The sequence below is a fragment of the Tachypleus tridentatus genome, chromosome 12 (assembly GCF_004210375.1).
Source record: "Tachypleus tridentatus isolate NWPU-2018 chromosome 12, ASM421037v1, whole genome shotgun sequence".
Lineage (NCBI taxonomy): Eukaryota > Metazoa > Arthropoda > Merostomata > Xiphosura > Limulidae > Tachypleus > Tachypleus tridentatus.
Window position 1 is genome coordinate 38053130 of NC_134836.1, and position 72055 is coordinate 38125184.

Sequence of the window (72055 nt, forward strand, 5' to 3'; positions counted from 1 at the left end):
TAGTAACATTTAATCAAAGGGCTAAGGGCTGTTATATTTACAGTATCTTTACAGTCATGTTGACTATCTGGTTTTACTGTATATCAACATCTTTTTAAGAGTAGAGCCCCATACACATTAGTATCCCTAACTTAAACCCCAAAATATCTGGTATTTGAAACTACCCTTTACGAGTAAGTTGATTAACATGTAAACGTTGCATTTTACGAATCAACTGGTGTTAAGAAATATACTGAAAGATTATCTCTCAATATAAATTCTTTTTTGTCTTACTCCTCCGATTATAAATTTTTATTTCCGTTAATAATAAAGTTATTTCTTGCAGATAGAGCAAACTACATACGATAAAAGATATCCGAGTAAGAGGGTAGAATATTATTTTTTTTTACTTATTATACCTAGCTTCAACACAAGATTATAAAGAGCAAATATTTTTCTCACTGTTCAGAGTTGTAACTACAGGTTAGAAGTTTAGAAAACAAACGATTCTCTAACGTTTAATGACTGAAGATGTATGTATATTGCACCAAAGTACACACAACTAGTTTTACGTAACGGAAAATTTCCAGCGTTATGTGTCAACATTACATCTTTAATATTATACATAAACGTTAACCAATTTAAAACGATGGCGTTATTAAAGACTGCCATTACTACCTAAGACGGACTAGTCATTCTAACCGTTAGCAAAAAAGAGGTTATTTCTGTTATTTTGTTTTCCGTGTTTTCTTGTCATTGCTTTTAAAATTCAAAATATTTATTAAACTTTGGTGAATCGGAATGTCAACATGAGAATATTAATTAATATTATGTATAAGTGATTTGCCTCTAGTGGTCTGTAATTACCGGAAGTCTGAGACGGAAGTCTGATTTAAACACGGGGTAAATGTATTAGTTTTCAATCAATTTTCATTTAACGACAATATCACACAGCCAAATTCAAATAAGCTAGGATTAACTAATAGACTACTTAAATTGGATTTGATAATAAAATTGCTTTTGAAAGCTAGTTTAACTATTTTGACTGTTTGTTTCTCTATCTAATACTCCTATCCTTTATAATAAACACACATTTATTTTTGTCTTGTATTCTTGCAAAGTAACGTTTCAGAAGATGTAGTTCGATCGTCTTTAAAGGTTGCTTTTGATATGAAATTCTTTGCACTAAAGCTGTTCATACAAATAACTATTATTGATAACGTAACCATTTGTTTAAATAAACGTGTCACTATTTAGACTTTCTCTTACTTATGGTAATTTGTGAACTAGAAAAAAAATCCTTTCATTGTGTTTTCTTCAGAAAGAACTATATTTTATTTCTACACAGATTCAGCTTGTAGTTCTGTAAAAGTGACTCCAGTGTATTATTTCTCCCAGGGAGCAGGTGTACGGGGAGGATAAGCAATCTATGTTTTCACATACTCCTCACATCAAACGACTAATTGCTCTTTTTGACTTCAAGAAAACAAATCTTTGAAATTGAATTCCTGGCGCACTGTAAGTGGACACGTGTTTTCGAAGTAATGAATCAACTCGCTTACTTGTACCTCTAAAAGTACTTAAATTGTGAACTGAAAGATTGTGGGGAAAAAAACGACTACAAGACTGTGGTTTAGAGACCAACAAATAAAAAACTAAACCTGGGAAGGAGACCTCGTGATTGTGGCAATATGACATTACTTGTTTTCCAAGAAAGAAAAAGGAAAGGACATTTAATAAAAGCGCCATGAAACAATAAACTTTTGGAAACAATACTTCATAACGATTGTTTGTTTGTTTTGGAATTTCGCACAACGCTACTCGAGGGCTATCTGTGCTAGCCGTCCCTAATTTAGCAGTGTAAGACTAGAGGGAAGGCAGCTAGTCATCACCACCCACCGCCAACTCTTGGGCTACTCTTTTACCAACGAATAGTGGGATTGACCGTCACATTATACGCCCCCACGGCTGGGAGGGCGAGCATGTTTAGCGCGACGTGGGAGCGAACCCGCGACCCTCGGATTACGAGTCGCACGCCTTACGTGCTTGGCCATGCCAGGCCCTTCATAACGAACTTAATAGATTTTTACTTTCACATGTGATATACCACTAGAATACAACTATTGTAAAAACTGGCTGTTTGCTAGATATGGACATAAAGTATGTAATTGGAGTTTTATTAATACTAATTCTAAAAAGAGAATATAATGCAACCATTTGAATCTACATAAATTATATATATATATATATTATATATATCATTCTTACTGAAAATCAAGATTATTCGACAATGAAATACATAAAAAATTTTCGCATGATTTGTTTATTTGAAAGTATTTTTTATATCAATGAAATTATAATTGAATAAAGTTTTCCAGATTACTAGTTTACACTCTTTAGGTTGTGTTTAATAAAGCTAGTTTACCTGTTTTTATTAGTTGTCTCTACCTATCTATTTTATCCTTTATAATTACCACACGTTTATTTTTGCCATGTATTCTTGTGAATTAATGTTCCAATGGATATTGGTTTGATCGTCTTCAAACGTTGCTTTCATCATCGGCTTACTATACATAACTTTTGGTCAGTTGTTCAAAATTATATATGAAACGTATACAAAACGCTATAATATGAGTATTACTTTATTTTAAACGTATATAAAACGCTATAATATGAGTATTACTTTATTTAAAACGTATATAAAACGCTATAATATTTTCAATCGAAAATAAACAGTAACAGTATGAAAGGATTGCAACTTGATTGATTCTAACATAAAATATCCTTTCACATGCCAGCCATAAAATATCAATTCTCTAATAACGTTAAGAGAAATATCTATAAAAATATCCTGTGGATCTTACGAATTAGAAGGAATATACAAATAAAGATGCATTGCAAAAGGGTTTAAGTGTGTTGTGTGCCTTCTGAATAAAATGTTCTATATGTTGTTTGTTTATTTTTGAATTTCGCGCAAAGCTACACGAGGGCTATCTGCGCTAGCGATCCCTAATTTAACAGTGTAAGACTAGAGGGAAGGCAGCTAGTCATCACCACTCACCGCTAACTCTTGGGCTACTCTTTTTATCAACGAATATTGGGATTGATCGTACATTATAACGTCGCCACGGCTGGAAGGGCGAGCATGTTTGGTGTGTCTGAAATTCTAACCCGCGATCCACGGATTACGAGTCGAGTTACTTAACCATCTGGCCATGCCGGGCCTAAAATTTCCTGTGATAAATAGCTTCAAAATGGAGCATTTTAATTTTTAAAAGGTCAAAATAGAGGATACCCTTTTGTGCCATTATTAGTTTATTAGCACTTATAAATCTTGTAATTAAAAAAATTATTCTGTTTAGAAAAAAGAATGATCTTATCTGATCGTGATATCTTCTTATAACATGCTTTTAGGCCAAGATTAGTTGTTTGTTACAAATGAGTCAAATCAGTATTATATTGTGGTGAACGTCAATAATATTGCAAGGCATCTTGAAGAAATAGAAATCACACACTTATTAAACAACAAGAAGTGAATCCTATGAATATTCACTTGTTACGTACATGAAAAGTATAGAATTTGAGGTATGGTTCTGTTATACATTAAACAAAAATTGTTCAGCAGCAGTTGTCCTCTTAATTTTCATTAAATTATTACTCCAATTACGTTAGAATAGCAAAATTAAGTTAATTTGAGAATGATTATCACTAAATGTGAGTCGTTCAAAGCCATTACCCTAACAGAAATTTAACAGATGTTAAAATCGTTACTACACACTATTATATTTAACGAACGTACAGAATTATTACTACACATATCTATTTTACAAATATTCAGAATCATTGCCGCAAACAGATATTTCAAAAATATTCAGAGCCATTACTGCATAATGTTATTGAGCAAACATTCATGAACATTACCATACACACACACACACATAGACCAACTTGACAACTTCATCTCTCAACTCTTTATGATGTAGTTTACGTACTGAACATTAAGAGTTATCTAAACAGTGTACAAAATCAGATCTGTATCCACTGAATATTTAATGATATATTGCTAAAAATTGCAACGTAATGCCGTTGAACAGGCTCTGGACTTTCTTCTATAGTTACATTACAAAAGTTAATCGATTCAAGGTCTTTCGGTAGCAGTTGCCACCTTCCTTCTGATCATTTGTTCAAAGCTATAAGAACGATTATACCTAATTCTGGCTTATCTCACAAGCGCATAAGATACCATTCAAGTTGACAATTTCAGTACCAAAGTATTTAAGGCTACTGCTTCTTTCATTAGAAGAAATATAAATTTAAAAGATTGTTTGTTTGTTTTGAATTTCGCACAAATCTACACGAGAGATATCTGCGCTAACCGTCCTTAATTTAGCAGTTTAAGACTAGAGGTAAGGCAGCTAGTCATCACTTACCCACCGCTAACTATTGGACTACTTTTTTACCAACGAACAGTGGGATTGACCGTCAATGTGACGGAAACTCGAACCCGTGGCCTGCGGATTACGAGTCGTGTGCATTAACTACCTGGCCATTCTGGGCCTAAACGCTTAGCCTGGCCTGAAGTGGCATGATGTAAAAAGCGCTTGATTCGAAGTATGCAGATATTGGGATCGAAACCCTTCGCCAAACATGCGATACAATGATGACAGTTACATTAATTGTTGGTAAAATTTAGCCTAAAAGTTTGCGGTGAGTGACATTGACTGACTGCTTGTTGTTTAATCTATCACATAAAACTAGGAACGACAAGTTTAGACAACCATCGATATTTAACAAACTTAAAATCATACTCAGTTCCATGTGTAAAACCAGGTTATTTCGTAGCAGTTTTTCAAACTACTGGACATACAAAAAGTATTTTTTTGAGTATTCTTATATTATAAATTGCGTTTATTCTAATATATGTTCATGATTTAACTTTTAACTTAAACGTAATTTTCTGGGTAGACAATAACTTTACGGACTTACAAGGTTAAAATCAGAAGTTCGTTTCTTCGCGATCGGCAAAGCACCTACGTCCCATTCCGTAGTTTTGTTTTAAACTAATGTAGTTCATTTCTATAACTCTCCATGGAAAACCCAATATATTTTACTGATTGTTTACCTTTACCATATTGAATGAATTTCTAATCAAAGAAAGAATCAAATAAACTGTCATTAGTCTGAATTCTTATCTTTTCTGGTTAAAGACTTATAGCTATTACATTAAATAAAAATCAACTGTTAATATGACAATATAAAAACACACAATCAAACAAACTACTGCTTTCTTTAAACTTCCTTGAGAAATAAGCAGTACAGTCTGATTTCAAAAATCGTGGTAACTTTTCATATATAAAATTACTGAAAACTGAACTCTTCAACGTAAGACAAGTTTTGTTTACAAATATTAAAAAAATAAATAAAGATTTAACTGTCGAAGACGCAATATGTCAAATAAAGCTTGAATATCTACTTGCGTGATTGTATAAGTCCCTGCTTATGGCCCATTTAGAGTAATGTGTAACATGTTCAGTTTTAGGATCCTTACCTTAGGAAAAACATTGAATTGTTGGAAAGAGTACAGAAGAGAATTACCAAGGTGTTGGCTGGGATTATCACTTGAGGAAAAATTAAGATCACTGAAATTACTTTATATTGGAAAAAAAAAAAGGTTAGAGAGTATCTGATTAAGTTCTTTAAGATTTTAAAGGTAATTTATAATGTGATGCGTCTTCTTTATTCATACTTACAAGTGAAAATATCAAGACGAGGTAATAGGAGGGCTGTTCAAAAAATACGCGGACTGACGTCATAAAACAAAATGTGCTTTATTTAGAAGTTACAGGTCTGAGACCCCTTCAAAGTACTCTCCTCCCCAACGCACACACTTATCCCAACGGTGTTTCCACTTGTTGAAACAGTCCTGGTACGCTTCTTTTGTAATGTCCACCAGCTCCTTCGTCGCATTTGCCTTAATCTCGGGAATCGTCTCAAATCTTCTTCCTTTCAAGGGTCTTTTGAGTTTGGGGAACAAGAAAAAATCGCAAGGAGCAAGGTCAGGTGAGTAGGGGGGGGGGAAGAACAGTGATCGAGTGTTTGGCCAAAAACTCACGAGTTCTGAGGGCTGAATTTCGCAGCAACGCGGTGGATCTTCAATTTTTCGGTCAAAATCTCGTAACAAGATCCAACTGATATCCCACACTCTTCAGCAAGCTCCCTGACAGTCAGACGTCGAGTTGCCCGCACCAGGGTGTTGATTTTGTCGACGTGTGGGTCGTCAGTTGACGTCCAGGACGCTCATCATCTTCAATGGACTGTCGACCATCCTTAAAACGTTCATGCCACTTGAAACATGCCGTACGCTTCATAGCAACATCACCGTAAGCCGTGTTAAGCATAGCAAAAGTTTCAGTCGCAGGTTTTCCAAGTTTAACACAAAATTTCACAGCAAGTCGTTGCTCCTTCAGATCATTCATTCTGATATCCGCCAAACGAAAAAATCGCACTTCACTTAAAACCGCGTAGTTAATACACAAATGAAGATATCTGCAATCGAAAAATGGCGTCGTAATCAGCTGGTCTGTGCGAACCTAGCGACACCAAGTGGAGTCCCCTGTAACCAACTGGAGCCGCGCAATTCAAACAGTCCGCATATTTTTTGAACAGACCTCGTACAAGCATAATATTGGTAGGATTGCAGTCATCTTCAGCTAAGACAGTTTTATTTCGTTAACAGGGTGGTTAGTCTGGAATGGGTTGCCTTTGGATGTTGTGGAAACAGTAAATTTGAGTGATTTTAAAAGAAAGCTTGATAGATATATTGATCATAAGGGCTGGTTTTAAGACTTATTTTATTTTTATTTCAGTTGATAGTTTCAGTTTATTTTAGAGGATGAGGCAGGCGAGATGGTTTCTTGTTGTTCCTAAATATCATGTAACGCTATGTTATGTTAATTAAAGTACAATATTTCTTCAACTAAAACTCAGTTCTGCTACCTAAACTGTATTGCCGTTCTAAAAAAAAATCAGAAATTATACTTATTATGGCATCCATTTACACTTTATCTCACGGTTTTTCTGATGAAACCATTACATGAAATCAGGGAAACCTTTTACTTCCTTTCTTCCAGCGTATTTCCTCCTACCAAAACAGTTTCCTATTTCTAAAGAGAAGTTAATTACGAAGCACGTCTTATCAAAAAAAAATCCTTCATCATTCACTGTAAATGTTGTTCAATTACATCCATTCGTCTCAACAGGTTCTTTTGTTAATCTCTAACAATTAGATCGGAAATAAAGACACTAACAACCATCATTACATCACTGGATTTAGCTTTAGATAAATTTGGGTAAATCTTAAACTGTGTCTTAAACATAATAATAATTTCACGGTAAATATTTTAATTGAATTAGAGAGTTCTTGAAGTTGATATTAAGTGAACAAATGTTTTTATTTCCAAAAACTGGTGGACCACTACCTTGTTTTAAAAGATATTTTTCATAGACTTTTGATTTTTAAAACCATTAAAAGTCTTCAAGACGCGGATAGCCTATAAAAATAACGGTCTATAGATATTAGTAAAGTTGTTTAAGAAACTTAGTAATTCTTTATTGATATAACCCAAGATGACATTGAGATATAAACTACCTGTCTAATAAGCCTAAATCAGCATGGTGATATTTTTTTGACAGTTGCTTACTTGTGTTTTCATTGAAATAAGTGCAAATTATTTAGAAAATCATTAACATTAAAGATCAAACAAGTAACAACTGATATTTGTCCACTCGAAACTAAACCCGGTTTGATTTACTATAACTCCAGTATTTCACCATCTTTATTCTTTTGTAAATTCCAGTACCTTTTAAACGAATAATAATGGAATGACGAACAAATTAATATTTTATATGATAGAAATATTTCCATTTGAAAACATAATTTACATTGTGAAAGGGGCCCGACATGGCCAAGTGGCTAAGTCACTTGACTCGTAATCTAAGGGTAGCAGATTCGAATCCCTGTGACACCAAACTTGCTCGCCCTTTCAACGTGGGGGCGTTATAAAGTGACAGTCAATCCTATTATTCGTTGATAAAAGAGTAACCCAAGAGTTGACGGTGGGTGGTGATGACTAGCTGCCTTCCCTCAAGTCTTACATTGCTAAATTAGGAACGGCTAGCGCAGATAGCCCTCGTGGAGCTTTGCGCAAAATTCAAAACAATCCAAACCATTGTGAAAGAAATATATGGATTTTACACCTGTTAGGCCCGGCATGGCCAAGAGCGTTAGGCGTGCGACTCGTAATCCGAGGGTTGCGGGTTCGCGCCCGCGTCGCGCCAAACATGCTCGCCCTCCTAGCCGTGAAGGCGTTATAATGTGATGGTCAACCTCACTATTCGTTGGTAAAAAGTAGCCCAAGAGTTGGCGGTGGGTGGTGATGACTAGCTGCCTTCCCTCTAGTCTTACACTGCAAAATTAGGGACGGCCAGCACAGATAGCCCTCGAATAGCTTTGTGCGAAATTCAAAACCAAAAACAAACATACACCTGTTAAAAAACAAAAATAAGCTTTACTGAGTCGAAATATAAAAAATAATGAAGATACATAGAATAAAGTAATTAACAGATTTGTCACCTGACCATTTATTTACTGCCTTTGAAATCCAAACTTTAATTTAACATAAAAAATAAGTCAAGCATGTTCGAGATTGTTAAAATGTTCTTAAAAACAAAAGTGTCATGACTTTTTTTTTTCCTAGCAGTTCTTTTATGAGGTTATATAGTTTTCGACACCTCATATTAATGTCAAATACACATTTGGTTCAAATTAACTGTCATTAAATTTATAATAAAAAGTATAACGAGATATTTCTATTTTAAATATTACTGTAGTGTGTCATGTATTTATTCTTTAATGTACACATATTTCGTCACCATTTTGCATAGCGATATTTTCTCGTGTTCGTAACTGCAAAGAAAAATGCTAAGTATAGGAAAAAAAAACATTTTAAAGAAACCATTGATAAAATATGAGACAACGCACAATAATTACAATATAAACAATTTAATATCCAATTATCTACAAATCCAGTTCCTGCGATAAGCCTGATGAGTGAAGTTTCAGGCCTGTACATGCTTTATTATACTCTACTGATTTTCCTTTAAGCCTAACAAGCGATTTAAACGATTAATCAGCTAAGTGTCTTCCATCAAAAGGCGCAGATAGCTCTCGTATGGCTTTGAGCGAAATTAAAAAAATAAACAAACAAAACAAACAATCCATCCACAAGTGTTTCTTTTACAGTTTAAGTCTCGTTACTTCAATTAAAAATAAAAACAAAACACTGTAATATAAACCAATTCTAACTAAAAATCTTTCGCTAGTATCATAACATAGTAATTAAATTCGAGGTTAACAAACTTTTTTATACGGGAGGAATTAGTTCGAATATGATTACACTTAAATACGTAAACGTTTTCCTTAGTCGTAGCAATAACGAACAATTGACAATTAACAATAAAATCCTTTAAAAATCTATAGAAAATATCGGTTCATCATTCTAAGGTGTATATTAGGTTTCTTAACGTAGAAATAGGTTTTGTTATCACAGATGCTTAATGAACAATAGTCTAATATTATTTGTGGTGTGTTTGTATGTCTTTCACAGACCAGTGAGAATTAATACAATTTTACTTGTTGTAAATCCGTTAGAGATTTTTAAAAATTAAATAATAGTATTTAAACCACGTTATATCCGTCATATCCTTTCTGGTATCTGTATTTATGTATTCGTTATTAAACACATTTCCAATTATCAAAAATCCCTGAAAGGGACAGATTAGGAATCCGATGTACAGAACCATAATATCTAAAATACGTAATAGCTCTAAATCTAATTTCTTATAAATTCTTTGACGACCTGTAAAATAGGTATCCATCACAAGAGTTGTTGTTGTATCAAATGTTTTTATATAGATAGTCTTCAAACCATTGTCGAGTTTATTGTATTTCTAGCCTGCTTAAAGAGCTCTGGTTGATCAAAACACCATCTTCGGCAATGGATATGACGGATACAGCGTTGTTGAAATAAGGTTATTTCCAATCTCTCAGAAAGTTCTGTTTAAAAGTGTGATAAACCTAGTATTAGCCTTGAATGCAAAGTAAAATTTTACTAGTCTAGCGTTAATGAAGAGTATTGCATACATAACAACTTAGCGGTAATGTTCGTATTTATCACACTATGTAACATAAATTATGGTCCTGGATAGTATGTGTTATTTCTCAATTGCTTGTGTTGTAAAAGTACAGAAAATGGTCAACATTCCTTTCAATTTTTTTTTGTGACCTTGGTAATGAAATTTATAAATTAATCTATTTTCTATGTAAAAACGGGCAAATTTGCTCTTTTTCATTTACATAAGGTCTGAATTAAACAACATATGAATCAAGAGTTGATGTATTTATACTGAAGTTATACAAAAATGAACAAAAATGTTTGGAAGTGAGTAGTTTTTCGAGATTTGCGACTGTAATGTAAATCACTCTCACGTATCAGACCCCAAATATAGTCTCCCATCATATTTACGTTATACGCTTCCAGGTCACAAAAACAAAGATTGAAGAGAAAAATAGGTGTTTTTCCATTTCCTTTAGACATAAACAATTGGGAAATAACACTTTCTGCCCAAGAACAAGAAAAAGTAAAAACTTTGTTACATAGTGTTATATAACGTTTAATAAATAATGCTGTTATTTACCATCAAAAAGTTATACACACGCACATTACATGAAACTGCTTTGTCTAAAATACCTACTAGGGTAGAAACATGGTTGACCGACATAGCCAGGTGGGTTAAGGCGTGCGACTCGTAATCTGAAAGTTGCGGGTTCGCATCCCGGTTGCAACCAACAAAAAATGCTTGCTCTCTCAGTCATGAGGGCGTTATAATTTGACGCTCAATCCGTAACATGGTAACGCCCCTACGGCTGAAAGGGCGAGCATGTTTGGTGTGATTGTAAACAAAACCAACAACTGAAGGTTATCACGCTTTTCCTTATTTCACATTTAGAGTTGTATTTAAATAGAATTCTTGAAATAATGTTTATATTTAGTTTACATTTATAGTCCACCATACTTCTGAACTATAACTTCTTCGATTTTTGTAATTTTAATTCAAACAAACACTGCACCAATTTGCTGGTATCGCATGTCGATTTTAGCCTTATAAGCTGACAAGCCTACCGCTAAGCCAGTGGTCAACTTTTGGAAAACCCTATTATATTGTGAGCTAATAGCGCTTAATAAGAACCATGCTCCGGATACCGACCTTGTCCGTGGATCTACTTTCTTTGTTATTGATGGATCTATTTTCTATATTATTGAACGTTCTTAGTCTTTTTGGAATTATTACGCGCTGCTTCACAAGACCGCAATTTCCATTGCAAGAAGCTAATATGAAAGATATATTGACAAACTTTCCACAATAACATAACCGACTCCAAAAATATTTGATTTCACCTAACAGCTTTGGAATTGTCTTTGAGCGCCTAATTCGTGATATCAGCGTTTCACTTTTATTACTTGCACAAATAAAAACCTTCCGCTAGTACAGCAGTAAGTCTACGGATTTACAATGCTAAAATCAGGGGTTCGATCCCCGTCATGTGTGCTCAGCAGATAACTCGATGTGGCTTTGCTATAAGAAACCTCACATCCACACAAAATAAAATACACAAGTTGTTCAAGCCTAGTCTGTAAGGTAGGAAATAAAATTATCACACGATCAAATTACCCTGCAGACAGTTTTGTTATTTAACAGAAACGAATCAGCATTATGTCTCCACAATAATAATTACTACTTTGAAATTTCACACCCGCTGCACGTACAGCCTTTTTTTTTCCACACACTGAGCTTTAGTACTTTTTTTTTTTTTTGCTGTTGTTAGATCCTTGTCAACGAATAGAAGACATAAACACTTTCTCCAACTTTCCTACCTTTTAATTTTACTGTTTTTCAGATTTTTGAATTCGATAAAATCGACCCTTTTCTTCAGAACATGCGACTTTTTTTAAAAAAAATAAAAGAGACATTTCTTGTTAGTCGAAGGATTTTCTCTTCCTAGAGAAAATTAAAGTACATTTCGTTTTGACGCTTGACAAGTTACGCAGAAAACTGTTAAAATCAGACAGTTGATTAGCTAATACTTTAATGCGTGAAATGTGATGCGCGGGACTGTACTGGCATTAAAACGTTTAATTACTTAATGTTTCCTTCAAAATTCACTATATTTTAAGTGTTCATAAGGTCTGTGAATGTGTTTTTCGAACAGATGTTGCTGAAAGCTTCTTTCAAAACGTGTTCTGTAGACAACACTGTAAATGTCTACGACAGATCAACAAAATGTTAATGTCTACGTTTCTTTATTTTACAAGACTGGTTTGACAGTGCTTTATCCTGTGGAAAACAGTTTAGGCAAATTGAAAGTAATATGTTCTTTAAGATGAATGGAAGGTTACAATACCCTAAAAATACGTTGCTTTTATGGTTATTCACCAAAGTAGCCTATAAGACGACAAGCAGCAAAAATCACTATGGTTCTGGCATGGCCTTCAATAGTTTTTAGCTACAGATCAGAATCAGAGGATTAACTAACCCCATTATAAGTGCTGAAAGTGCGGAGCGTATTCGGCGACATCATGACTCGAACGACTGATGCAGCCCGACACATTAATTGTACCAATACAGAATGCTAGCAATCAATCTCTGACAAATTAGACATAATTAATGAGCAACTCAATTCCCAAAGTGGAAATACATATATTGGACACCGGACGTTAACTACATATCACAGATATCACTGAATGAGTTGAGATCGCTGTAGTAATAGTAATCTCACAGGCCATAAAAATTAATATATTTTATTTGTTATTTTTATTGCTACACAAGTTTCTATATATGAAAAATATTGTCAGGATATAATCACTTTGTGACACATTTATTATTATATATTTAGTTTAACATTAATGTTTGTTTTAGTTATTTGTTATTTTGAATTTCGCGCAAAGCTACTCGAGGGCTATCTGTGCTAGCCGTCCCTAATTTTGTAGTGTAAGAATAGAGGGAAGGCAGCTAGTCATCACCACCTAACGCCAACTCTTGGGCTACTCCTCTACCAATGAATAGTGGGATTGTCCGTTATATTATAACGCCCCACGGCTGAAAGGGCGTGCATGTTTGGTGCGACCCGAATTAGAACCCGCGATTATGAGTTGAACGCCTTAACACACTTGGCCATTGTTTTAGTTAAATATATATTTAGAAATGCATGTAACTTATATCGTTAAATCTGTGTTCCGAAAATCTCGCCTATTCACTAAAATGTTAGAAGATTCTTGAGCGTAAGATTCGACAATGTTTATATATATATATATATATGTATGTAAATACCAGTTTGGTGTCTCAGCTTAAGTTTCTATAAAATATCCTCTGAAGCTTTTAGTAAACCTTTTAGTAAAATGTCTTAACACTTCGTCTCTTTTATTGGATTATTTTTATCATTTATTTTACTCCCTCGTGAGTACAGCGATAAGTTTACAGATTTACAATGCTAAACTGTTCGATTCCCCTCTGTGAATTCAGCAGATAGCTTGCTGTGGCTTTGCAATAGGAAAACACACAAACATCTGTTTTACAAGAATACTTAAGTAATGTTTTAGGAAATTGAAACTCAATATTACAATCATTAATAATTGTAATACCAAACCTGGATATACCAAAATATTATTTTTAACGAAGAAGGTATTGTTCAGATTGTATAACTTTATATAAAATTAGGACTGACTATTTCTATACTGAACATTTATTTTAGAGCAAAGCAATACGATCAACTGACTACACTATGTCAGCTGCCACTACTGAATCAATAATTTTAGCGTCACAGCCCATAAATTTTATCGCTGAGACGCCACCTATAGCTAGAACGGTAAATAAAGTAAAATGTTAATATAAGAAAAAGTATTGATTCTTTGATAATAGAAAATGACCCCACTTTATATTAGCACCTACTGTCTTATAATTCATTGTCACCGGTGTTTAATACATTACAAGCTACACTAGTTAATATTAATAGGTAATTGAATTTCACTTCTCTAGAATTGTAGTTCTTATTCGTTGTTCGTAGAGTTGAATCTCTTTAATGAATATCTTCAAACTGGTCGTAAGAGACGAGATTTTATATGCTCTTATTTAGAGATATTATACAGTTATTTATTACGCTTGACCTTTTGTTGTGAGATCAAACGTTGTGCTGGAGAATATTATAAATACAAATCGTATCGTAATTATTAAATTATTTCTCAATGTTTTTATCAGGAGCTTTGCAACGCTGGTGATACTATGTTAGTTGTTCAGCAAGAGTAGATGGAAAGACTGTAATTTTTTTTATTTAGTACCGTTTGTTGTGTGTCCATGTAACTACTTTGCAGGATGTGAATGAAGCTTCACCAAAATTGGTATAGAGGTTCCATAGGTCCATGAGGAGGAACGGAGGTACATACAGTTTTCACTTTTGCAAGCCCCTTAGTGTCTCAGCAGTGTGTCTGCGGACTTACAACGCTAAAAACCGGGTTTCGATACAGACAGCCCATTCTGTAGCTTTGTGCTTAATTCAAAAGAACAACAACCCTTTTGCAACTTGTGGTTTTTGTGTCTTCCACTACTTCATTCCTGATGTTGGATCTTCATCAAGTCTGGCATGAATATTTTTTTTTGGGGGGTGTTATGCAGCGATATCTTCAAGCTTGCGGTTTCAAGTTTTGTGTTTTGCATTTTTTATTTTTTTTTACAATTACATATGAAAGAAGAAGCTTTTCTTGTCAAAAAATAACCTTTCATTAATCATGAATTTACATAAGATCCGTCCAGAGGAGGGGTGCTCTGGCTGGCAGTATATACACTGTTGTAAATTTTATGTATGTTTACTGGTCTTGACTTTTGAGGCACCTTATGTACAAAAAGTCTTGATAATCTGAATAACAAATATGTATTCAGTTGAATCATGTATAAATTAGGTCTATCACGTCGTAACGTATGAGCTACATAACATATATGTTTCACATTACAATATTCTATTAAATCAGATCACTGTTATGGGTCACCGAAAACTCATATGTAATCTCAAGCACTTTACACTCGATTAGTTGGGGTTAGATATCTGCGACCAACATAAAGTAAATAGCTTATGATGCCATTTTGTCATAAAGCAAACAAACAAAACGAACAATGTTTATAAAATGTGGATAACTTTACTGATACTTAAAATTCTTCTAAGAGATAAATTACCTTGATAATATTTCATTATTTATTGTTCTGAGATACATTTTAATTGCTTGTTAAATAATTATGTTTTGTTTCATACGATTTCTTCTATTATAAGCCTCAAATGTGGCTTTATTTTAATATTGATAACCTTCTTCTTCTTGCTGTTATCTCTTTATTTTTAATAGCCTTCTTCTGCTTGTCGTCATCTCTTTATTTTTAATAGCCTTCTTCTGCTTGTTGTAATCTCTTTTTTTAATAATTTCTTCTGATGGTTGTCATTTCTTTATTTTTAATAACCTTCTTCTCCTTGTTGTCATCTCTTTAATTTTGATAACCTTCTTCTGCTTGTTGTCATCTCTTTTTTTTGAATAATTTTCTTCTGCTTCTTGTCATCTCTTTATTTTGAATAATTTTCTTCTGCTTGTTGTCATCTCTTTATTTTCAATAATCTTCTTCTGCTTATTGTCATCTCTTTATTTTTAATAACCTTCTTCTTGCTTGTTGTCATCTTTTTATTTTTCATTCTACCACTGATATTAAATCTCTTTACCCTATTTCATTCATAATATTTTGTAATTCGTAATTCATTTCTTGATCTAGATTTATAAGGTACATTCGCCATTGAGTTTTTACTCCCATATTCAGTTAGCTCAAATTTAACATTAACATTATGTGAATGTTATTATAACAACGGTTTGAATCTCTTGTTTATTTCGACATGCTATTTCTGCAAGAATATTTCAGATTGATCTTAATAAAAGTTAAAAAAAACATTCACCTAATAACAGTTAATAACCTTTCTCAGTTTCAACTTTACTTTTCTTAGCACAAATTCTTGTATATTCCTTTTGATCTCTTCTTTTTTTCGTGCTACGACAATCACTCTTCTCTTAAGAAGATGACTTCAGATAAAATTCTAAGTAATTCATCTACAACATTTTAGAAATCTCAAGTAAATACATCAATGTATACATTATTTTAATTATACAATGTTAAATGACAATTTCCGTGGTAATGGGTAACAAATATTTTTGACGTGACTAATTGCATATTTAGAAAGCTTATAATTATAAAAGCATTAAATAATGTGTTATTCAGTTAATTAGTTGATTGTTTTGGAAAATATAACGTTATTTTGAGAATGAGATGAAAGCATGATGTTAAACAAGCAGCAGCAGGTAATTCTAAGTGTCAGACTGTGTCTCCCATTTACAACGAAGCTTAGTAGCTTTAAGTTACATGTGGTATTTATCGTCACTTTGTTAACAGAAGCAGATACTATATTATCTTATTCCTAGCTAGTTCTACGTAGTAAGTTTTAGAACAACCAACGTTAGATAGCTAACAGTATATAGATCTCGCCTTGCCAAGTGGACGTAAGGGGCAGGTACTCCCCTTCCAACCTGAGGATCCCGCTAAACATACTCGCCTTTTCAGCTATAAGGGCACTATTATAGGTACTGCCAGTCCTATTATACGTTGGTAAAAGAGTAGTCCAAGAATTGTTGATGAGTGGTGTTGACTAGTTTCCTCCCGCTAGTCCATTAGTGATAAACTAGGGACAACTAGTACGGATTGCCCTCCTTTAATTAAGAGAAAACAAACCATTTTGACAATATATAGCAGATTCTGCAAACAGAGGCTGATATGGGATAGTTATATTCCTAGATGACTCTACCTACTGAGATTTAGGACAATTAATATAAATGACTTTCAATAATATTTGACGGATTCTGTGTACGGAATTATATTGTAATTGATTTGTTGGGAGAATGTGTTATAATGCTTGAAAAAGTTATGGTTTTACATAAACTTTTAAATCCTACGGTATTGCATCCAAAACATACCGCCTCACGCTGGTTAGCTGCCAACTGGGAGAGGAGAGGGGATGATGTCATTACAGATGAAGACATCATAGTTTTAAAAGTTGTCATCAAATGATGGAACTAACTAATAGAGGACAGAAATTATAGTCTATGAAGACATAATGGTACCACAAAGTAAAAACGTTCTTCTAGGCCGCCATGACAGACGGCTATGACCCATACAATACTTGTATCAACAATAATATAATTAATCACTAATTCCAGAGTTAATTAAAACATCTTTAAAAAGGACACCAACTTGTTAGTTAATTAACTAATGATTAATTCATTCTACCACAAATAAGAGAATAAGTTTATAGTCAACCATGACTCGTACAATACATGTTTCGATACGAATACAATTAATCTCTAATTAAATCGCCATAAAAGAGACGCTTACGACTAATTTATTAGTTAATTAATTCGTCCTAGAAAAGACATGCGTTTCCTTATCGTTAAGTAGTCAGAGAAAAAAAATACAGTTATTAAAACCTGCTCAATCTGAATTATTCAACACAAGACTATAAGTTTACATTGCCTTAAAAAGTGCAACATCGTACAATAATTAAAATTTTGACATTATGCAACAAAATAGTTTACCCAGGTTTTATAATAGCAGACTTTCACATATAGTTAATCAGTATTATTACCGTTGGATTTTAATAAATATACTATGTCAATTTATTCTACAAGTCATCAACGTTTAGATTTAATTACGTGAAAATTCATCATCTGTAAAGAAAATAACAAGTGATTGACGTACTGCATTCGTCTGTTTTCTAAATAACCATTGATCACCTACAAACGCACACAAAATTTATAAAAGTGCAGAATAAATTTCTAAATTTCTCGAAGCTTCTTTCAGACAATGTTCTGTAGGATACTTAATGTTTTACAAATCATACACAACCAATAATCACCCTACAACTAAATGTAATAAATGAACGGCATATTAATTACTATTATTTAAAACACCAAAATTTTCAGATTGTCTCTCATCAAACACAGATACACATTTCTAAATGTAGTTTCTATTATATGTTCACAAGTTTAACGAGCTGAGGTCTATTTAACCTAACAAACACCTTACACCTTTGTTGTTACGAGAAAATTCACAAATTTCACTGTAATAATATACTTCAGTTACAGTTACCTAAATTTTATATTAAATAATAAAATATAACTAGAAAAGAAACATTTTTTACAATAACCTTTAAATTATTTAGTTCTTTTATAGTAAACTGATGTACGTATTATCACTACACAGTTATTTCTGCTGATGAAAATTAAATAATAATTGATTCTGTTGTAAACAAATAACAAAAGTTCCCCTCGTTCAAAAATATTATATTTACTATTACGACCACCTATGAACAAAGCAACTTCAAAGTTTCACTAAAATGTTACTGAACTCAAACATTTTATACCTATTTAATGGCTTTCAAAGACAAAGAATGATAGATACAAAGTTCTTAGAGCTTTGTTTGTTTGATATGATTTAAGGCAAATAGTCTATAGAAAATGGTAAGTTTTGTTATTTTACGTATTAGTAACTAATTGTTTAAAAAATAAAGTTTGACGACCTACGAAATAGTCACAGCTTCATCTTTTTAACCATTGATGATATACTGAGACAATGATGTCATCATCTTTCCTTCACAGCATAAGTGACCACGTGATCATCTTTGACACAAAATTAAGATCGCGTTTATGATTTAGTTGCGAAGTTTCATGAATTTTTAATAGAAAATATATGGATAAATGTAAGTCATTCACTTATTATTTTACTCGTAGCAAAATCAATTACTAGGATTGTATTATAATTAAATCTAATTGTATGATGATGTCACCAAAGTGTTAACGATCCCCAAGATATTTTAAACAAATAGTATGTTATGTGTTTAGCCATTACAATATTGATTGTCAGTGTAATAAATACTGATAGAAATGTTCATACAAACAAAACCTATTTTCTGTTTTTGATTTAAAATAAACTTATCGCTGCTGTTAGGTACTTCAAAACTGTCAATTGTTAATGATTTGAAATCTTCGTATAATATATAGTAACAACGTCTAGAAACATGAGATAATTAAAATAAAAATTAAATCTCACATATTTAAGTAGAATCGATCTTTTGTTCTAAGTCGACTGATACCATTTGCTGAAGAATGCAATAATTGTACGTTAGTCCATCAACTAGTTAGAATATACAGTTAGTGCTTTATTTGATGATGTTATGAACTGACGTAGCTGGCGACAACGTTTCATTATTGATAATTGCATTTTAGAAAAGTAGATTTTAATTAAATTGTATTGAACTGATATGTGTCACTACAGTTTTGTTAAGTGACCATCTATTTTGAACATACTGTAAATACATAGATAGTGACAACGTGTTATAATTCATTTTTGTTTTAATAGAAGTGTAAGATAAATACAAATAAACATGCATGTTGAAGCAGAACTTTCATTTTGCTTTACCCGGACTGAAACACACTAGTAGGTTTTTCACACACAGTATATAATAATCTATACTAAGTAATAAATTTATCTTTCGAGCGTTATGCAAATAACTTTTAAATTTCGGTAATTAAAGTATAATGTACACATGTGGAGTTTATTATTAAATATATTGCGTATTATAAATATGGTTTAATTGAATATATTTAGCAATTTGTAAAAGTGAATATTAATTATTATAAAATTGTAATGATAACTAATTTTTTTCTCACAAACAATGGATTCTTTTTAAAACTTTAATCACGTGGTCCTTTAAATTACTAGCCAGTCATTGCAAATATACTTTGTCATTTTAATTCCGTGAACTAGGCCTGTCACTAGTCTTGAATATCAAAACACTTCAAACTGTCACACTTTATTTCTTCGAACTGGTGTGCTCTTGTCAAACCCTATTCTTTTACTTTGAAACACAGTTTTTACTTTGCAAACCACCTAAATTTGGTGAACTCAGAATTGACCTTTGAATGAGCCACCTTTTATAAACTGAATGTTGGTGACGTTATTATTTCTAAGATGTTGTAGAAGTAATACTAAACAGACCTCAGTTCGTTAATCTTGTGAACGTATAATAAAAACTACTTTTAAAAATTTGTAAGTGTGTTTGATGATTATAACATCTAAAAATTCTGGTGTTTTAAATAATAGTAATCAATATATCATTTATTTTTTATATTAAGTTGTAGGGTGATTATTGGTTATGTATGATTTGTGAAACATTAAATGTCCGACAGAACATTGTCTGAAAAAGCTATGAACAATTTAAAAACTTATTCCATACTTTCACAAGTGTTGAGTAAGTTATTTATAAAATGGACGGAAAGATTAAGTCAATCATTTATTGATTTTATTAGTTACAATGAATTTCAACAAAAATAAGTATAAACATTGGTGGCTTGTAGAATATACTGTCGTAGTATATTTGTTAAAATTCAAGAATAATAATAGTGAATTAACATGCCTGAATGTCTGCCTTTGTAAAACATGTGTAAATTAGTTCATTATATAAGTCAAATTTTTAAAAGCATGAATGGTAATAAACGTTTTATTGACCATGTTAATTGTTGTATAAAGTCAAAGTTTTAAATGGTGTACGATATTATCCTTTCAAGAACTATTTAAACCTATAGTCATGTATTGTTTGAGCCAGATGTGATCCTTTTAGAACAGGAAATGTGAAAATTTTGTAGTGAAAATCTTTAACTGAGTAAGTTTTAATTATTGTGCTTGTGATTCTTTTAAATTTCACGCAGAGCTACACGAGAGCTATTTGCGCTAGCTGTCTAACTGCCCACCGCCAACTCTTGGGCTATTCAAGTAACAACTAATAGTTAGATTGACCATGACTTTATAACACTCCCCCCCGATTGAAAGATCGAGCATGTTTGGTGTGAAGGGGATACCAACCCACAACGTTCAGGCTGCGAGTTTATCACCCTCTCTATCTGGCATGCATGTCAGGTCAATTAATTATCGTATTGTCCTTGTATCATTAATTAATTATAAGCACATTTAATGCCCTAATTCGACTTAAGTATTTTTTTATTTATGATTACTGATTAATTGTATTTTTGTTAAAACATGTATTGTATGAGCAACCGGTGCCTAGAAACGTGTTCTCTACTTTGTGGCAGGATGATTTGGTAATTAATTAATTAACAAATAAATTAGCATGCATTGTCCTATTTAGAAATAACTAATTAATTAGTGTTAAGACTTTTTTTAAGAACGAAATAGTTATAAATGATTTAATGAATTAGAGTTAAATATTCTTTTGAGGGAAGGTTTAATTAATTAATGATTAATTATCGATGTGATGAGACATGTATTGTAAATCATGTTCGTTTGTTATGGCGACCGAGAAACACGTTCCCTACTTTACGGTACTATTATGTAATCATTCCTTATAACCGCCTATCTGATGTCAATCTATAATTTCAGTTATTCATTAGCTAGGTGTTCCCTCTGGTGACAATATTGGAAATTGCGACGTCTTTACCTTTAATGACATCACCTTATCTTTCGCTGTGGCAGCATCCTTTGGGCGTGGCAGTGCCAACCTAACTATTGACAAAACATTTGCGACAAAACTCACATTAATAATATACTTTTTTCATTTTTTTCTTAACATTAATGCATTTTAGATCTGAAAAGAACAAATTAAGTGGAATGTGTGGGAAAAATATTTGCAGATCACGTGATTTTTATTATAAAATTTAGGCCTCTTAGTAATATCATAATGTTTGTCTTACTCTCAGTGCTATTATCTCAAAAGTGCTTCTGTATATCTAAGATTTGATAAATTGTCTTTCTACTACGCTACTGCATCACAATTTATTATTCAGCAAATGGACTTTAATGCTCGTGACTTCTACTGCCTAGTTAACAGACAAATATTAACATTTAAACATCCATATACTGCATTATACTATAGAGTTAGATTTAACCACTAAGATCAGGAGCACAGAGATGGATGTAATTTTATTAAGGTTTTCGTTATACATTAGATCAGAGAAGCTTTTAGTTTTTATTATAGCACTAAGTGACATTGGAATACCTTCAAAACCAATCTCTTCAAAACACAACTGAGTAGTTTAAGTCACGTTTCTCTTGTCCTTTTACGAATTTAACGTCCAATCAAAGATAAGTAAAGTGTCAGTTCAGATCTATATCTCGTCAGTCACAAGCTACTGACCAAGAAAAGTGAGAATAAATTTTGTAATTCTTCAGCTGGAGTGGATTTAATGACAACCAAAATGTATCTGAGGTTTTATTTAAATGTAGTAAAAATACTAAAGAAATATAAAATGTGAAACAATGAGTACTTTAAATCTTAACAACAATATTCAAGTGACTGACACTTCATTACGAATGTTGTTGTTGCAGATTTTTTTTTTCGGATTTCAATTTTGTTATGTGTAACAACAGTAATTCAGAACTAACATTTTTTCAGCCACAAGTCACAATTTAACACGGCTCATCAGCTGGGTTGGGCACGCACCTTATAAAAATACATCTGAAAGGTTACTTATATTTAAGATATTATAATTGCACATGAAGTAATTCGACAAGTAATCATACCTTCTGTACATAAAGTACTTTAACAAGCATTGATATTGTCTCCACATGAAATAATTCTACAAATAACAACACTATACTCGCGCAATTTCATCCTTAAAAAGCGACTTTCAAGCATGACAGAATATATCACATAAAATTCTATTATTTTTGAATAAAATTATTTTTCTGACATTTCCTTTTACATGGATTATTGGTTTAGTCATGAGACTTCTAAATCTACAAGGATTTGTATTGTATTGTATTTACGGCAAGGTCCATTCCAAATGTTGAGTTACTGATTAAAAAGAAAACAACCAATCAGCAAAGCCATACCATCCTCACTGAGGGATTGAATGTTATCTTTATAATGTACCCGCAGGTTAAACTGCGAAGAACAATTTGTGATCTAGTACGGATTCGAACCTCCACCCTAATCTTATAGATTAGCGAGACTGCAGCCAGCCAACACTATCAACCGCCATCTTGTGGGCTACTCTACTTGAATTCTGGAATTTTACTTCAACTTCTTTATGCTAAGATCACTTTATAATGCAAAGTGCAATTATTTTTGTTGTGTTTTTGGGGCGGAAATGTAACTTGGCGCAACTACGGAACGTGGGATTCAAACTCAAGTAAGATAGCTATTGCGCCTTCTATGACTTTTGTATATATCTACCATCAGCGAAACAAAGACTATTAATTTCAGTGTTGTGTGTAAGTGTGAAAGATCCTAGATTGCATGTAAATATATTATATTAAAACGATTTTGAATATAAAAGTCATCAAGTCACTTGCAGCCACAGTTGATGGAAATTCGTTGTGGAGCATCATGTATCATAGCTACATTTTAGCAATTTTTGACGTTGTGTAGGACATGTGACGTCATTGAAGTCTGATTCCTTTTCGAAAAGTGTTTATACCCTCGGATTACAAGGACATGTTGAGATTGGGATTATTACTTTTTTTGTAAATGCCGTTGGAAACTAAGGAATATGGATCAATTTGGGACAGGATATATCTCAAAGATATTTGCAACAAGTTGTTTCCTAGCTGAGTTAAGAAAATACATTGTTTTATAAGAAGTGTTAATCCGCAAAGTTTTTGTAGCAAAATCAGTCAACGTAACACAAATCAAACAGAATTAAGAAGCATTTTAAAAGGCCAACACAGATTGAGTTCACCAAGATAAAGCTTCCAATCATACTTACCGTTTTATCATCACATATTTCAAATATCCAATGAAAGAAACGAGTATTCATGCTCTGTGTAAGAAGACGTAGAGTTGATGTCACCAGACATAGCATCTATAGATTTCTGTGCAATCGGACTGTTGAAACGGGTTTTGAGAAACCGTCGTCCTCGTACACTAGATGGCGTAGAGAAGGTTTGTTTGTTTGTTTGAATTTCGAGCAAAACTATACAAGGGATATGTGCGCTAGCTGTCACTACTTTAACATTGTAAGACTAGAGAGAAGACATCTAGTCATCACCATCCACGGCCAACTCTTGAGCTACTCTTTTACCAAAAAATAGTGGGAATGACTGTCACATAATAGCTTCACACGGTTAAAAGGTCTCCGAGAGCACATTTGGTGTGTTGAGATTCGAATCCACAACCCTCAGATTATCAATCGAGTGCTCTAAGCGCCTGGCCATGTCGGGCTAACATAGAGAATAAAGGAACTATATGTGTGCTTTTTGTGTGGAAACTAAGCTACAGGACTATTGTCAGGATGCTTGACCACTAGATAGAACATGACTAAACGTAACAGTGTAGAACTGTAACAGGGTGATGCCGTTTCAAAATCTTCTTAATAAAATGTATTTAACGCCTAAATTTATTACACGTATGCAATATTTCTAACACTATAAATGCTCGCGCTTTGAATTTTTGAGGCGTTCGAGATAATGAATTATTAAGATTCTAGCACAGTTATAAAAATTTTCAAAAAAAGCCCAACAAACTTCAAACTTGTTTAAACAATCTTTTAAGTACCGTCAAAACTTCAAAATTGTCCACTTTACACATTCATAAAACGTATTCATTTAATTTAAAAATGGGAAACAGAATTTTAACATAAGCTATTTTTGAAATGAACTTACCGTAAAAAATCCTAGAGATATTCAGACTTTAGTATGTCTCACTCAAGAAACATGTACATTAAAATATTTAATTCAGTGAAAAAGAAAAAGTTAGAAAAGTTGTGAAGTTCCTGGAGGAAACAAATTATTTTAACAACATATTTATGTCATCTGTGAAATTATTCTTCAAATGATTTTTTTCAGACAAACTAATGAAAACAAATGCATAATTCAATGTGCAATTTTACTTTCATCTAATATTTCTATATGAAAGGAACATTAAGTTTGTCTTTTCTACCTATAAAAACAAAAAGTATGTGAAAGTTGAGTGAATTCAAGAATATGCTATAGACTGAAATGATAATGGAATATCATATGTTTCTTATTTGCAAATAAACTCGTACAAATTACAAATGCACACCATAAGTTCGTCTATTCAAGATAATAATGTTTTCATAATATACTATCGAAATTTTTCTTACATTTTACCTTAAAAATGTGGTACCATAAATATATTTATAGACATAATTGATGTTCAATTATTTTCTTAAATTATTGATCAATTTAAGATGTTTAATAACAAATTAAGACTATTTTGCCTTTATAAAGAGACTGTTAACAAACTTGAGAGATTTGTTGATTATGCTAATTATTAATAGGTAGGCATATAACAGTTTATAAGGTAAAAAAATAGTGTTATTAATAGTAAAGCATGCTACTTGTTTTGTCGAACCGTGAAGTATGTTTTCTCATCAATAAAGTCATTTCCTGTGCCTATCACCTGCTACTATTATCATTACATTTATTGAAATACACTTGTTTCCAGTTGATAAGGAGACTACATATTAATCTTTCTAATTCTCACGAAAAAATATTCATCTATTGTATAATACACAACATGTTGTACGAAAAATGTTCAGAAATGTCTCCAAATTCTGTGAGCTTCTACACATTGTTATCACATATGAAAATATGCTAGTGTTATGGATGTAACATTGTACTCGTCAAAACAGTTAATGAGTTTATGAATTAATTTTAAAAAACAGGTTTTAGAAATATATACACGCACATACGCAAACATATATATATAGAAAGAGAGATAGATTGATATTTCAGAAATTAGCTTGCAAAGTTCGATCCATTTCTCATAATTTAAGAAATTTGAGTAACGCTAAAATTATTAATTATTACTGAGAATTATTATTATTGGATTAACATAGTGTTGCACATACAATTTTATATGAAAATGAATTAAACGTCTACACTGCTAATTATCATGTAAAGTAATTTATAAATCACAATATCCCTGTCAATGTTGTTTGTAATGACACCCTATGTCATTTTAATGCTCAAAGAAAAAAAATTTGTTTTTCTTGTTGATAATCATTCAGTTATACATTCAGCTATATTGCATGTCCACAACGTAATTCTTAATAGTTCGGTGATAGCCCTAAAAATGCAGAGTTGTTTTTTTTTAATTTCTCATAAAGCTACTCAACGACTATTTGCACTAGCCGTCTCTGATACTGAAGTGACAGATTAGAGAAAAGGCATCTAGTCAACATCACTCACCGCCAATTAGTGAATTACTCTAATCGAATAATGTGACTTGAATGACACTTATTGTAACGCACTTGCGTCTCCAAAGTTCAGAGAGTGGTTTTGTTTTGGTGGTTACTATGCAAGAACCACGAAACCTTTTATCCATGGTCCGAGAGGCTGAAACTGGGCCACGGTTGACCCAGCTATTGAATGTTTGAGCGTTGCAAAACTGTGAGATTACTTTGTAAAGTTTAAATATTGCGCAACTACAAAGTTACAGCAATAATTATTATGGTGTTATCGTCTTCTAGAAGATGACGAAGTATAATATAATTAATTATCTTTGTCAAAAAACATTATGTTAGACCTAATACATATTTAACATTACATTCTTATTATAGTCCCTTACAGATTTTCAAAAATTAGAATAACGTATCCCAGCCGGCCTGAAACACCCTGGATTGAGAGAAACTCGACAACGACAATGGATATGACAAACAGAGTGTGGTTGAAATACTAATATTATACATTCGTCTAATTTGTAAACATCCGCGAGGGACTAGATTAAGAATGTGGTGTTAAAATATAATGGGCCTAACATAATGTTTTATGAAAAGTATAACTAACAGTAGAGTTACTCAGCAAGACATAAACGTTTATTCAACAATCTTTGAATATCGCACAAAAGTAAGGTTACATAACAATGTTTAAAGAATGTATGCCTATGGAGTTGCTGAAATGTGTTAAAACAATGCATAACTATAGACTTTCACCAATGTTTAAACAATGCGCTATTACATATATTGAACTTTATAGTTGTGAAAACTGCATTGTTAAATTTGAACAATGCACAACTAATTTAATAATTATACAACTTCACAATTACTCAACAATCTTTGAATATTCCACAAACGTATAGTTACTCTAATATTCCTCTAAACAAAGAGTTCTCTCTTTATGACACGGTCCGGCATGACTATATTGATAAGTCATTCAAGTCGTAATCTGAGGGGAGCAGGTTCGAATCCCTGTCACACGAACGTTGCTTGCCCTCTCATCCATGGGGGCATTATAATATAACCGTCAATCCCACTATTCATTAGTAAAAGAGTATCTCAAGAGTTGGCATTGTGTGGTGATAACTAGGTGCCTTCCATCTAATCTTACACTGAAAACTTAGTGACAGATAACCCTCGTGTAGCTTTGCGCGAAATTAAAAAAAATCTTTTTGTGACTCTACACAATTTACATCGCACGTTTTACAGGTGTTATGAAGGTGGTTTATTTGTGAATACTTAATGTATCTGATAATAATCACAAGAGCACCTTTATTTCCTTTTACAACTAACTGTTAATCTCAATTATAATAGTCACTCTATACTTACCTTATTTGTACAGGATGTATGTGTTTATTCACATCTATTTAGTACAAAGACCAAGCAAGTTACGTCAGCCATCCAAACAAGGTATTTATACATTATAAATACTACTCCAAAATTGATATTTGATTTGGTTGTTTCTGTTTTCATGTGACTAATATTGCGTTTCGTAAAACAAAATAAATGCCCATGTATTAAAATCGTAATAAGTAAACTGGAAATTTGTGAATGTATTTTACTTTATTTAAGATAAAAACTCATTAAATGCACTTAAATGATAGTTTATAATAAAAACATAATTGTGTGAGTAATTCATTATTATAAATGAAGATGTACTTACTCGTTGGAAAGCATATTTATTGTACCACTTAAGCCACAATAAATTATCTGTTTGTTCATAGGAACGAGTGCTATATGCATTAAAAAAAAAATAGTTTCTGTGTTTATTCATTTGAAAATTATTTCACTGTATTTGTTAATCTGTTGCAAAATTTTATTATCAATTAAAAATCGATAATAATTAGATAAAAATAAACACCAAACACTAGTGAAAGGAAAGTTTTGGATTACTAAATCTTTAATACTCACAAAAATACAGAATAAAATTATGCACATGTCTCCGAAAATGCCTTAAATTTCTTATGATTCTTTGTGATAGTTTACAAGCCTGTTTTAATAATATCTGGCAAACTTCTTTCAAGTTTTCTTTTATTATTTATTTCTTATCACAAGAATGTTTGTAGTTAAACACAACGCTACGCAATGGGATATCTGTACTGTACTCACCACGTGTATTGAAACCTGGTTTCTAGTGTTGGTAGTCCATAGGCATACCGCGCAGTCACTGGAGGACACACAAACAGAGAAGAAAGTGTTCACGATACATTCACTCATAATGAAAAACAAAGAATCTACGTGACATTATTAGTATTTAGATTTAGTAATCATGTATGAATATGCCACTTATCATTCAGTTCAGTTGTGTGTGAGTAATAAAAATGGCAGATAAATCAACTATTTGGCTGGAAGACCCAGATAATTTATTTAAGGCGGTTGGTGCTAATGACTGCTGCCTTTCAATAACTTTTAAATCAGCAGTAGTATATTAGAGATAGACACCTAGTCAACGCCATTCTTCAGCAAATCGTAAATTACTCTAATCGAATAGCGTAATTTGACTGACATTCTTATTATAATGCAATTGTAGAACCCTGTTACATGCTGTTAACAACCTAGAACATACACAGACTTTTATTAAATAAACTAGGATAGAATTTCTTCTTCGTCCTGATTAGAGTGTTTTGAATATATTTCAGAGATTCGTATTTTCCAACTCACTCTGTTTGTTAAGAAAATACGTAACTATAATTTTATAAAAGCTTTATGTTAGAAACTGTTTAAGTTGCCCATTTCCGAATTTGCTTTCAATTTTCAAGTTTCATTTTTATAATAAATATTAGCATTACAAACGTACACATGATTATGATTAATGGTCATGTACATAACAATTACACATATGAGAGCTCTTAAATAGAACTTGAAATAAATGTTAATGTAAGAGGAATACATCTAGTGAATATCTTTCAGGTTAGGTTAGGTTTTTGGAATTTCGCACAAAGCTACTCGAGGGTTATCTGTGCTAGCCGTTCCTAATTTAGCAGTGTAAGACTAGAGGGAAGGCAGCTAGTCATCACCACCCACCACCAACTCTTGGGCTACTCTTTTACCAACGAATAGTGGGATTGATCGTAACATAATAACGCCCCCACGGCTGGGAGGGCGAGCATGTTTTGGCGCGACTCGGGCGCGAACCCGCGACCCTCAGATTACGAAGCGCACGCCTTAACGCGCTAGGCCATGAATATCTTACAGACTGCTTCAATTTTAGGTTGAAGTGTTAAAATCAAATTTATGATGCATTTTGAATTTCTAAAAAAAATTGCTAAATTGCCTTTATATACACTCAACAAAGTAAATACCAAAGACTGAACAATTTGAAGCGTTTAAAGGAACTTTATAATGTATTATACATTTACATAAAATTATTAAATGAGTTTCTGTTGACTTAACAAAGTAAATATGTACAACTCAATAAATTTATATAATTATTTCTTCTTATTGTTCAACTTTATTGTTTCTGGTTCATTAACTTATTGAAACAAATTTATTCCAGGGAATAAAACAGCTGAACAACATATCTAGGTAAGTTAACTTAATATGCTGTTTTATGTATTTCTGGTTGAAGTTATTTGATTGAGGTCTATGTTTTAACAGTCTTTAGAAATGTATAAAAATTATTTTAGTGGTTTAGTGAAAAATACTACTCACTTACATCTTACTTCTTTTTCAGGTAGGTTACGTAAGTGTTCGTGTATTGTTAATACTTAATGTGCGTTTATTGTATTTTACTTTCAAATAAAACAAATAGATATGGTATTAATGTATTCATCATTTTTCCTGTAAGCTGATTTTGTTACCTTAATTATGATCGAAATGTTATTGGCTTTTCTCATTTCCTTTTATTATATTTAAAATATTATTTTTATAATATTTAGTTCTACGTATATAAGTTGACAAATTATATGAAGAGAAAGTAAATAACTGTACTTCTCCATTTTCAAATAACATATGTGAAGGTTCTACGATGTAACTATTTCTGGTTGTTCACTTATTGATTCAAAACGTTGAGAACGGTTTTGAGATATCTCTAAATCAGACACTTCATTTAACGTGAACGTACTCAACGTGTTCCCTTTTTATATAATTATTCTGTGATTTATTTTTAAATTATTACAGAATATTTAATTTGATTAGGCCAGTTTGTGAATTATCTATATATTTATCTTCTAAGAATGAAAACATTCCAACACATTTTAGCAGAAAAAACAACAACTAATGAAGAGAGAAGATTTAGTACAGTGCCAACTGAAAACTGTTTCTTGATTAATTAGCTATATAGGTACATATATGAGCTACAACCATCAATTACCAAAGATTAAGTTAATTTCACAGGTATGAACTAACGAACTAAATTTGGATTTAAAATTATATAAATATTTGTAGCTTTTACAGATAGTTTGTATTTAATTTGAGGAAGTATAGAATGTTTTCTATACCGCATGACATCCTATAAGCCCTCTAGTTGTTCAGCAGTACGTCTGCGGACTTACAACGTTAGAATCTGGGTTTCGATACCCATAATGGGCAGAGCACAGATAGCCCATTGTGTAGCTTTGTGCTTAATTCAAAACAACAACAACGACATACTAGAAATTAGATATAATTCAGAGCAGAATCTTTAACGTTGCATAAAATAAAGGCCCAAACAAACTTAAATTATCATTTTATTTGTGTTAACAAAGTGATAAATCTCAGTTAACGACAGATTGGACCTATGTGTTAATTAATATCCACAACGTAAACAAATTTATACTGAATATTAACATTATCACATTTACAAAAAGGTGAAGAAACTATAGCGAAAGAAGAAAACAGATAATCTATGTGGTTATTTACTAAAAGACCTTTGGTGAGTCCATGATTACAAGATTAGGTAATAAACTCTAGCATTATTAAATTGATTCTGGAACAACTTTATTAATTTCTTATCCATTTTACATAATAATGTAATGCAAATATATAGTTATATTTATTGTTTGGTAAGATCTATTCGAATATTAGATATTATTAATATGGACTTAATAATGTCTTATAAATAAAAATATAAACTTCTGCTGTAACCATTATCAACTACACTTTCGGATATTTGATTATCAACCACATGTGACATGGTATGTAGTTAAACTGACTAAGACAAAGAAAAATTCTACGAGCTATTCACATCAGATTACAACCAAAAAAGAACATCCGTGATTTGGGGGTGAAAGAAACCAGACTTTACTTGTCATTGTAGTCTCCGTTATAATGCATTTCTTCTTTCGTTTTCCGAGTTCCAACAAACCAAACAAACCAGTTGAGTAAAGTGCAGATGTGGTATTATAGTCTAACAGATGATTTAAAAACATCTGTTCTTTTACACTGGTATCCACAGATGATTCATGAGAATACACACACAAAGATAGACGTCGCTGACTCCTAAGCCAGATTTAAATGAGGAAAAGAGAAGTATTCTTCATCCAAATTTATCAATTACATACTTACGGTAAAGTTGTGGTTATTGGACATCAAAGTTGCTATAGTTACTTGTGTACAGAAACATATTATGCTCATTCAATAATAGTTTAACAAACAACGATTTATAACTATAATAAAAGGTATTTTACGTAGGAAACATAATTTTTATTCTCTACACCAAATAATCTTCCTTATGCTCATAAATTGTTGTTTACCAATTTACTATTGTTGTTCTGGTTACGAGCTATGTACATCCAATTATTAATTAGTTACTACTTTTACTGTTTATTAGGCTTGATTTAATTGAACAATTCAAAGTCAAATGATACAAGGGATTTTGAGGAATTTTGTTCACTTTACCCCACACTAGGTATTTAGTAGAAGCAAATTACTATATATAAATTGTTAACTGATTTTTATTCTACATTATGGTTACTAACCCGAACCAGGACCAACGGAAAAAGGAAAACTAGATTTGAATGCAATGTGTTGTAACCAAGAAGACGGCAGAAGTTTAGCAGTCGAAACGTAAGATATGAAATGATTAATACTTGGTATATCTGGTAAATGATAAAACAAATAATAACTGCATACAAACTAGGCTTAGGTAGTTGAAGAGGCTTGTAGCAATGACAACGATTCTAACTACATTCGGTACAAAACAATTATTATAAAGACTAGCACTAACTTGTTTACGTATAACATCCTCTAGGGTGAGCTAGACATCGACCTGTGAGATAAAGCTGTAGTACACTATCATACAACACTGAGAAAGGGAGTTATTTTATTAACATCTCTCATCCTTACTCAGGAGAGGCCTAATCGGTATCGTACGTAAGCTAGGCTTAATGTGATTTCTCTGTCGAGCTGAACATATTTAAAAAGAGACGTTTATTTAACCTTGATTCTTCAATTTACGGCTTGTTTTATTCACACATTGCTGTGTTGTGTTATACAAAGGATTACTCACACTTCATGATAATTATTTGCACATGTTAACGTGCATATGAGCTGTTGCGTTACGGGCAACATTTTTAATACTAACATCATAGGGTTGAAACTATAATATAAGGTCACGAACCTTTTCGAGAAAAATTGTTCGTAAAGGGAAATTGATAAAAGGTTTACTAAAAAAAAAACATGCCAAAGAAGAGAACCTTCACAAAAGTAATCGCACAACAGAATTTTTGGTGGTTTTTTTTAATGGCAGCTGACTTCGAAATCATACAGATCAAACTGAGAAATGTTATTATAACATTGTTATGATCTGGGTTACAGTCGACCTAAAATTCCGTTTGATGAAGCTAAACCTATCTCCTAATAACATTAACAAATCGGTGAAGAAGGTGTGAAATTAACAAAGGCTCCCAAGCTAAACGTTCGCAAGCTTCCACCTATAGCTCCAAATCAAAGGCTGTTTTCACGAGAAAAACGGCGAAGAAACTTAAATCACAGAAAACGGTCAAGTCTATGGATCCAGCTTCACACGACCTTTGTTTCTTTCATCTGCTTAAACGTGATCTTGTTAGCTGACATCCATGAATAATTGAAAGAATAACGAAACGTGTGAAATACGACGGATGTCACGATCTTTTGTTGCAAATAAACAATGTAATGCTAGGTGATAGAGTGGGGCACGATCAACGATATAGTCCCCCGTGGGGACAGCGATAAGTCTTTGAATTTACAATGCTAAAATCAGGGGTTCGATTCTCCTCAGTGGACACTGCAGATAACCCGAGGTGGCTTTGATATAAGACAAAAAACACACACTCAACGATGGAGAAAATAATTTCAAAGGCAGTATGCGTTTGTTTGTTTTTGAATTTCGCGCAAAGCTACACGAGGGCTATCTGCGCTAGCCGTCCCTAATTTAGCAGTGTAAGACTAGAAGGAAGGCAGCTAGTCATCACCATCTACCGCCAACTCTTGGGCTACTCTTTTACCAACGAATAATGTGATTGACCGTCATATTATAACGCCCCCACGACTAAAAGGGCGGGCATATTTGATGCGGCCGGGCTTCGAACCCGCGACCCTCGGATTACACGTCGAACACCTTAACACACTTGGCCATGACGGGCCGAACGAAAGGGATCGAGAACATTATTCTTATACAGTACGATTAACCAGCATTAATTCAGGAAGTTTTGAATTAATACATTATTTTATAAATCAATTCGTATAGCTTATTACAGTCATTTATGGAATACAGTAATAAAATCAAATAAACCGTCTTTTTTTACCAATTAAAGTGAGCGGTTTATCTTAGAATTTAAAATAGTATTTTTGTCAGCGTTAACACTAAAGTTTTTGTTTAGCAGTGCATTTTACATGTATATGCAATCAAGTGTTTTCATACCAACTGTTGGCCATAAACTTTCAGTCGCTGTTAATGCAAAGATTGTCCCTGTCTGTTTTGTTCCGTTTAGTTGAGCTGGGTTGACTTGTATGTTGTGATTCAAACTCTTTGATAGATGGCATATCTCGTTACGCAGAGATATTCTACGCTGTTGTGCCATTTATAATACCTGTCGGCCGACGAAAGTATGATCTTAAATATTTTTTTATATTTTTATTAAGTGTTTGTATTACCTGTGAACAAACTATAAAAGTAGTTATGTCATCATTGATGCAGGTGGATTTGTATTTTCACTCGTCTCTCAGTGAAGAGTACAGCTACACCACATGTGGTCAGATGCTTTCGCCCGTCTTCCGACTGATACAGTACTTGTATACCATGTGTGGTTAGAGCTTTCCCCGTCTTTCAGATGATATATAGAATACTGGTAAACCAGGTATGATCATTTCGCAGGTATGAAAAATAAAATATTTTACAAAACTTCACTAAATACCGTGATGACTCTGTGGTAGACTTGACGGAATACTAGAATTTGGAGTTCGATGTTTGCGTACGCACAACACAGACTGTCCATTATAAAAAAATTGAAATAAAGACTTTTTCTTTTTCTCAAAGATTAAGTGTAAGGACTTGACTAGTTGCTATCTTGCTCGACTGCGCAATAAAAGGTCCAGGATTTGGAACGAGATATGATGATAAATATATACGTTCACCTCTGAAGGGATTATAATTTTGACAGTTAAATCCGACATATGGTTAAGACTTGTAGGCGGTGGGTGCTAAAAATTGGTTCCCTCATCTCTGAACATGAGATCGAATTCAGGAATGTCTGTGCCTAGAACATCTCTGAACTGTCCATTTATCCCATTAGTCACATTCAGGTTACAATTATTAGAAATTTAGAGATTTCCTTTGGTGCTGTTTTGTTTGTTTTCAAATTTCGCGCAAAGCTACACGAGGGCTATCTGCGCTAGCCGTTCCTAATTTAGCAGTATAAGATTAGAGGGAAGGCAGCTAGTCATCACCACTCACTACCAACTCTTGGGCTACTCTTTTACCAACAGAAAGTGGGATTGGCCGTCACATTATTACGTCCCCACTGCTGAAAGAGCGAACATGTTTGGTGCGACGGGGATTCGAACCTTCAACCCTCAGATTACGAGTCGAACGCCCTAACCCATGTGTCCTCCTTTAGTACTGAATAATGTAATTTCAAAATAAACAACAGTTAGCTAATAAGTGCAACTTGAAAAAGGAGAAAGGAATTGTTTGAAAAGAAAAACGATAAACATTCTTCTCCCTGTATGTATTGTTTGTTTATAGTTAAGCACACAATGGGTTATCTCTGCTCTTAAAATGTATTCAAAAACATAATTTTATTTCTGCTCAGTATTACTTTACATATTAGTAAACGTTTATACTAAGAGAAAACAACACGTGAAATTCCTATGAAGCAATAATATTTTTGCAAGTGTTATTTAAGAAGTTACAAATAAATATAAAAGATAAAACTATTCCCAGACTACAAGTTTAATGTTAAAACTATTTAAACGTAGTAAAAGAAATTGAAAAGTCTTAGGATGTTATGATGTTTGTAAAATGAAATTTATGTAGTTTTCTTGCTTATTTGCACAAAACTTTAACACCTAGCACTTATGCTTTTAACTATCCCTGAGAGACATTAACCGATTAGGCAATTCATCATTAGTTTTTTTCTGTGGGTTTACTAAAAGTTGATCAAATAACAATTCCTTTTTCGTCCAGCAGTAACGCGTTTTATGGACATTAACAGTTTGTATTGGAATTTCGCCCAAAGCTTCTCGAGGGCTATCTGTGCTAGCCGTCCCTAATTTAGCTGTGTAAGACTAGAGGGAAGGCAGCTAGTCATCACCACCAACCGCCAACTCTTGGGCTACTCTTTTACCAACGAATAACTGAATTGACCGTCACATTATAACGCCCCCACGGCTGGGAGGGCGAGCATGTTTGGCGCGATTCGGGCGCGAAGCGCACGCCTTAACGCGCTAGGCCATGCCAGGCCGGACATTAACAGAAAAAAAAAAGTACCATTATATAAATTTCTAGAAATAATTAAATAATAATATACTTTTTTCGATTGAAAGGGAAATGTTGTTTCATAACATAACGAATGTAAAAAGAAATATTTTAAAAATAAGAATCATTTATGACATCATTGATATTTCAAGTCAAATAAATATAGCTTGAGACGACCCTGTTTGTATCTCTAAAGAAAAACTCGAACTTAAAATATATTATGTGAATAAAAGTATTAACCCATAGGTGAACATATTGTTTATTGTCACGACTTCATACCATAAGCACACAATCAGTGGGTTAGTTTAGCTGAAAATTTATCTGCATGTCGCACTTCATATCCAAGACGAATGGACAAACAAATCTGTTTATATACTGACTTAATCACAAAATCAAACAAACAATATATTTATATCAAACTCCCGGAACAAACAGATCCTTTTGCATCATGACTTAACACCAAAAGATCTGTTTGTATCATGACTCCATATCACAGACCTATTTGTTTCATAATATCATTCCACAGACAAAGGCATGCCCTTGTTTCACGACTGTTTTATAGTTTCAAACATCTCTAGATAACACATCGACATATTAGGCTTCAACAATAAATCACCAACAATTAGGATAAGTTTAATTGAGAATTAGCCGTTCAAAAAACGTTAATGACCATTAAAGATTTCAGTAACTTTAGCTATCATTTAAATTAAACCTTTTTTCTATTATTCTTTGTTACACGCTTCTATAATTAACTATTCCCTTAAATCGCGATCGTGTTGTACGCCTGTGTATCAGTAATTCTTAAAAATAATATTGTTTCTAAACATTTGGTAAATATAACAATAATTTCTGAAGAGAGTTTCAGTTACTCTTCCACATTTATAGATTCAGCGTTGTCCGTTTTGATTTTTCAATTTGTTTTGGTTATTATATATAGTGATTTTACTTCACGTAGAATTAATATGTTAAGGTAACGGTAAATCAAGCATAGAAAAAATCTCAAACTTTACTGTAGCATTTTTAGCTTTCCTTAAGAGTAACAAAATATATTTAATTAATAAAAATTGTTTTGTTTGTTTTGAATTTTTCCGCAAAGCTACGCAAGGGCTATCTGCGCTAGCAGTCCCTAATTTAGCAGTGTAAGACTATAGGGAAGGCAGCTAGTCATGACCACCCACCGCCAACTCTTAGGCTACTCTTTTACCAACAGAAAGTGGGATTGGCCGTCACATTATAACGTCCCCACTGCTGAAAGAGCGAACATGTTTGGTGTGACGGGGATTCGAACCCGCGACACTCAGATTACAAGTCGAATGCCTTAACCCATCTGGCCATGCCGGGCCGTAAAAATTGGTAAAAATGCTATACAACAAATTTATGAATTTGTGGAGCTGGTGATAGGAAATAATCATTATAAATCAGTTTTATGCCAAGTTTTGGTTTTTACTTCTGTGTTAGAAACCTCTCCTGCAAAAGAAAATTAAATAATAAGAAAAACTTAAATATTGAACATAAGTATTTATAGCTTTTAACCTTCTTCCCTTTACTATTGTACTTTAGAATGCAATTAGATGTTAGACCTTAAACTTATCAATCTCCTGTAGTCCCTCAGAGGTGATCCTGAACTTTCGAGTAAAGAATTTTAACACGTCTTTCTGTTCATTACTAAAAACTGGAAAACAACTCCGGCATCAGTCAGAGCCCTCATGCATAAAACAGAAACCGAGTGCGTCGTAAAATAACGAATTGATTGAGACCTATAGTGGATTGTTCACTTTAACATCTAAAGATAATAATTATTTCAAGTAAGTATCGCCATTGACTGAATGGCTTCTGTTCTAAGTGGATAGAGTTCCTCTTCAGGAAACTGAATTAAGCAGTAATTCCATGTAATAAAAAATTCCACGATTTCAGTAATTTCACAAATTAGAAACTTTCAAGTCACGTGTTTTTTATTACCAAAATTATTTTGATGCTTACAGTGTTTATTTTATATCATCAAAGTTACTTATAGATAAATTAATAGCGAAGATGGGAGTATGGCCCGGCATAGCCAAGCGTGTTCCGAGGGTCGCGGGTTCGAATCCCGATCGCACCATATGCTCGCCCTTTTTGCCATGGGGCGTTATAATGTTACAGTCAATTCTACTATTGGTTGGTATAAGGGTTGCCCAAGAGTTGGCGGTGGGTGGTGATGACTAGTTGCCTTCCCTCTCGTCTTACACTGCTAAATTAGGGACGGCTAGTGCAGATAGCCCTTGTGTAGCTTTGCGCGAAATTCAAAAACACCACAAACAAAATATGGGAGCAGCGTGGCTCAGTGGCTTTGCGCTTGGAAATTGGTTGTTTGTAAATTGGAGGTTTAATCTTCATTTTCCGTTTTGTTTCTGCGTAAAACACTTTACCACAACTGACACAGTATACCCAGCCGTACGATGGGCATCAGCTGTTAGCTAAACAATTAACCAGAGATGGACTGACATCCTGTCGCCGCCGCTAGTAGAGCGGTAAGTCGACGGACTTACAACTCTAAAATCAGCAGATACCCCCATTTGGCTCTGCTATAAGAAAAACACACACACAACGACATCCTGTCTAGAAGAAACGATGGGCATCAGTTGTTAGCTAAATAATTAACCAGAGATTGACTGACATCCCATCCAGAAGGAACGTTATATTATTCTCATCTACTTGTGCCAATGAACCCGATGTTCGGCGCCATTTTGCCATGGAAAGGGATTGTCGTTTTTGAATATCCATTATAGAACTATATTTTGAACATTACTGAATAAATCACATTTTTTACATGTTAAGTATTTGCTGTGAACAAACACAAAAGTTAACTCATGTTTAAAGCCATGTTATTTATTCAAATTTACATCTTTACAGTAAGAGTTCTAATAAAACAATACGTTCAGAAGAAAGTAGCAACTTTAGGCTCTGTTTACAATCACGTTTACTTCAAATTAATGACAGAAAATCTGCAGAAACAATTATTTTGAAGCTTTTTGTTAAACAGCATAAAAAAAGATTTTAGTTACGTTAGAATATATATATATATACAACTTATACACAACAACATCAAGAAAGGTCTTTTCTTTCATGTTCCTCAACTAAAGAAGCTCGCAGGTTCTTAACTAAGAGAGAAGAAAGAGAAAAAATCAGTTTAATAAAAATAATTATTCTTATATAAATAAATTTAGTGTTATCACTTTAAAGCAAACAAGTTATAAAGTTGTTTGAAGGATGTTTCATATAGCTCAGTTCTGTTGAAGGGTATACATTGTCTAGGATTTATTTTTAAAAGTTGATAATTTATAACAATATTGTTATCAAAACAACCGTAATTTGTCATTTTATATAAAATTCTATTATTTTAAGACTGTCACGTACTTTAATTATATTAGAAAATTTAGAGCGACATCTTGTGATTACTTCTTGTTACCAAACGTATACGAAATAAGAAGAAACGTTCGACACGTATAAAAGTATTAGATAAATATATTGATTTCATTAAAAACGTTAAAGAACCACAATTTCGAAAAATTCTTAATAAATCAATGAAGCATGGCTCAAGTATGGGTCACTTCTTTAGTTCTAAACTAAGTATAATGCAGAAATTTGAATAACAATTATAGTTTCTTACACCTCATTCTACTTATGGTTTTAAAATTCAATTCTATAGACTTATTACGATATATTACGATTATTTTGAAACCTTACAGTGTCGTTACAGTTCATGTACCGACGTTGGCCATGCTGTATCTGGTAGCAGTGTCTCTTTACAACAGCGTTGTGGCGTACTTTTCACTTAAAAACGATCCAACCAAAGCATATCACCAATTCCTTCACTATTTCCGTGTACCATCTAGTGTATGGGAAAAACAGTTTCAACAGTCTAACTGTACACAACACAGAGATGCTGTGTCTTGTGACCTGACAAGGGCATCTTTGCCTGGAATAGCATAAATACTCGTTTCGTTCTACAACCGCTTTAGATATTTGACAGTTGAACTGATATATCGTGGACGAAATGTTTGTGTACATTACTTATGTCTTTCTTTTACAGACACTTTCTGGTTCTGATTATGTTGCTTAGTGTTGCATGTAATAAGAAGATGGCTTTTACCACTGATATTTCTGCTTATGTATTCTCAACTGTTACAAAACGATGCACTTTGCTTTCTACAGCTGGACTTGTTGGACGTCTTCCTCCTTTTCTTCACTGTCTTGTCACCTCAGGTTGATCTATAATTCTTTGTTTTACAATATCATTCAGTACAAGTAATATACCTGTTTTAGAAGTCCTAAATTTCTTATCTGACCCCGTCATTATATTCTTAATGTATAATTATTTTACGTCGAAAATATCTGTTAACATACACAAACAAAACATAATAACTTTTGGCATGTTATACAATGTAAGTATGTACTTCCAGTGCTTGCTGTTCCACTGCAACTTTATATTGGCTTTTGTTGTCATATGATTCACTGATCTGTATACTAGAAACAATTTTAATATAACATACTCAACCTTTTGTATAAGTAATTAAACTCATAATATGTTAAATAATTATCTGGTTATGTTTCCTAATTGTTCAATCTAAATAAAATATAAATTACCTTATAAACATTTAGGTCCGTAAAGTCACCACAACTAGAAGGCTAACGATAATTTTAAATATAATCCGCCAACGAAACGTATGGACAGCACAACCAGTCAGATGTTCTACAAAAACATAATTGAATTATCTGATGAAATCATTACCTTGCACACTAATTTAAACAAATTTATTAGCATTATCACCCTGTACACTGATTTGAACAGAATTTAATAATGATAATATCACTGTGTGCACTCATTTAAAAACAATATAATAATTATATCATCACCCTGCGCAATGGTTTAAACACAATTGAATAATAATGTATCACATTGTGCACTAATTTAAATAATTTAATAACGATATTACTATTCTGTGAGCAAAACACAAGTCATTAATGATGACATAGCCCTGAGCATTAATTTAAACACAGGTTAAGAATGATGCCATTATGAAACACAATATAGTTTTTAGAATAATTAAGATAAATAAATATAATGATTTCAGTTAACAGTAATTTCTGTAATGAGCTCTGTTCGAACAAAAAAGAAGTACAATATAAGAAAATTTATGAAATATTTTATCTATATATTAATTCTGAAGTTAGACAATGGAGATACTGAATAATTTTGCTGTACCAATATAATTTATAGTAGCATAATAGGCTATGACAATCTTCTGCAAACTATATGATCTGATTGAACAATAAGTATCAAGAAGCTTTTAAAATATAAAATATATCTTTGATTTATGTGGCTTTCATTAAAAAATATTGAAGATGATATGATTTGTAATAATTATATAATATGATTATTTATATATGATATATTATATATGATATAATGATATATTATGATGTGATATAATGATATATTATGATGTGATACGATATGATATATTATATATGATATTATGATATATTATGATGTGATACGATATGATATATTATATATGATATGATATATTATGATGTGATACGATATGATATATTATATATGATATTATGATATATTATGATGTGATACGATATGATATATTATATATGATATTATGATATATTATGATGTGACACGATATGATATATTATATGATATTATGATATATTATGATGTGATAAGATGTGATATATTATGATATGATATAATTATTGTAAACAGTCAGCAGAATCTTGTTAAAACAAAACAAACTTGGATACTTGAATCTGAAGTACAGTTCAGTTAATATACTGACACTCTTGAAGCTGTGAAACATCTGAAAGTAGAAGCTATAGAAACTCAATACTATCGAGAATAAATAGAATTAACTTAAAGTAGGCCTTCTAATTTACTTCTTTCCCTTTCTAAGTTCTGTTTATATTATTAGTGAGTTAAGACCTTATATATAAGTTATGTATATCTATTTTTTTATAAACTAGTTAATGTGTTGTTTAATTTTAATGAGTCATTGAAACTATTCACCATTCTCGTGTTAATGGGAACCTAAAGCCAAATATGTTTAAAATAATATTGTACATACTGTATGTAGTATAAATTTTAAACTTTATGTAATTTAACTATTTTAGAAAAGTGAATGAAACTGTAACGTAACAATACCTCATGTTCTTTATTTTAAACGTTATAAACTTCTTACCTGGATAATAATGCAATATTTTTTTCCTTCGAAATTCTGTATCTGGAATGAATACAACACATTCTATCTCCGAGGGACCGCCACTGGGCAAGTCTTTGTCCACCAGCTCTTTGTAAATAATAACACTATAGGTGCCCTTGCTGAAGATAATATTACTGTGTACTGGAATTGACTGAGCGTCTTTCAAATTTGGGTTATGTAAAAGAAGTGATACCTGAGGAAGTGGAAAAATTTCTTCCACTCCACAAGTAAAGTTCGCCGATTCCTGATTTGTTTTGGTAAAGTTGAAGTCGAAACTTCTAGGAGGTGCTGTTAAAAATATTAAAATAAATACGTATAAAATAATGATAACTTCAGACTATTTTTAGATCTTAATTTTATAAAAAAACTCACCTAAAATTAATAACTATTCATTGAATGTATTACTGTAGCTCACCATGGATATCATAAAAAGTAATTATCAGATGGAGACTATTTGTTTCTCTCTTGCTAATAATTACATTGCAATGCGAAGCCGTCTTTTGCACTCTATTAATAAAACGCTTCTTTATTATCACATATAAATTATTCTGTGAAGAAGATAAAATGAAGTTCTGTTGCAAAAATCAGAGTGAAAGAAATAAAGTTTCTTATAAAAATGTGTTTTATTTGTTATTTTATTTTGTTTTTTTATGTAAACTGTAGGTAAAGTAACTACTAAATATTGAAAATATTAAAAGTCGAACTGAATAAAATAAATACCTTCTTTAAACATTGGCATCGAGTATATTACGGAGCAAACTCGAAAATGATTGAAAACAAATGTAAAGATAAAATTAACATTCAGAATGAAAATTCTCCAATGCTCTCTAAATAATACCTTGCAAATAACTCTAAAAGCTATATGTGTTAGGAGTTAGGGCAGATATAGAAACAATTATACATATAAAACGAACTGATATCCAGAGCTGACCAGTACCCAACTTTGTAATTTGGCTGTAGTATGTCCGTTTTTCAAAATACTCATCGTGCATGGAACATTTAACTTTCGTTTGCGCTTTATAGATGCAGTGGTTTTCTGCTCTGTGAGATAATATATTATTTATAACCAACAGATGGCAGTGTATATTACTACATGAGATGAATGGTCAATCATTACTTTCTACATGGAGTCTCATGAAACGTGGGTACGTTGTGAAAACCTTTGTCCGCTATCACGGTGACACGAAATGTGGCATCAGAATTATATCAAACAACGAGTACCATCTGACACGACAATAAAAATAAAACATTCGTTTCCACCGTTTTGTAATATCAACCTGCAAGTACTACCAGACACAACAATAAAAATAAAACAAGAATGGGATGCCATGGATACCCGTGACGTCACAAAAGATTATTCTATTAACCTTCTTACCTAGTTCAAATTACACCCAGAAAAAGTACGCCTACCTTTCGAAGGGCTCGGATTATGGGTTTCGTTGTTGTTATTTTGTCAACAGATTGTGTTAAAGCGTAACATAGTCCTTTCATAAAAATGGAATATGAAATAACAAAATTGCGTATATGTTTGTGAAAAACTGAAGTTTTATAAGAACGATTATCAAAATTTTTATACACTCTTTGTCTTCCAATATCATTCAGTACAATGTCAATCATTTGCAAGATAAATAACAGCTTCAAAGTGTTTGATATCATAGACGACTTTGAAATTAGCTTTCATGATTGTTAAAATAAATTAGGAGTAAAGATGAGTACAGTAGTAGTGCTAGATTCCTATCAGTGCTGAAACCTCAAATTCCTACATGTCACACATACGTCTGTCATCAGTAATCCTTGTTTAATGTAGAAATCCCAGTAATAGCCGATAAGCAGTTAGTTTTACCTTTCTTGTATCTTACGTTCGTCCGTTACATCTAAATACCGTTTTAAAAATTGCATAAAACTTTTTCTCGAAATCCATAAAGTTGCATAAAATCTTAGAAGAATAGCTCTCATTAATTTTGAATATTTATAATTTAACACAGCTATTCGTTTCACTGCTTCATCGTCCTTTTATTTAGTTTCATGATACTAAATGTCATTTGGTTTATTGGCATTGCATTTTAAAGAATATATTTTGTGGAATCACTAGTCGGTGCCATTTGACGTATCGATTCATTTATATGTAAACAAAATATATGAAAGCGAAGAACACTGGTACACTAATATTTATATGCGAAAGTTCTGTCTATAGAGTATTATGCAATATTTGTATTCCAACCTGCTGATAACGTATTACGTAAACTATGTACTAATATATTTTCAAACATTTATTTCTTCCAGAGAAACTAGTCTATCCATTTTGTGAACACGTGCTACGTATTAAAACTTTTTACACACGTATTTCTTAACGTAATTTTCACCCATCAGAGACTGTACTTTACCATCATGTTCAATGTAATAATGTAAATAATATGTAAGATAATTATTGAATAAACACTTTAATAAGCACAGCTGTCAATGGAAGAACACTCAACATCGAATAAAAAAATAACATTATTAAAATATGCTGAAAACCGCGAAAAGTCAATAGAGAAGAAATATACTGCAAAATTTAACTCACTCTATTGAAATAAGACGAATTCCCTGCTTAATTAGTTAAAACGTAAGATGGGGTGAAAGACTATATTTTTTTTCATATTTATTTCCACAATGTATCTATTGTTGTTCCTGTTTAATATCTGTAATTATGTTGATTGTTTGAAGATACGCATAGCGTTCTCTTTATTTCAAATATACTTGGAGTTGATACACTGTTTTAGAAATGTTATATATGTTATATACAAGTTGTTTTGAAAAGGAATGTAATATTAACGCAACTGAACCAAATCCTGTGCAGATGTAATTAGGGCAGAAAACACTTGGAATATCTAATGAGCTCACCATAAATTGTCATCTGCCGTTCCTCCGAGTCTTCGCCAGCTAATGAGGCAACATTACACGTGTATTTGCCACTCAGATCCGTTGTTGGTCTCAGGATATTGAGTGCACGGTACCTGGTCAGGTTGGTGGACGGAGTTACGGTATAGCTCATGTTGATTCGACCCTGCAGCCGGTAAGAGGGTTGACGGAGGTTCAGTTCTGTGATCCACTGGTAAATTGGCTCAGGATCATCGTTAAGAAACCACTTGACCACTATGTTTCTGTCCTCATTTGCGTAATTGTATTCACAGTCTAAAACAACTGACTCTTTGGTTCCATTTTCCAGTTCCTGAGGTATGGAGACTCCAGTTATTTCCAGACCAACTGCAAACGTCAAGATAATACATTTACTATTGATGATAGTATCATTATATAGCCCGGTAGAGAGTTTTAATAGAGGTTCGATCTCCAGTTAAGACGAATACTACTCTGAAAATCTACTATGCAGCTCCGATATAAAACAACAATGCTGATAAGACACAGAATTTTACGGATAATAATTCTTCAACGTGTCTGTATTTTTTATTAACACATTATTAACAAGAGAAATTCTAGAAAATAAAAATGTATTGTTAACACTTGTGAAAAGTATTCTTGTTAAAGTTAACAAGACAGAGTTCTCAGTGGCCTTGGCACATCAACTTCCTTTAGGCAGGATTAGAGTATATTAATCTATGAGACATTTTCCTTTATATTTGTTGTATTTTTGTACGACAGCAATACCAAGCACAAGGTGACCGTGAACTCGGTTTGACTTCATTATTTATCAGGATCTCTACCAGCCTACCCTCAAACTGAAATTAATGCAGAATTAGATTAAATTAATCTCCGAAACCTTAGGTGTGGTTAAATACATAAATTGTAAAGGTTTGACCTTCTGAGGCCAAAATGATGACGAACCTGAGCTAAAGATTCGTACAAGAAAAACTTAAAGCCATTGTATGAGCCGATATGCCGCGGCTAAAAATAAGAATAAATCAGACGTTGTTATTACTCTTTAATTTTCGCAATTAAATTGAAATCAGAAACCTAACGTGAGTGAAACGTTTAAAATATTGTTTTCAAAAGTACTCATATATACTGAACTTGTTTTTAAATGTTGTACTGAAAATAAACTTCGTGTACTACGATCATCGGTTTCAAAAGTGAGCATCTAGTCGAATGACTCAGACAATAGGTAAAAATCCTCTCTTTTAGACATATACACAATTGTTTGGATTTATTTGTTACTTAGTTAATGAACACGTAATAATACATTCATTTACAAGCTCAATGAAACATTTTTTTCTGTACAGCGATAGTTTATGCGTAACTAGATACGATTCCTATGATACTATAGTACAATTTGTTACGAATAATTTGAACAAGTACGGGAAACTTAGCGAATATCAAGCACACTCGTGTAAAACGTGTTATGTCGAGCAACACTTTTAAATCACTGAAATAAGACAATGAGAAAAAGAGGGCAATAGAGAAAAGAAATTCTGGAGAGGATTAGTTCAATTTATGTAGGACAATTTTCTTCTCAAACTGTGAAGACATTTACAATACCAAGCTTAAATAAAACATCTATTCTCGTCTTTAGATGATCAACATAGCTTTTCGTATTCAAGAGTAATGCAGTTCGATTTCATGAACTTATTTTAAATTTATGAAATTTAGAAGCAATTGACTTTTAATCTAATTTGTTTATTTGCTTCACTTTTCGAAATAGCACTAATGAACCGTAAATTCTGCGAAACTAATCTGTTCTAGAAGTAGTGAATCAAAAATATATTATAACCCCGGGTCATCTTTTCTTCACTGAAATTCTCGTTCTGGTGAAGGAAAGAAAGTAACAGATATTAATTTTTAAACTTCAGAGAATTTTTTTTCAATTAGATATATGATATTTTACAACTTGCAGAGCTTTTAAAATAATTACAAAGTTAAAAACAAATAGTTACCTAAAATTCGTTTGCAAGGTCACTCTCAGTCTCATTTCTTATATATATCAACTTTAGGAAACTTACTCTGCATAAAATGTCCAAATAATTCCTAGTTTTTCAAATTTAGAGAATATATATATATATATATAATTATACTTAGCTAGTTCTTAGTATTAAATGTTGGTTATTTCTATTCGAACGCGGGATAAATAACAAAACTGAACATATCTTCAATAATTAAAACCAAAGTACTTACATACAATAAAACTAAAAATAATAATAATAACCCGATATATAACGCGGGTAATTTAATATAGCAGCATAATATAACTAGGATTATTTGATGGGTAAAAAAGAAGACCTAGGACGATTATCGATATCTGAGATCGTATTAAGAAAAATAATATCTTGTGAGGTTTAGTCAGCTTAAGTGATTTAGATTAATCTTAAATTCATATACTGAGTTAATGATAAAAATATTCCTCATAATGAAAATTATATATAGTATCATTAAATGTAAAATAATAAAAATTAATTAAATTTATATATACACTAAACAAATTAGCCAATACTATTGATGAAAATAACATGAAAGAAATAATGAAATAAAAGTTTCTTAAGAAAAACATAAAACTTACGTGTTTATTTCATGCACTATAATGATTCACTGTCTCTTGAAATTCTTATATGAAGCAGTATGGAATATAATTTTCAGCCTTTAAACACTATTGTTCATAATTTTTAACACAGTTTCGTTTTCTAACACTAATACTTTGGGTTGTATACTTCTAAAACAATCTTTACAAAATATTTAAATTTTTTAGCGCATACTATATTTCACAATGTGCTTAAAACGTTTCATTCTATAAAAAATAGCTTTATGTATTAAAATACTACTATTACACAGTATTCTACAAAATACATAATTTACTAATCACAAAACTTTGATAAGTTTAAACACTTAGCCAAGAAAGTGAAGGATTTATTTTCAAATCGCTGTTTGCTGATGTTACTTCATTTTAATATCTCCTTATTCAAAGCCTGGTATGGCCAGGTGGTTAAGGTGCTCGACTCGTAATCTGAGGGGCGCAAGTTCGAATCCCCCTTGCACCAAACATGTTCGCCTTTTCAGCCGTGGAGGCGTTATAAAGCGACGGTCGATCCCAAAAGAGTAGCACAAGAGTTGGCGGTGAGTGGTGATTATTAGCTGCCTTTTCTCTAGTTTTACACTGCAAAATTAGGGACGGCTAGCGCAGATAGTCTTCATGTAATTTTGCACGAAATTCAAAAACAAACAAACAATCCTTATTCGATCTTTTTAAATCGGTTCTGTAAAGCTAATTTTGTTGTGAGTTTTTGAGCTATTACTTTTGTGTTGAACGTACCGTTAAAACAGGAAACTGGAAACGGCTAAAAGGTAGCTTGCTATGTATAAAGAAAGCTGTATCTTGAAAAGCGAGAACAACGCATGAATAATTATATGAGAATTACCTCAGTACCGTCAACGAGAGACTACACTTTCGAGTGTAAATTCACATTGATAATATTAATCTATTAGTAAAAATACACAAGGCTTACAACGACAACAACAGTCATTAAAAATGATTAATTAAGTGTTTTAGTGAGTACTTTCACTAGCCGTCGAGAGATGACTAACAAAGAAAAATACTAAAGCACTTGCAGGAAATGTGTTTTTCACTTAGAAAAGTAGAAACTTCGAATCAGCAAACGAAGTCATTTACAAAATGAGTAAACGATCTTAATTTTTATACAGATTCTATAATCTAGTCGAGAGATGTTACATTCATTATATCTTGTCAGGACATTAGTTATCAACGCCTCTGGCGGAAGTTCCCATTTCCCATTTGTAATTAGGCTGTGTCTGAAAACTAAAGACTAATCACCACATATGCTGTATACATCAACTTGGAAGCTGTTCTCTGAATTGTATTCCTTTCTCTGCCTAAATTTGAAAACGTTCTTCTGTGAACGTCTATCTTTTCTAGAGCTTTTATCTGTTATGTGTTTAGATGAAACACGAGTGTTAGAGAACATATTTCTCTTCAAATTGAAGTGATATATCATAAAGTAGGTACCACGAAAGAATCTCCGTAACCTTCACTTTAGTAGTAAAGTCATATTCAGCATGTTTGTTGTTTGTTTGTTTTTTTTAATTAAGCACAAAGCTACACAATGGGCTATATGTGCTCTGTCCAACACGGGTATCGTAACCCGGTTTTTAGCGTTGTAAGTCCGCAGACGTACCGCTGAACCACTGGGATACCTTCAGCATGCTTATCATATTTCAGTGTAATTTTCTCTTCTTCAATAACAACCTATTCTGAGCGTACGTATTTGAGTTTCTTCTTCCATGGTACCTGTATTATTATATTGTAAACAGGTGAAAGGTAATTACATCAAGCAAGTTTAAACTAAATATAATCACGTTCAATGACAGTTTGACAAATTTCAATAAGTAAGTAGATAAACAACTCAGTGACGAACTCTCGAAGAACTGCTCTTTAAACGTCTTACAAAAAAATAAAACGAAAACTGTTTTACAATGATTCTAAATGAAAATGAACATTTCGTGTTTACAATTTTCTTCGTTTGTTGATATTTGAATAATACTGCAGGATTGTGATCAGTGAAAAATAAAATACTCTCTTTCGTATTAAAACACTGCTTAATACAGCGTTTAAATGTTTTGTAATCTTAAAATAGTTTCAACAGATCACAAAAAAACTAATATAATTTACTTTGTTCGAGAACAAGTTACATTTTCGTCCTTACACCAACAGATTTCTATACTCATTGCTATAACATCTCAGTGATCAAAATTTAATGGCCTTAAATAATATCTTTGGACTAGAATATAAATTTCATAATATTAGCTTATAATGCTATTAAAACATCACAATATTTTGCTCTTAAAAACTAAACGAAAATTAATAATCAAGCGTTCTGTATCAAAATTGCCAAGATACGTAATAAATCAAATTGATTTCTGATTTAAAGCAAACGACTTGTTTTTAGTTACAAACTTTATTCTAAGTAAAACTAACACTTACGAGAAATTGTAACTCTTAAGAAGACTAGAACAAACAGAAGGTACAGATATGACGCTCTGGTACTCATTTTCGAAGTCAAGGAAGTTACAGAAGACAAAATCTGATTATTCCCACTGAGTAAGCATTTTCAAGGTGATGTTTGACAAAATGTATTCTGAGCAGTGAGGCCGAATACAGGCATATTTTTACGAGTGTCTAATGTGACCACAGTTAAATTCTCAACGACGAATATATTCCGCAAGAAAATGTTCGTCACAAGCACATGCACGATCCTGAAGCCAACACACCCGATTGTCGTCGATCAATTGAAACTAACTGATTTCTATTGCATCAACTAGAGCGCCATCTGCCGAATGACAACAACGAATGGAGTGGGCGTAACCTTTCAAATAATAAAAACTCACACCATGTAAATCAAAATAACGTTCTCGATTAACCAGGACTTCATCTGACTTCGGAATGTGGTCTAATAACTAAATATTACAACATACATATAACACACATGTATATATATATAATAGTCTGTCCATTACCTCTATATTTGCTAAACGATTAATCAACAAAAAAATTATAAATCAGAAATCTTGTTTTCAAAAGTACATTACCGGTAAAGTAATATATATTTTTTTAGAATTCTCAAAATTTCATATCAATGTAAACAGTTTTCCTTCAAACTTTGTTTGTGCTGATTCGTCAAGCTGAGAAATAGAAACATATTAAGAATAAAATTTTGTTTTTCATGGGGAAAATTCACGAAAATAAACTAACAATTCCTCCATCGACTGATTGAAAGAAATATTTCGAAGATAGGAACATGAATGAAAAAAACAAAAACATCCGTTTATTTTTACTTTTTTTTTTTTTTTGCATGTGGGTATTATATATGTGTATGATTTTATTATACCAAGTCAAACAAATTGATTTGCTTTGAAACGAATACCGCTCCTTTGAGACGTTTTATTGAAACGACGAATGTCAAAAAGTAATCACTTTTGTAGCGGTATATTCTTGTGCTCAGTTAAATGACGAGGAACAGCGGCATCCAGTGGAAAAAGCATTACCATGGTTACTTATCAAAACTAAACTCTATTGTGCAATATGCACAAACGACATCTGAAACCCAAACTTTTTTGCCAACAAAGCATTCCAGTCAATGTTTTTTGTTTAAAACCAAATGCATCGCAATTTTCTTTATTTAAACAACACGTGGAATGATAAAAGACGTTTGTAATCTTCCCAAAGACAATCATACTGTATCTGCGCCCTGATTCAAGGCATTGAGCTGACAGATATTCTATATTTATTCATCACTATTTTTAGGAAAATTACCGTTGAATTGCTTCAACGGGCACTCGTTAATATATCTATATATATAAGGATCTTCTATATCAGACTGAGTGGTCTTTCATTTTTTAATTACGTTTTCGTCCTAATCGAAAATGTTCTGATCAATATTTTTTATTTGAACAGTATAGATTAGAAAAGTTTTTCTGATCAATTTCTGAGATACTTATTTCTTTGTTTTAGCCAATCAATAATCTTATCTGTAGGTCTACTAAACTACTAATACTTAGTTCTATAAATAGTAAGATGAATAGTTATTCCAATAATTGTTTTTATTTAAAGTTCAGTAACATTTATTTAATGTATGTGTAATGTGTAAGTGAAATACATAATATATATCAATATGGCTGTTGATTATTCAAATTATTTCTTGTCATAACTATAAGAAAGCATTAAGTGAAACGTGAGTAATTTATCACTATGTTATCTTATTTTCATTATTATCTTAGAAGAATAGCTATTAAGTACATCATATCTTCAAAGCTAATAACACATGCTTCATTTTTATAACATTATTTGGACATTGTTTGTTAAAGTTCTTTTTTATTAACTTACATAATTCCTATATTTGTGGCCCCCCAGTGGTTCAGCGGTATGTCTGCGGACTTACACGCTAAAATTCGGGTTTCGATACCCGTGGTGGGCAGAGCACAGATAGCCCATTGTGTAGCTTTGTGCTTAATTCAAAAACAACAGCATCCTATATTTGTCGGAATTTTATTTTGGTATACGTTTAATGTGTTATTTCGATCATAATATATCAACATATAATTATACTATTTTTCAGTATTCACTACACTTGATTATTAGTATTGTCTGTGGCTCAGAAATAAGCTTCAGGGCTTATAACGTTAAATTGACGTTCAGTCCTCTGTGCGGACAAATTTATCTAATATGAATCTTTGTATATTTATTTCAAACTTCGCACAAAGCTTCTTTAAGGCTGTACGGGCATAGCCATCCTGATTTTGATCTCAAATATATAAGAGATTAGGTAGGTTGTAAAAGCACTAACCAATAGATATTGGTCTACACTTGTCTGATCGATAAGTGGGATTTGACTGTCACTCGTGTGGCTCACCTGCGATTTTAAAATGCAATATAAGGTAGATTTACTAAGGCACTCTTTGAAATTCGCGCAAAGCTACACGAAGGCTGTTTGCGCTAGCCTTCCCTAATTTAGCCGTGCAAGACTAGAGGGAAAGCAGCTAGTCATCATCACCCACTGCCACATCTTGGACTACTCTTTTACTAACGAATAGTCGGATTGACCGACCCATTATAACGTCCCCACGAACTAAAAGACGAGTATATTTGGTGGGACGGAGATTCGAATCTGCAACCTCCAAATTACGAGTCCAGCGCCCTTAATTATCTGGCCATGCCGAGTCTCACAAGGTAGGAAATCAAATATTCATGGATTCATAGTCCGAGCGTGTTAGCCACTGGGCTATGTTTCGCCTATATCTAATACGCAAAACCTAAAAGGTGCTTACCCCACTAAGTATTTGACGTACAGTTACTATATTTAATATGAAGAGTCATAAAAACAACTTAAACGATAAGAAAAGTGTCTTTATTTCACTGGCTATTCGATCTACTGTTATTTCATGTGAAGATAAAGGTTTGGTTTGTTTTTAATTTTGCGCAAAGCTACACGAGGGCTATCTACGCCAGCCGTCCCTAATTTACCAGTGTAAGACTAGATGGAAGACAGGTAGTCATCACCATCCATCATCGCTCCCGTGGGCTACTCTTTTACCAACGAGTAATGGAATTGGCTGTTACATTATAACGACTGAAAGTTCGAGCATGTTTGGTGTGACGGGGATTCGTACCCTCGACACTAAGATTACGAGTCGAGTGCCTTAACCACCTGGCCATTAAAGGTAATTCAACCTTAAACCTTTTTAAAATATGTTAGAGTTAAAAGATGTATCTTGAGTCTTGTATTTCGAACTCTTAAACCATTATCGGCATTTTTACGGACGTCTAACTGTCTGCTTCGATATTAAACTTGAGGTAGTTTTAAAATGGTAAAATATTATAAAAATATTGTATATGATGGAGAATACTAAAGCAAGGTGTGTTTTATCTAATGTACACGAGAGTATTCACATCGGGCGAAAAGAAAAGAATGACAAAATTCGCATTGGTGTCGTATGATGCCTATCGATTATTTCATAGTAATAGGTTGAAGGTAGATAAATAAATATATACTTTTTTAGAAGTAAAATGTAAACTCGCAAAGTAAAGGTAAATGAAATTAACGTGCGAATAAGTAAAATTTTCACAGACATAACGACAAAGGTTATTTTATAATATGAAACATTCTACATATATAATATATATATATACATGTATATTTATATAATTTATTCGATTGATTTCGTGACTTCCAAGGTCACTCATTATTCAGGGTATAATTTTATTGAGAATATATAACAAAAACATTCAAATACCGTTTTTCAACTAAACATAAATGTAGAAATATATAAAACGCTCCTTCTAAATTATGTATGCTAAAAATATTCGGACATAAATAAGGATTATATGTATGTTCCAACAGGTTTCAGAATATAGAATTGTTATATAGTTATATATGCGCGTAGAATACACATAGCAGCTTTTCAGACAACAAGAGCAAAGAAAAAAAAGGAATCGGACCTAAAAAAACTACAAACAAAAAAACCAGACACATACTACAAAACGTAAAATAAATACAGTTCTTGTGTAATATTTACGTGTGTTTTTTTTTAAATATTTTCCAGTATTGGCTATCCATAAAGGAAGTATACTTTTAGTGGAGAAATGAACTAGAGAATTAGTATACGACTGTCTGTGGCTCTTTTTTTTTGTTTTGAATTTCGCGCAAAGCTACTCGAGGACTACCTGAGCTAACCGTCCCTAATGTACCAACGAGAGACCAGAGGAAAGGCAGCTAGTCAACATCACCTAGCATCAATACTTGGACTACTCGTTTACCAAGGAATCATCGCATTGACAGCAACATAATAACGCCCCACGGCTAAAAATGTAGCAATTTAGATGATGAGGATTTGAACCTGCGACATCCAGATTGCGAGTTTAGCGCTTTAACCACCACACCATACCAAGCCCATGTATCTGTCATCCTTTCTCTATAACAAGTGTTATTGTTAATACACTAGACTGACAGTACTTGTGCATATATTCGGTCTCTTGAAGATGGTAGAACATTTTGTCCACCGAAAGGTATTGACGTGTCTCTTTTTTGACTTTATATTAATAAAGTTATTGTATATGTGGAAAAGTTGGTGTCGTCATTTTATGTTTTATTAGTACCTGTGTTATCGTTAACGATACGTATAAATACCTTCGCATTTGTCACGCGCATGTAGTGTGTTGAATAATTCAGTAAGTCAAATAATACTGCCTATAAATTATTATTATGTTTGAGGAGTATTAAGTTAGATTGTTTAGACAATGAAATACTCACATATGAATTTGTTTCTGTAGTTCCGATGAGAAGTTGAAAAATAAAGTTATTACGTGCGATTAAAGTCAGAGAATATTAAAAACCGTCAAGAATTAATTGTTTTATATTAAAATTTTCTTCTATCATCTTGCAGTAGATAAATAATTGTATATCCACGTGACCGAGTGCGTGTGTGTGTTTGCTAATAGCTAAGTGTAAGGTAGCTTTAATCGAACTGCTTGATTCGGCCAAGTAGGATACTCTAATAGTAAAACCTGAACTTGTTTTGTTCCTTCAGTTTTTACTTTGTTCAATGGATCTCTGTGTTCTTGCATCTTACAGCATCAGTGCTTTTAGTGTAACAATCATTAGGATCTGGTAACTACCATTCTTCTACAAGAGAATATCCCTTGGGGTTTCGTGCCTAGAATATCAACATGTTCAATCCCTTTACAATTGTTGGGTTCGTACCTCAATGAACATCAACGTGCTCTGAAGATATTTAGCTGGAATTCTGATTAGGCTTGTCTTTATACTATCTCCTTCTCCTTAATCTACATAGAAATTCTTTGGTTACTCTTAAGAAGAGAGTCCCTTAACCGAAGTAAAGAAAGAAAATAAAAGAAAATTCTGTGGTAGTTTAATTCGCGAGTAACTGAACGTGTCTCAAGTTAATAGTAGATATAAATGATGTTCTCTAACGTGTTTGAAAACAGGGCTTCATTAAGCTGAATATCAGTCAATAATGTTTGTCAACATTTTTATAAAATATGTTCTTCAAACATTTGTTTACTTGTTTATAACTTATAACTGTGCAAGCAGTTCTCTTATACTACAGAAATGTCTAAAACAAAAACAAAAAACGTTTAGGGTATGCGAAGTTAACTTTATTTGCTTGTTCCCAAAGTTTCGCATAAAACTGAACAAATGTATAACTGTACATACCACAATCTAAATATTCCAACTGACTATCTAAACGGGCAAGGGCTAGTGAACAACGTCCTCAGCCAACTGTTTAATGACTGCTGTCTAAGCGAGTAGTGGAAAGGGATCACGATTCTTCCAGCGTATCTATGGTCCCGAAATGTAGAGAGAATTTTTCAACAACAGACACGAACCAGAAATTTTCAGTTTCACACCATGGTCACGTTCACCACTATAACATTAATAACAAAATCGAGTGATTTGGTCTGTGACGCGTATGTCCCCAGTCATCATTTAAATGCGTATCCCTCTAATTCCTCTGGCATGTTATCAATCGCACTATGAGGGTCGCGGGTTCGAATCCTTGTTACGCCAAACATCCGTAGGGGCGTTATTATGTGTGACGATAAGTTCCACTATTCGTTGGTACAAGGGTAGCTCAAAATTTGGCGGTGAGTGGTTATAACTAGTTGTTTTTTCTCTAGGTTTAAACTGCTAAATTATGAAGAGCTAGTGCAGAAAACCCCTCGTGTAGCTTTGTGCGAAATTTACAAAAATAAACAAAAAATATTAATGATTTAATAGAACTTTTAGTTGACAAAAATGTCCGAAACACGAAGGATTAGACTCCACACAATTACGTATAATGTATACGTTAATTCTTCTAGTTACTAGACACGTAAAAAGCTTCTAAATATTTATAAGATATTTTGTGATATATAAACCTGTTTTACAAACAAGTTTGGTAAAAATAATTGCTAAATAGAACGTTTCTTTCAATTGTTTAAACATATCTAATTAAAATAGGATGCATACTTTTGACTTATTTTAAATTATTTTTTGTATTTATCAATCTGACAGTTTCAAGTTGAATTAAAGTGTTAAACCCTCTAACTTAGAAAAATGTAAAAACTAAAACAGATCTTCCGCGTAGAATTATGAAATTTTTAATCTTAAACTTACGAGACTTGACTATTATTAAAGTTTTATTCTATCATTTTAGAAATAACATTTCTTCATCTTATTCGTGTAAACGTTATGAAGAATTTTGTTTGTTTTTTGTTTTGGAATTTCGCACAAAGCTACTCGAGGGCTATCTGTGCTAGCCGTCCCTAATTTAGCTGTGTAAGACTAGAGGGAAGACAGCTAGTCATCACCACCCACCGCCAACTCTTGGGATACTCTTTTACCAACGAATAGTGGGATTGACCGTCACATTATAACGCCCTCACGGCTGGGAGGGCGAGCATGTTTGGCGCGACGCGGATGCAAACCCGCGACCCTCAGGTTACGAGTCGCACGCCTTAACGCGCTTGGCCATGTCGGGCCTTATGAAGAATTAAATACATCTGGATATATATATGTGTATGTATACTTTGCTTTGCAAAATATCGAAATAATCTTATAATTTGCAAACCACGTTTACGACAGTCTAGGTCCGGCATGGCCAGGTGGGTTAAGCCGTGCGACTCGTAATCCGTGAGTCCCTGGTTCATATCCCCGTCGCACTAAACATGCTTGCCTTTTCAGCCGTGGGGGCGTTATAATGTGACGGTCAGTCCCACTATTCGTTTGTAAGAGATTAGCTCAAGAGTTAGCGGTAGGTGGTGGTGATTAGCTGCCTTCCCTCTAGTCTTACACTGCTAAACTAGGGACGGCTAGCACAGACAGCCCTCGAGTAGTTTTGTGCGAAATTCAAAAACAAACAAACAAACCAAAGGTATAAAATGCCGGTTTATACCGTTTTTTGTCCGAAAACACAACTTATTTGGTGTGAACTGAATTCTGTATTTGTTTTTTAAATATAAAGTGATAATTGTTTCCTAACTGTGACAAAATTCAACAAACACAAATATATTACATCATTTATTCAAAACTCACTTATTTATATTTACAAATATTTAAATTACAACCAAGAGATGTTACTAGGTTTATTCTGGATCATTAAGAAGAGATAGGTGATTAAAGTTATAACACCTTAAGACCTGCGATCTGAACATATTTAATGTGATATTCTTTCACATCTAACACTTCCTGAAATAAGCTGGGTTTATCCACATAGAAACAACGTGTTTTATAAAAATTCACTGCCACTGGTATCCAGATATTTCACCCGTTGAGTAATTTTATGTTTATGCTTCTCACGTTACTCAGTATAAAGAACTGATTGAAAAAGGTAAAAAGAATTCTGCTTTTTTTCTGTCTAAAAGACATAGAGTATCCTAGTAGTAACTTTAAGTGTAGCTTTGCGCGAAATTCAAAAACAAACTAACAACACTCTATTGCTACATTAACACCACAGCTAATATTTAAGATAATTATTTTCTATAGTTACTCCTGGATGATTTTTAATAGTTAGATGTCAGTTATTTTTATTGCATGAGAACAAAAATGAGATTCCTGAGGAGCTAAGTTGGCTCTTCAAAGATAAGAAACTGTAAATCTGAAAACTTTACATTTCTTGCAGCTTTACAATCATTAACAATATTTTTCACTGCCTTCTTCACAACTACTTCGTAAGATCAGTTTTGTCCCCTTGACGTATATTTATATTGACATCATTGTATATTCAATATAAAAACAATTTACATTTTTCATAAAAGTCTATATTTCAAATGTGCTTTAAAAATGTATTCGTGGTAAGGTATTTGTTCAAATAAAAAAATATTTTAAAACACCTGTTCGATAATATTTGGTGCCAAATTCTTATGTTCAGTTCAAAGTTAGCCTCAAGTTATTAAAATACTAAATAAAAAACTAACTTATTTATATCAGACTTGAACATGTATATATTATATAAAGTGTCTATTAATAGCACAATAGTCTTAGTTATCTGTAATTCGTTTTATGAGCTCAAACTAGCATCCAATTATACAACATAATCACACCCTTAATATAAGGTATAATGAAGAACAGTTTTCTCGACTCAATAAAACAAACTGTTCAATAGATATATTGTTAATACATACATGTGCTATAATAATTCCGATAAAGGTTAATATATCGCGATATGGTGAAAGAGACTAAATAAAATAACAACTTTTACTTTTTCCTGAAGAAGTGTTTTAACACTGTAACGGATTTATGTTATACATTTATTTTAATATCTACGTTTGTTTCAGTTTAATGCATGTAACGTATATTGTTAAATATGTATTGCGCAAGTCTCACTGTTCTCTAAATTTGTAGAATATTCTCGACTCTAATAATCAACAATATACGATGTATGTAAAATACTAGTGATTGACAGTATTTTTGCCAATTAAACTTTATAAAACCTTGCCTTAAAGGCTTAGGATACGTTCAATGCAATAGTGACAGTGTAAAAGTGAGCAAGTTAAGACTAATGTTTGTACTTAAAAGAGGAAATAATTCGCGCTTTCAATAACTCGTTAGGAACTGGACTGTAATTACTTCATATTATTCTATTACTATTCTATTTTTCCCATCTGAATGGTTTAATTTTTTTATATTCTCAAGAGGGTTGGTATGGTTATTAAAAATTTAATTAAAATAAAGTACAGAACAACGTTCGACCTTTTTAGGTCACCTTGATGATGATCTAGTAAAACAGAAACGTTGTTTTGTACTTTATTTTAATTAAAGTTTTAATATTCTTAAAGTTTATAAATCGACGCGCCAAGAGACAGTGACAGAATATTGTTTGGTCGCTATAGTCAGTATACTATAAGCTTCGGAAGCTATAATTGTGACCGGTAATTATTAATCGAAAAGTGTTTGTAGATTTCGAACATTACAAACTTTAGTGAATTAACTTCGGACGTTATTATTTCTAAGAGGACATTAGATATTTTCGTTGGAAAAAAACCTCATGTGTTAAGAAGCTAGTTTCCTTTCTGTCAGAGGAAGTGTACCTGTGTGTCAACAAACAATTAATTCGCTTCTATTGAACAGTCTATAAAAATATTTAGTTCCAGACCAGATATAAAATTCAGTATTGTTTGTGAGTTTGTAAAACTCTTGTTCGGGCCCCGGCATGGCCAGGTGGTGAGAGCGCTAGACTCTTCTGCGAGTTACGAGCTCAGCCGTGGGGGCGTTATTATGTTACGGTCAATCACATTATTCGTTGGTAAAGACTAGCTCAAGCGGTGGCAGTAGGCGGTGTTTACCATTTACCTTTCCTTTATTTCTATCGCTTAAAAACTAGCGACCTATAGCGCAGGTAGCTTTCCGGTTGCTTCAAGCGAAAATGAATAAAACAAACTTTACCTTTTGGTAAGAGTTCAAAGTTTTCAGTTAGCGCGTATGTAACTAATTCTTTGCACTCGCGATACAGGTTCTGTCTTTTAGATAATGAATGTACAGGTTGCACGCTTCCCTCCCAGTATAATAGTTTCTTATTTTAACAATATTATTATTTATACGTTATTACACAAGTATTAAATCTGGTAATCTGCAAGACGTATCGCTAAATAATAATAATGTTAACTTCAGTTATTTCAATCAAACAGGCCTGGCATGGCCAAGCGCGTAAGGCGTGCGACTCGTAATCCGAGGGTCGCGGGTTCGCGCCCGCGTCGCGCTAAACATGCTCGCCCTCCCAGCCGTGGGGGTGTATAATGTGACGGTCAATCCCACTATTCGTTGGTAAAAGAGTAGCCCAAGAGTTGGCGGTGGGTGGTGATGACTAGCTGCCTTCCCTCTAGTCTTACACTACTAAATTAGGGACGGCTAGCACAGATAGCCCTCGAGTAGCTTTGTGCGAAATTCCAAAAACAAAAAAATCAATCAAACAACAAAATCTATATTCACGTACATCATATAGGCCTAAACAATTGAAAAGCTGTGCCAGGTACTGCAGAAGAACGATTAATATAGCGGTACTTTTCTATAAGTGCGCGTTATCATTCAGATATATAAACATCTAGTACAAAATGCATTATGCATGACTCTGAGTTTCTACCTTGCGTACATAGCACAACTGAATTTTGAATAAAGTACAGGACTTTTTTTTCCCACTAAGTGAACTGAACATTTTTAACTTCAAGCTGTCATTTACCCGTAATGTTTATCAGTTAAAGAAAAACCAATATTATCCACAAGCTGCCGATAAATATGCAACATGTTGTAAAACATTTTGTCACTAACCTGATCACGTCTGCAGTTAAACAAGTAGAAAGTTTAATGTGCGTCGGAACACAGAATAAGATAAAAAATGATTTTACGAGAGGTTCTGTCTAACTTCAACTTCCAACCTTCTTCAACGTATTCGATTCCATTTTTAGCTTCTTAACTTGTTTTCCATGTGTTCTCTTAGTGAGGCTTAGGATACATTCAATGCAATAATGACAGTGTAAAAGTGAGCAAGTTAAGACTAATGTTTGTACTTAAAAGAGGAAATAATCCGCGCTTTTAATAACTCGTTAGGAACTGGACTATAATTATTTCATATTATTCTATTACTATTTTATTTTTTCCATCTGAATGGTTTAATTTTTTTGTATTCTCAAGAGGGTAGGTATGGTTATTAAAACTTTAATTAAAATAAAGTACTGAACAACGTTTCAAACTTTTTAGGTCACCTTAAGGTTAACTCGATGAAGACCTAAGAAAACCGAAACGTTGTTTTGTACTTTATTTTAATTAAAATTTAATTCCCATACCAGCCATCTTAATAATATATTTTTTTACTTCAAGTTAGTTTCTCGTCATCACGGTTTAAATTTTTTGTCATTTACTTATATGCATACTAATTTTTTGGGTATTATGTACTTCTCTATTTACAGTAATTAGTTTCGACAGCAAAAGTACCTTGATTTTCGATATTGAGTTTCAGTAAACACATCTTTCACCACATTTTTACTTGTTAAATTTCTGTATCTCGAAATCAAAAGTGTTGTCACCTTCATGGTAATTAGTTAGTCTTCTGTGCTAACGAACTTCAAATTGGGCATCACCTGATACATTATTAATTTAAATTTTATCTAATCCAGTGTTTTAAATATTTCACCTGTAAATATATTGAATAAATTGACTTTATCACTATCAACCTATCCAGAACATGATAATGTAATTACAAATTGTCGTAAAGTATAAACGTATTTCAGAAATAGACTATCGCACGATTGCGCCAAATATGTTATTATTTGGTTTGGTTATTGCTTTAACGTTACAAGTCGCTGAGGTTTATTTCACATGCAGTTAACATAACGCATGAAAACAGATATTTTTATTTTCATGATAGGGTGCAATCTTAACTGGATATTTCATTGTTATGACGAAGTAAGTTTTTTCTTTTGTTTGTTTTTTTAATTTCGCGCAAAGCTGCACGAGAACTATCCGCGCTAGCCGTCCCTAATTTAGCAGTGTAAGACTAGAGGGAAGGCAGCTAGTCATCATCACCCACCGCTAATTCCTGTGCTACTCTTTTACCAAGGATTAGTGGGATTGAAAGGGCGCGCATGTTACGTGAGAAAGGGATTCAAACCCGTGACCCTCGGATTACGAGTCGAATACTTTAACCCATCTGGCCATGCCGGGCCCAAGTATGTTTCTAATCAGATATTTTATTGTTATGATAGAGTACATTTTTAACGATGACATTTCTCAAGTAATATTGAGTTTATAAAGTTCACGCTGAATAACTGTTTAATAGAAAACCTTATTTGGATATATACATATGTTATACGATATCGTTTGTTTGTTTGTTTTTTGTTGATAAGAACACAATTTTACATTATTAAAGTTGTTATTATACACTTTTTCGTATTTTGGTTTTACAAAGGCTTAGTATGATCTGGTGGTTAGGGCTCTCGACTACCAACCTGTGGTGTTAAAAGCTCGACATCTCGTCACAGAAGAAACAACAAAAATCACTGTCGCAGGCATTTAGTTTTTAAAGAAAAGATACAATTTCATAACCTGGGGTGTTGAGGGATGTTAATATCCTCTTTCATACTGATTGCGAAAAAGAAAATTTTGCTAAGATCATGGGGTTAATCGAATATACTCATATTTTCAGCCGTGGAAGCATTATAAAGTAATGTTAAATCCCACTATTCATTGGTAAGAAAATAGCCTAAGAGATGGCAGTGGGTGCTATTGACTAGCTGTTTTCTTTCTACAATATCATTACCAAGTTATGGATTAATAGCGCAGCTACATCTTGTGTAGCTTCACACAAAATTAAGAAAAACAAATAAACAATTTTTGTAATGCGTGTCCTGCAATGTTATGCCTCAACTGGCTTAACAATGTTCTTGCAAAAAAATTGCGAATTTTATTGCCATTTGTAATAAGTAATTTTAGTACTTATTAATCACATCTAAATAATTTATTAGATAATGATCCTAAACTTTTGACCAGCTAGTATTTAGTCTAATTTCATAGCGTTCCCATTTTCCCTATTAAATGCTAAAAACGTTTTTTTATTTTTATTTTCCCTTTTCTTATTTTCATCTTTCGAAGCTCTACTCAAATAAATGGTTGAGTCTAACAACGCAAAATGCATATTTGTGCTTTATGTTTATTGGTCTAAAGGTTTTGGCCAGCAGTGTATGTTTGTTTCACTTTAATATATATTTAGAAATCAATGTAATGTATATTGTTAAAAGATTTGTGCTGTAAAATTCGTATAAAATTCTCTAGCGTAAGAATCATCAGTGTATGTATATAAAACGATACTGATTGTCACTGTTATTGCATTCCAAATTTTCGAAAATCTCTTCTAATGAGTATAAGAGTTAGCCATTACAACACACGGAGAGATAAAATATTGTTTGTCAGCTATAGTCAGTATACTATAAACCCGCGAAGCTATAATTGTGATAAAGACTTGTTAATCGTAAATTTTGTAGATTTCGAACATTACGAACCGTTTAACTTCAGAGAATTATCTTTGGATGTTAGTACTTCTTCGAAGACATTGTATAACTTCAGCTGTAAGAAATTTACGTGAGTCTATAAAAGAATGGAGCTAGCTAGCATTCCCGCCAAATGAAGTGTATCTGTGTATTAACGTAAAATTACTTCTCTTTCAATGAATTGTAGATAAAAGATTCAGACCAAACAGAAGACTCACTATTGTTTGTAAGTCTGAAAAATTTTTGTGTACAAATTATTATTTGTAATAATCGTTATTATAAATTGTATTGTTGTTTATACATTAAAACGTATTTGAGTTAAGAAAAAAAATTGAATGTATCAGTTTGTTGACAAATACCATAAATTTAATACATAATGACACTGAATGAACTTCTAAGTTAAAATTAAAATTTCCGACTATTTGAAATCGTAATACGTAACTTATGTAGCATAATAAATCGAAGACTCGTACGAGATAAATTACAATCCGTAACGTATATACAAATCAACAAATTTATAATATATTATACAGTGTTACAGTATTTGTTAGGATGTGTCCGTAAGTGTCACGCTCTTTAAAAAGAAATCTACTTAGAGCCATATTATATTCAACTTAAACTATAGAATTCTTTTTTGTGTTTTTCTTATATGCAAAGGCATATAGGAATATCTGCTGTGTCCACGAAGGGTAATCGAACTTCTTATTTTAGCGTCGTAAATCCGTAGACTTATTGCTGTACAGGCTTAGGACATAGAATTTTTGTAAGTGATTTCTTATGTATGAGACGAGATGAAAGTTTGAGTTAAAAGCTACGTTTCAGAAACTAAAAATGTTTCAATAATTCTTTTTCCAACTTCATTGTTCAAAACCAAAACGTTTTGTTGAATGATAAATCTGGAACATACAGAGAGCAATATAAGAATGGTGGAATCTAAAATTGTATACTTTTAGTTATAGTTTTCCTCTAGCCAACTGACAAATCCTTAGGAGATGTTTTTAAGAATAATCGTGACTAAACCCTGAAAATATGAAACAGCTACAATAAAAAATATAAAAAAATCGATAACCAAAGAGCTTTCAGAAAAATGTTTTTTCTATTTGTCTAGGAGAAAGAAAAGTATATCTTCTGAAAGCACTTGGGTTATAGAGGTTATAATATTATTATTTATTTACTTTTTGAATCCTATGTCTCTTCATAATAACAACCGTTGAACAATATGTATACAAAAGATTCCACAAATGTTAAAACACATTCTGCAAAAAAAAAAAAAAGTATTTCCAAATTCACTTTCAAGAGCCTATTAGGTGCTCGAATATAGTTAATTATTTTCGAAAATCGTTAATGAAATATTCGAAGTTTATAGTTTCTTTTATTTTTGAAACAAAAGCATGGCGTAGAATTGTTAACCCTCATCACAGATAAGATCTACACGTTACATTACCCTGAATATTGCTGTGTTTCTGCTTGTAGCAACACCATGCAGAACAAATCAAATCATAGGTTAAAACATACAAGAAATCCAGCATAATGTAACGGAATGAGTGTGTGTGTTATTATGTACCATGTAACAACCAAAATCATGGAATCAACAAGCAATTTGCTGCTTGATTATTTTTTTTTGAAAATCCGATGAAGCTAACATTAATTGTTAGTAGGTTTTATTCTTGTTTTGTTTTTGTTTGAGGTAAAGCATAAACCTTCACAATGTGCTACGTGTACTCTACTCACCATGGTTTTCAGCGTTGTAAGTTCGCAAACATTCCGTTGTGCCACTGGGAGGATTTAAGTGGATTAATGTCATTATTTGTTCAAGTATAAGGAACAAACTAAGACATAAGCACCAATTCAACTTAAAATATAAACAATTTAACAATATTCTAAGTTAGAATAATATCAAGCGCATACAGTATTTTTTCCAAGTGTATAAGAATATTTAATAAGACGTTTTATCAAGTTCGAAGAATAGATGTTGAAAATTCAGCAATAAATAAAGCTGTCGTAATAATTTCAGGCATACGCGAATTCCAGTATTATAAGGTAATGATAAATACATTTCAAAATTAGATTACTTTTTATGAGTCATATAAAATATATAAGATAATGAAAGTAATCTTTAAATTGAAGATAGTTTTTCTCCTGAATAAAACGTATTTAGATGTTATTATATTAGAAACGTCTTCTAGTAGGTTAACGTGCTTATAACATTAAAATTCGGGGTTCGATTCTTCACAGTGGACACAGCAAATAGCCCAATGCGACTTTGCTCTGAAACAAACAACCACAACTATATACGATGCCGTTTGATATTACAGTGTTACTGATTTATCAATGTAATATTGAACACCACAGGAAGTTTCAGTTGATCCTCAGTTTTTCACACATTTATCCATCTAATCCTTTCCCAATCTGAACAATAAAGTTAGGTACTGCTAATTCAGGTAGATTTGCTAAACCGGTGTTGAAATTACCTCATATATTTTACAAATAAGATTTGACCTGTGAAAATTTCTTTTAAAATTTTTTTAGAGAGTTGAGATTAGAAGGCACTGTTTTCTTCAGTTATGGAAACAGTTTTGTCACTATATCTTGCCCAAAATCTTATAATCCATCGTGGAAAACATTAAATGTTAAATCATTTTCTCGAATTTCGTAGGGTTACTTTGTAGTTTACGAATCAAACATTTCTAAATATAACATTTCAAAGCCTGAAAAGTTACTTAAATACAACATTATCTACGGCGTTTTAAATTAATAATTTATTCACTCATTTTCTTGTAAAATTTATTAAAGATGTCTTTTTTTCTTCTTGAAACTATTCCACACTATTCAGTTAAATGTTTTAAGAAAATCAAACTACAGGTTACTTTCAGAAGGATTTTGTTTGTTTGTTTGTTTGTTTGTTTTGAATTTCGTACAAAGCTACTCAAGGGCTATCTGTGCTAGCCGTCCCTAATTTAGCAGTGTAAGACTAGAGGGTAAGCAGGTAGTCATCACTACCCACCGCCAACTCTTGGGCTACTCTTTTACCAACAAATAGTGGGATTGACCGTCACATTATAACGTCTCCACGGCTGAAAGGGCAAGCATGTTTGGCGCGACGGGAATGCGAAACCGCGACCCTCAGATTACGAATCGCACGTCTTAGCACGCTTGGCCATGATTTCAGAAGGATGTACTGATGATCTTCAACATACAATTTTACAGAATATAAATATATTAATGATTTGGAGGTTTTACAGTCGTATTTTCTTTTCTAAATTGCTGTTTTATCAAGATAATTGATGTTCTTTACATCTGGCGATTCCTCTTGTTTAATTTTTTAAAAAAACGTTTGCAGATTTGCCTTTTTTTTTGTTATTTCAATAGATGTTTGTTTATCTTAGAAATATTTTAGCTACACAATTTGCCAACACAGAATGAATTTTATAAATATTTTGCCAATATTATCCATTTCACGTTTTAAGTTAGCCATGCTTGGAAATTTGGATAGGGTGGGTTTGTTTAGAAGAATACCCGTGGTTGATTTATTTAATTCAATGCAGATTTAAGTCGTTGTTTTTTTTGTACCGAAGGTTTTATGGGAAACCCTGTTCATTGTTGAGACTACACACTATTGTAAAATTATTTTCGTCAGCCACGCCATCACAATCCTTATATAACTGCTTTCACGAAGAATTACTAAAGTCTATGCTTTAGATATTATTTTACGTGTTGAATCCACATAATCTCGTCCACAACGAGACCAAACAGAAAGGCTTAAACTTGCACTGAACACTTATCAATAAATCTGAAAAATACACTGCACTGCACGTAAACATTTTGTATACAAGTTCTCTAATCAGTAATATCGTAACTATATGAACCTTTTTGTGCATCTGTAATTTCAACACTCCGTGATCTGGGTCTTAGCAAACGTATTCGTACAAAACTGAACCAAAATTAGTTTTAAAAAATCGCCTTATTTCTCATTACGGTGCAATACGAAACCCTTTACTGATAATAAACAGCACGAAATAATCTAAGGATTAAGAAGAGTGTGGAAATTTGTGCATTCGATTCTCCCGAGATTTGTGTTATGAACTAACATGTTTTTTCTCTTTCACAAACAAGGACCTTGAGCATCAGTTTGAATTTTTAATAATTTCATCTTTTATTTCTCCTACACGCAGGATTTGAACTAGAAACCGTTAATTGTTATAATGATTTCGTAACTGAACTAAGGGAATTAACCTTTGAAAAATGCTAATTTGTAGTTTATTTCAGAAATTCAAACTACCACATATTTTCCGAAACAAAATATTTTTTAATTATTACTTCTTATTTTCTAGGCTTATGATCAAACCTGGGGCCTTAAGCATGCCAGCTTAAATCTTAATCAATTAAACTACGATGATTAACACGTTACTTGCACATGCATTTATTGCTTCAGAATCACAGAACTTAATTAACCAAAATAATTCTCGCTTTGTGGAGTAATGTAACAGAAGTTGATTGTTCCTTTCCAGTGTAAAATAACAGGAATTGTCTCCTTAGAGAGAAAAATAGCAATATTTGAGAAATATATACTCTTCAAAAAAAGAAACGCAAAAGGCAAAATATGAGACAAATTGTTAACAAGTTTATTTCGGGTAGTTCTGTATGACATGTGAGAAACTTTGCACATTCACTGCTGAACATCCAAAGACTGCAAAGGCAAAGTCCACGCTCACTAGATGAAGTTTAACGTCACTCAACGTCAATAACGAGTATGCTCCCCGTGAGCATCAATAACTGCTTGGCATCTCCTGCCCATGGAAGCGATGAGATGACGAATCACATCCTGCGGAATGGCTGTCCACTCAGCCTGCAAAGCTGCTGCAAGCTGAGATAGAGTCTGCGGTTGAGGTTGTCGCCGTCGCAGACGTCGGTCCAACTCGTCCCAAAGATGTTCGATAGGGTTTAAATCTGGTGATTCGGAGGGCCAAAGAAGAACGTTGATGTTGTGGTGCCTCAAGAAGACAGTGGTGAGTCGGGCTGTGTGAGGACGGGCGTTGTCATGTTGAAAAATGTCGTTGACGTTCACCATGATGGGTTGCACATGGGGCCTAAGAATCTCGTCGACGGTTGCGTACGGTCTGATCGGAAATCCTACGCAGCCCTGGTATGGTTGAGGCAGTAGACGTCGCAGTGGTGGTCCTATCCCGAAGGTGACGTAGCCGGATGTTGCGATCTTGTGCGGGCGTGGTCACACGAGGTCTGCCAGATCGTGGACGGTCACGAGTTGATCCATGTTGTTGGTGACGATTCCATAGCCTTGTGATGGTGCTTGGGTGGACATTCACAGCTCTGGCAACATCTGATCGAGATTCACCTGCTTCCAAGCGACCAATGGCGTTGTTGCGTTGTGCTTCAATCAGTCTTGGCGTAACTGTATTGTGTGTCGGTGGCTTAACACTGAGCTATGGAAACCAAGAACCCGTCACTTTTATAGGGATTTTGCACATGTTGCACTTGCAGAACATGCAGATCTTTCAAACAAATGTATTGGACACGCGTGCGTTTTGGCGAAAAATCCGATGTTTTCCTCCGTTTTCAAAGTGCACAACTTTTATAGTCATTTTGGTCTGACAATCAGTGTCTTAACACGTGTAACATCACATACTCTGAGCTTGTAACGTTATTACATATATTTCTCTTTAAAATAACAAAAACATCCCTTTTGCGTTTCTTGTTTTGAAGAGTATACTTCTGTAGAAGATCTAGGCAAGTCTGTAAATTTATAATTAAAAATAACTGCCAATGTTAAGCTGCGATTGTGTGACATAAACACAAAAATGAAGTGAACTTATTAGGGGGCAAATTTTTCTTAAAATGGAATTATTTTCATCCTTTTTAAATTGTTAAGAATTGTGGTTAGAAAATCATATTCTATATCACGTATAATATCTGAATTTCGATATTATACCAAAATAATTTGATTCTACAGATTTTGTTTTAGTTCAGTTTAAAATGTTCTGCAAAAAAGTAGTAGTTTACATTACTAACAGCTTTAACTATCATTGAGCTTCTTTATCCAGTCCCACGGTGGAATAGTGGTAAGTCTTCAGATTTACAACTCTAAAAGCAGGAGTTCGATTCCCACGGTAAACACGGCAGATAGCGTGATGTTACTTTGTTATAAACACAAACACACACTCTTTCATCAATCTTACTGCAAAAGAAACCCGTGCATTATTTAAACTAATAGTTTGTTTGTATTTGAATTTCGCGCATAGCTACACGAGGGCTATCTGCGATAGTCGTCCTTAATTTAACAGTGTAAGACTAGAGGGAAGCCAGCTAGTCATTACCTCCCACCGCTAACTCTTGTGCTACTCTTTTACTAACGAATAGGGGGATTGACCGTCCCATTATAACACCCCCACGGCTGAAAGGGCGAGCATGTTTGGTGTGACCGAGATTCGAACCCGCGAGCCGAACGCCTTAACCCACTCAGCCATGCCGGTCTTGAAAGCGTGTCTTGGTGATTATTTTTTCACATAACTAAACTTAACCTACTATATGTGATAGCATGGTGAAATTTTTTATAATGGATGTTATATGCCTAAATACTGTAAGCTCATATCTCATTCAACAAATATTTTTCTAAAGTGAATTTAATCAACGTGTACGACATATGAACCGAGTGTTCTATGAAGGACCAGATGAATTAATAAGCATGCCGAGCAAAATTTGGTCTTGAAACCAAAAAAAAATGGCAGAAAAATTCCATAGTAAACTCAGTCCATTAGTGGAGGACAACACTGTGGCATGTTCATATCAGTTCTTTTGAACTCGTGAGCCTTTTTGGCACTGGTGGGCGGAGCATGTTCTTTTGTTTTTAAACTACTGTGATTATGTTGTCTTTTGGAGGATTTTAAAGCTTTACTAAGCTACTGTTTCAGCTTGTTTTCTGTGACACTTCTTCAAGATTGTGTTGCCTTTTGGAGATTTTAAAGTGTTAGTAAATCAATGCTTCGTGTTGTTTCCTGTGACACTTCTTTTTAGAACCACGTCAGTTGGATTAAGAGAACCAGCGAGTGACGGTTGTCTTCATTCACACAGTTAATGTGAAGAGTTCCTCCGTTGCGAGTTGTGGGACTTCTTCACACCGTCAGACTTTTTTCTTCTAACTCAGTATTATTCAGTTGTAAAACTAAATAAAGTTCTATCCTTTTAATGCACTTTTGTTGTAGTTGTTTTAGTATGTGTTGGTTATTGAAACGCTTCCTTACAGGTTTTGCTCTTAGCTGTCACCCAAAAGCGTACACATTACTAAAAATATTTATATAAACGCTTCTAAAACACAACATTACATTACAGTAGGAGAAATCTAGAATTTTATTTGAGAACTGTAAAATTTTTACGGTAAAATGTTTTATCATGTTTTTCCCTGATTGCATAAAAGCTAGAAGTAAAAGTACTTTTTTTGCTAATTTTAAAGAAACCTAAACATTTAATAACAGATAGATACATATATACGTTGAGAGAGATGGCTACATGAAACGTGTAAGCTATCCCAGGATACTTCGTAATTCATATTTAATACCACTATGTTGTATTTCACGACATCAAATACGTCGCCAGGAAGGGAAAAAGAGCCGATATCACAAAAATCATTACTGCACAATATTATACTTGTAACTTTAAAAATTACTAACAAAAATTAAACATTAAAATCTCAACTTGTTTGATATAAATATTAAAAGCACAGAAAATATTATTGAAAAAAATGAAATGTAGCTACACCGTTGCCTTGAAAGGGTTGGATTATAATACAAACATTGTTACAATAAGTACTAAAATAAAACAAATTTAAGGCTATTTTATTTTACGTTGCACACCAAAATTATCTATCATTTTATATAATAGATAAATACAGAATCACACCAAATATGCGTGTGTAAAGAAATTCGTATAAAATTATATTGTCATATTTTGTTGAAATAGAACACTTGTGAATTAATGATCATGGCAATTTATCAACGAACTGTGTTGAGACAAAACACTCGTGGAA

At 32.8% G+C, this 72055-nt stretch overlaps 1 protein-coding gene across 1 annotated transcript; it reads right to left on the reverse strand.

Moving 5' to 3' along the window:
• Positions 1-39143: 39143 nt before the first annotated feature.
• LOC143235867 (uncharacterized) lies at positions 39144-50808 on the reverse strand. Its single transcript, XM_076474114.1, has 5 exons — positions 50470-50808; positions 45432-45794; positions 42528-42836; positions 40918-41023; positions 39144-39431 (listed from the first exon to the last, which is right to left on the reverse strand). The coding sequence occupies exons 1-4, from the start codon at positions 50534-50536 to the stop codon at positions 40929-40931; spliced, it is 834 nt and encodes a 277-aa protein (XP_076330229.1). The 5' UTR covers positions 50537-50808; the 3' UTR covers positions 39144-39431; positions 40918-40928.
• Positions 50809-72055: the final 21247 nt, after the last annotated feature.

Coding starts and splice junctions, on each gene's coding strand:
- LOC143235867 (XM_076474114.1), bottom strand. CDS start 50,536: ATGAGTACCAGAGCGTCATATCTGTACCTTCTGTTTGTTCTAGTCTTC. Junction 42,837..45,431: donor ACGGCAGATGACAATTTATG/GTGAGCTCATTA, acceptor TATTTTTAACAG/CACCTCCTAGAAGTTTCGAC. Junction 41,024..42,527: donor AATATTGCATTATTATCCAG/GTAAGAAGTTTA, acceptor ATGTTTTTGTAG/AACATCTGACTGGTTGTGCT.